Genomic DNA, 72089 nt, shown 5'->3' on the forward strand with positions numbered 1-72089 from the left:
TGGTACCACACTGAAACAGTCTATTAAACCAGGTTCCAATCAATATTTTAGAGGATAACACCGGTTAGGTCTGGTTTATATCCCAATATGCGCGCATCTGGATCATACTTTCGACTTTTCGCACACTTGTGTCCACATCCTCGGTTTGTTCTGGTTTGAATCACGTAGTAATGTGGTACCACACTGAAGCAGGCAGTTAAACCTGGTTTCAATCAATATTTTAGAGGATAACACTGGTTAGGTCCGGGATGGTTCGGGGTCATGCCCGCATCTGGCTCATGATGTTTTGCCTTTATCGCATACTTGTTGGTTAGATCCTGGGTTTTTTCTGGTTTGAATCACGACGTAATGTGGTACCACACTGAAACAGGCAATTAAAACTGTTTTCCATCAATATTTTAGGGGATAACACCGGATAGGTCTGGGTTAGGTCTGGGGCATGCTCGCATCTGGCTCATACTTTCGACTTTTCGCACACTTGTTGGCCAGATCCTCGGTTTTTTCTGGTATGAATCACGTAGTAATGTGGTAACACAGTGAAACAGTCAACTAGACCTGGTTTCGATGAGTATTTTACAGTATAACACCGGCTAGGTCTGGGTTAGTTCTGGGATATGCGCGCATCTGGCTCATAGTTTCGACTTTTCGCATACATATTGGCCAGTTCCTCGATTTTTCCTGATTTGAGTCACTGAGTAATGTGGTACCACAGTGAAACATTCAATTAAACCTGGTTTCGATCAATATGTTAGAGGATAACACCGGTTAGGTCTGGGATAGCACGGGGTTATGCCCGCATCTGGCTCATGATATAGCCATTTTAGCATTCTTGTTGGCCAGATCCTGAGTTTTTACTGGTTTGAATCACGTAGTAATGTGGTGCCACACTGAAACTGTCAACTAACCGAGTTTCGATGAACATTTTAGAGTATAACACCGTTTAGGTCTGGGTTAGGTCTGGGTTATGCCCGCATCAGGCTCAAGGTTTTGCCTTTTCCGCATACTTGTTGGCCAGATCGTGGATTTCTTCTGGTATCAATCACGTAGTAATGTGGTACCACACTGAAACAGGCAATTAAACATGGTTTCAATCAATATTTTAGAGGATAACACCGGTTTTGCCTTTATCGCATACTTGTTGGCCAGATCCTGGGCTTTTTCTGGTTTGAATCACGAAGTAATGTGGTACCACACTGAAACAGGCAATTAAAACTGTTTTCAATCAATATTTTTGAGGATAACACCGGATAGGTCTGGATTAGGTCTGGGGTATGCTCGCATCTGGATTATGACTTTGCCTTTTTCGCATCCTTCTTGGCCAGATCCTGGATTTTTTCTGGTTTCTATCACGTGGTAATGTGGTACCACAGAGAAACAGTCAATTAAACCTGGTCTCATTCAATATATTAGATGATAACACCGGTTAGGTCTGGGTTAGGTCTGGGGTATTCGCGCATCTGGCTCATACTTTCGATTTTTCGCATACATGTTGGCCAGTTCCTGGATTTTTTCTGATTTGAGTCACTGAGTAATGTGGTACCACAGTGAAACATTCAATTAAACCTGGTTTCGATCAATATGTTAGAGGATAACACTGGTTAGGTCCGGGATGGGTCGGGGTCATGCCCGCATCTGGCTCATGATGTTTTGCCTTTATCGCATACTTGTTGGCCAGATCCTGGGTTTTTTCTGGTTTGAATCACGAAGTAATGTGGTACCACACTAAAACAGGCAATTAAAGCTGTTTTCAATCAATATTTTAGGCGATAACACCGGATAGGTCTGGGTTAGGTCTGGGGTATGCTCGCATCTGGATTATGACTTTGCCTTTTTCGCATACTTCATGGCCAGATCCTGGATTTCTTCTGGTTTCAATCACGTGGTAATGTGGTACCACACAGAAACAGTCAATTAAACCTGGTCTTATTCAATATATTAGATGATAACACCGGTTAGGTCTGTGTTAGGTTTGGGATATGCGCGCATCTAGCTTATACTTTCGCCATTTCCCATGCTTGTTGGCCAGATCCTGGGTTTTTTCTGTCTAGAATCTGGTAGTAATGTGGTACCACAGTGAAACAGTCAATTAGACCTGGTTTCGATGAATATTTTAGAATATAACACCGGTTAGGTCTGAGTTAGGTTTGGGATATGCGCGCATCTAGCTTGTACTTTCGCCTTTTCCCATACATGTTGGCCAGATCCTGGGTTTTTTCTGGTTTGAATCAGGTAGTAATGTGGTACCACAGTGAAACAGTCAATTAAACCTGGTTTCGCTCAATATTTTAGGGGATAACACTGGTTATGTCTGGGATAGGTCGGAGTCATGCCCGCATCTGGCTCATGATTTTGCCTTTTTCGCATACTTGTTGGTCAGATCCTGGATTTTTTCTAGTTTGAATCACGTAGTAATGTGGTACCACACTGAAACAGGCAATTAAAACTGTTTTCCATCAATATTTTAGGGGATAACACCGGATAGGTCTGGGGCATGCTCGCATCTGGCTCATACTTTCGACTTTTCGCACACTTGTTGGCCAGATCCTCGGTTTTTTCTGGTATGAATCACGTAGTAATGTGGTAACACAGTGAAACAGTCAACTAGACCTGGTTTCGATGAGTATTTTACAGTATAACACCGGCTAGGTCTGGGTTAGTTCTGGGATATGCGCGCATCTGGCTCATACTTTCGACTTTTCGCATACATGTTGGCCAGTTCCTGGATTTTTTCTGATTTGAGTCACTGTGTAATGTGGCACCACAGTGAAACATTCAATTAAACCTGGTTTCGATCAATATGTTAGAGGATAACACCGGTTAGGTCTGGGATAGCACGGGGTTATGCCCGCATCTGGCTCATGATATTGCCATTTTAGCATTCTTGTTGGCCAGATCCTGAGTTTTTACTGGTTTGAATCACGTAGTAATGTGGTGCCACACTGAAACAGTCAACTAACCGAGTTTCGATGAACATTTCAGAGTATAACACCGTTTAGGTCTGGGTTAGGTCTGGGTTATGCCCGCATCAGGCTCAAGGTTTTGCCTTTTCCGCATACTTGTTGGCCAGATCGTAGATTTCTTCTGGTATCAATCACGTAGTAATGTGGTACCACACTGAACAGGCAATTAAAAACGGTTTCAATCAATATTTTAGAGCATAACACCAGTTAGGTCTGGTTTAGATCTGGGATAGGTCTGGGTTAGGTCTGGGGTATGCGCGCTTCTGGATCATACTTTCGACTTTTGGCACACTTGTGGCCACATCCTCGGTTTGTTCTGGTTTGAATCACGTAGTAACGTGGTGCCACACAGAAACAGTCAATTAAACCTGGTTTCGCTCAATATTTTAGGGGATAACACTGGTTATGTCTGGGATAGGTCGGAGTCATGCGCGCATCTGGTTCATGATATTGCCTTTATCGCATACTTCTTGGCCAGATCCAGTGTTTGTTCTGGTTTGAATCACGTAGTAATGTGGTGCCACAGTGAAACATTCAATTAGACCTGGTTTCGATGAATATTTTACAGTATAACACCGGTTGGGTCTGGATTAGGTCTGGGGTATGCCCGCATCTGGCTCATGATTTTGCCTCTTTCGCATACTTCTTGGCCAGATGCTGAATTTTTTCTGATTTCAATCATGTAGTAAAATGGTACCACACTGAAGCAGGCAATTAAACCTGGTTTCAATCAATATTTTAGAGGATAACACTGGTTAGGTCCGGGATGGGTCGGGGTCATGCCCGCATCTGGCTCATAATGTTTTGCCTTTATCGCATACTTGTTGGCCAGATCCTGGGTTTTTTCTGGTTTGAATCACGAAGTAATGTGGTACCACACTAAAACAGGCAATTAAAGCTGTTTTCAATCAATATTTTAGGCGATAACACCGGATAGGTCTGGGTTAGGTCTGGGGTATGCTCGCATCTGGATTATGACTTTGCCTTTTTCGCATACTTCATGGCCAGATCCTGGATTTCTTCTGGTTTCAATCACTTGGTAATGTGGTACCACACAGAAACAGTCAATTAAACCTGGTCTTATTCAATATATTAGATGATAACACCGGTTAGGTCTGTGTTAGGTTTGGGATATGCGCGCATCTAGCTTATACTTTCGCCATTTCCCATGCTTGTTGGCCAGATCCTGGGTTTTTTCTGTCTAGAATCTGGTAGTAATGTGGTACCACAGTGAAACAGTCAATTAGGCATGGTTTCGATGAATATTTTGGAATATAACACCGGTTAGGTCTGGGGTATGCCCGCATCTGGCTCATGATTTTGCCTCTTTCGCATACTTCTTGGCCAGATGCTGAATTTTTTCTGATTTCAATCATGTAGTAAAATGGTACCACACTGAAGCAGGCAATTAAACCTGGTTTCAATCAATATTTTAGAGGATAACACTGGTTAGGTCCGGGATGGGTCGGGGTCATGCCCGCATCTGGCTCATAATGTTTTGCCTTTATCGCATACTTGTTGGCCAGATCCTGGGTTTTTTCTGGTTTGAATCACGAAGTAATGTGGTACCACACTAAAACAGGCAATTAAAGCTGTTTTCAATCAATATTTTAGGCGATAACACCGGATAGGTCTGGGTTAGGTCTGGGGTATGCTCGCATCTGGATTATGACTTTGCCTTTTTCGCATACTTCATGGCCAGATCCTGGATTTCTTCTGGTTTCAATCACTTGGTAATGTGGTACCACACAGAAACAGTCAATTAAACCTGGTCTTATTCAATATATTAGATGATAACACCGGTTAGGTCTGTGTTAGGTTTGGGATATGCGCGCATCTAGCTTATACTTTCGCCATTTCCCATGCTTGTTGGCCAGATCCTGGGTTTTTTCTGTCTAGAATCTGGTAGTAATGTGGTACCACAGTGAAACAGTCAATTAGACATGGTTTCGATGAATATTTTGGAATATAACACCGGTTAGGTCTGGGGTATGCCCGCATCTGGCTCATGATTTTGCCTCTTTCGCATACTTCTTGGCCAGATGCTGGATTTTTTCTGATTTCAATCATGTAGTAAAATGGTACCACACTGAAGCAGGCAATTAAGCCTGGTTTCAATCAATATTTTAGAGGATAACACTGGTTAGGTCCGGGATGGGTCCGGGTCATGCCCGCATCTGGCTCATGATGTTTTGCCTTTATCGCATACTTGTTGGCCAGATCCTGGATTTTTTCTGGTTTCTATCACGTGGTAATGTGGTACCACACAGAAACAGTCAATTAAACCTGGTCTCATTCAATATATTAGATGATAACACCGGTTAGGTCTGGGTTAGGTTTGGGATATGCGCGCATCTAGCTTGTACTTTCGCCTTTTCCCATACATGTTGGCCAGATCCTGGGTTTTTTCTGGTTTGAATCAGGTAGTAATGTGGTACCACAGTGAAACAGTCAATTAGACCTGGTTTCGATGAATATTTTAGAATATAACACCGGTTAGGTCTGAGTTAGGTCTGGGGTATGCGCGCATCTGGTTCATACTTTCGACTTTTTGCACACTTGTTGGCCAGATCCTCGGTTTTTTCTGGTATGAATCACGTAGTAATGTGGTACCGCTCTGAAACAGGCAATTAAAACTGTTTTCAATCAATATTTTAGGGGATAACACCGGATAGGTCTGGGTTAGGGCTGGGGTATGCTCGCATCTGGATTATGACTTTGCCTTTTTCGCATACTTCTTGGCCAGATCCTGGATTTCTTCTGGTTTCAATCACGTGGTAATGTGGTACCACACAGAAACAGTCAATTAAACCTGGTCTCATTCAATATATTAGATGATAACACCGGTTAGGTCTGGGTTAGGTTTGGGATATGCGCGCATCTAGCTTATACTTTCGCCATTTCCCATGCTTGTTGGCCAGATCCTGGGTTTTTTCTGTCTTGAATCTGGTAGTAATGTGGTACCACAGTGAAACAGTCAATTAGACATGGTTTCGATGAATATTTTAGAATATAACACCGGTTAGGTCTGGGGTATGCCCGCATCTGGCTCATGATTTTGCCTTTTTCGCATACTTGTTGGCCAGATCCTGGATTTTTTCTAGTTTGAGTCACGTAGTAATGTGGTACCACACTGAAGCATTCAATTAAACCTGATTTCGATGAGTGTTTTACAGTATAACACCGGTTAGGTCTGGGTTATGTCCGCATCTGGCTCATGATATTGCCGTTTTAGCATTCTTGTTTGCCAGATCCTGAGTTTTTACTGATTCGTATCGCGTAGTAATGTGGTACCACACTGAAACAGTCTATTAAACCAGGTTCCAATCAATATTTTAGAGGATAACACCGGTTAGGTCTGGTTTAGGTTTGGGATATGCGCGCATCTGGATCATACATTCGACTTTTCGCACACTTGTGTCCACATCCTCGGTTTGTTCTGGTTTGAATCACGTAGTAATGTGGTACCACACTGAAGCAGGCAGTTAAACCTGGTTACAATCAATATTTTAGAGGATAACACTGGTTAGGTCCGGGATGGGTCGGGGTCATGCCCGCATCTGGCTCATGATGTTTTGCCTTTATCGCATACTTGTTGGTCAGATCCTGGGTTTTTTCTGGTTTGAATCACGACGTAATGTGGTATCACACTGAAACAGGCAATTAAAACTGTTTTCCATCAATATTTTAGGGGATAACACCGGATAGGTCTGGGTTAGGTCTGGGGCATGCTCGCATCTGGCTCATACTTTCGACTTTTCGCACACTTGTTGGCCAGATCCTCGGTTTTTTCTGGTATGAATCACGTAGTAATGTGGTAACACAGTGAAACAGTCAACTAGACCTGGTTTCGATGAGTATTTTACAGTATAACACCGGCTAGGTCTGGGTTAGTTCTGGGATATGCGCGCATCTGGCTCATACTTTCGACTTTTCGCATACATATTGGCCAGTTCCTGGATTTTTCCTGATTTGAGTCACTCAGTAATGTGGTACCACAGTGAAACATTCAATTAAACCTGGTTTCGATCAATATGTTAGAGGATAACACCGGTTAGGTCTGGGATAGCACGGGGTTATGCCCGCATCTGGCTCATGATATAGCCATTTTAGCATTCTTGTTGGCCAGATCCTGAGTTTTTACTGGTTTGAATCACGTAGTAATGTGGTGCCACACTGAAACAGTCAACTAACCGAGTTTCGATGAACATTTTAGAGTATAACACCGTTTAGGTCTGGGTTAGGTCTGGGTTATGCCCGAATCAGGCTCAAGGATTTGCCTTTACCGCATACTTGTTGGCCAGATCGTGGATTCCTTCTGGTATCAATCACGTAGCAATGTGGTATCGCACTGAAAGAGGCAATTAAACCTGGTTTCAATCAATATTTTAGAGGATAACACCGGTTAGGTCTGGTTTAGGTTTGGTATATGCGCGCATCTGGATCATATTTTCGACTTTTCGCACACTTGTGTCCACATCCTCGGTTTGTTCTGGTTTGAATCACGTAGTAATGTGGTACCACACTGAAGCAGGCAATTAAACATGGTTTCAATCAATATTTTAGAGGATAACACTGGTTAGGTCCGGGATGGGTCGGGGTCATGCCCGCAACTGGCTCATGATGTTTTGCCTTTATCGCATACTTGTTCGCCAGATCCTGGGTTTTTTCTGGTTTGAATCACGGAGTAATGTGGTACCACACTGAAACAGGCAATTAAAACTGTTTTCAATCAATATTTTAGGGGATAACACCGGATAGGTCTGGGTTAGGTCTGGGGTATGCTCGAATCTGGCTCATACTTTCGACTTTTCGCACACTTGTTGGCCAGATCCTCGGATTTTTCTGGTATGAATCACGTAGTAATGTGGTAGCACAGTGAAACAGTCAACTAGACCTGGTTTCGATGAGTATTTTACAGTATAACACCGGCTAGGTCTGGGTTAGTTCTGGGGTATGCGCGCATCTGGCTCATACTTTCGACTTTTCGCATACATGTTGGCCAGTTCCTGGATTTTTTCTGATATGAGTCACTGAGTAATGTGGTACCACAGTGAAACATTCAATTAAACGTGGTTTCGATCAATATGTTAGAGGATAACACCGGTTAGGTCTGGGATAGCAGGGGGTTATGCCCGCATCTGGCTCATTATATAGCCATTTTAGCATTCGTGTTGGCCAGATCCTGAGTTTTTACTGGTTTGAATCACGTAGTAATGTGGTGCCACACTGAAGCAGTCAACTAACCGAGTTTCGATGAACATTTTAGGGTATAATACCGTTTAGGTCTGGGTTAGGTCTGGGTTATGCCCGCATCAGGCTCAAGGTTTTGCCTTTTCCGCATACCTGTTGGCCAGATCGTGGATTTCTTCTGGTATCAATCACGTAGTAATGTGGTACCACACTGAAACAGGAAATTAAACATGGTTTCAATCAATATTTTAGAGGATAACACCGGTTAGGTCTGGTTAGGTCTGGGATAGGTCTGGGTTAGGTCTGGGGTATGCGCGCATCTGGATCATACTTTCGACTTTTGGCACACTTGTGGCCACATCCTCGGTTTGTTCTGGTTTGAATCACGTAGTAACGTGGTGCCACACAGAAACAGTCAATTAAACCTGGTTTCGCTCAATATTTTAGGGGATAACACTGATTATGTCTGGGATAGGTCGGAGTCATGCGCGCATCTGGTTCATGATATTGCCTTTATCGCATACTTCTTGGCCAGATCCAGTGTTTGTTCTGGTTTGAATCACGTAGTAATGTGGTGCCACACTGAAACAATCAATTAGACCTGGTTTCGATGAATATTTTACAGTATAACACCGGTTGGGTCTGGATTAGGTCTGGGGTATGCCCGCATCTGGCTCATGATTTTGCCTCTTTCGCATACTTCTTGGCCAGATGCTGGATTTTTTCTGATTTCAATCATGTAGTAAAATGGTACCACACTGAAGCAGCAACTAAACCTGGTTTCAATCAATATTTTAGAGGATAACACTGGTTAGGTCCGGGATGGGTCGGGGTCATGCCCGCATCTGGCTCATGATGTTTTGCCATTATCGCATACTTGTTGGCCAGATCGTGGATTTCTTCTGGTATCAATCACGTAGTAATGTGGTACCGCACTGAAACAGGCAATTAAAACTGTTTTCAATCAATATTTTAGGGGATAACACCGGATAGGTCTGGGTTAGGTCTGGGGTATGCTCGCATCTGGATTATGACTTTGCCTTTTTCGCATACTTCTTGGCCAGATCCTGGATTTCTTCTGGTTTCAATCACGTGGTAATGTGGTACCACACAGAAACAGTCAATTAAACCTGGTCTCATTCAATATATTAGATGATAACACCGGTTAGGTCAGGGTTAGGTTTGGGATATGCGCGCATCTAGCTTATACTTTCGCCATTTCCCATGTGTTTAAATATCGCGCGAGTCCGAGACGGAGAACCTCGGCCGCGATGCTCGTATCTATATTGAATTCGTGTAATTCTAGATGGTTGTGCTGACATGGAAATTTTCCATCGTTCATATTGGTATACCGCGGCTATTTATGTGTTTTTTCAAGCTAGCTCCACTGAAATTCTCGAGTTTTGGAGCAAATTCTAGGAATGTGTTGTTAGCGCTGAGAAAGAGAGAAAAAAGAGATCTATCGGAAAAAGATCGATAGACGAAACGCGGCAGCGCCGCGCCGTGGCCACGCGGCGCGTAGCAGCCCGGGCCCAGCAACGCGAGGCGTAGCTACCCGGTTCTGCGCTTGCGCGACGGAGCCGGCCGCGGCCGTCGCTGCTTGCAGATCGTCACGGTTCATTCTTGAGCCGTCGGCGATCGAGAGCGAAACTTGTGACGGTCGCGTTCCCATTTCCCTACGAGCTCCGAGGAGGATGAGTCGATCTCGCTCCTCGTAATAGAATCAGTTTGCGGACAAATAGTTTATTGGAAAATCTCGTCATAGCGACTTGAGATTTTCCCCAGAAAAGGACAATCTGCCTGGCGTTGCAGCGATCGCAAGGCACGCCGAGTGTGAAGCGATCGTAGACGCAGGATTGTGATTGAACGTTGCAGTTCGTGGATGCGACTGCGACGTTGGAGATTCGGTGTAGATCGCCTTGAGTCTTCTTCCAATTATCCGGTTAGAGCTACTGGAGGGCTGATACCAACATACAGGGATCACCTAGTGGTAGTTCACCGTTCGTAGAGGTCATACGAAACCCACTAGAACCACCCGTCCTGTGTACCAGTGAGAGTACACCGACCGGTGGGGTGGAAAGTTTCACCGACCAAGATTAGAGCTATACGGCGTAGGAGCAACCGGAAGATAGATATTCAGAAGGAATATCACTTCGTGGTGCTCTCCGTGCATCCGGCGTCGGAGAACCCGCTCCAATATACCGTCGTGAGGGGACAATAAGTGAAGCCTAAGCGTACGGTGGAGCAAAGGGTTCGAAGAGCCTTCCTTCCATCGCAACACCCACTACCAGCTGTGAGTCGACCACACTGGGCTGTGAACGTAGGGTGGTTGGAATTGCAGGGGATTGAGTCCTGAACCGGTGAGCCGCAGGCCAGTTCCTCGGAACACAGGAGCCTCCGTCGAGGTAGCCACGGCTGGCTGCCGGGCGTTCCTTTGATGAAGGAATCGCCGGCTTGGCAACCACGTGTGCATACCGCAGGTCGCTCCTGAGGAGCAGCTGACGAGGGAGCCGAACCAGGACAAGACGTCCTCTTGCGTGGGTGGCGTAGAAACGCCACCCGCACGGGGAGCGTGCTCGCGGGATATAGCTTCTTGGAGCCTTACAACCTCCATTTGGTTTCCCGTCCGTGGCATTGCAAAGAGAACCCGGTAGAACGGAGAAAAGCTCATCTACCCGGTTGTGCGCGTCGGTGAGATCATAGAAAGAGAATCTCATCGACCTGAAAGAGAAGAATACAGTCCACTAGCTAGAGCGCTAGATAGCCAGCCAGCTCTCCCCTCCAAGCACACCAGACTGTCGCTGGAGCGCGAGAAACAGCTGACGAGAGCGCGATTGTTGACTTGTCCGCAAATGTATTTATTAGGCGGATTCTTTTGTTACAGAAAGCCTCCGCAGTAGAAAATTGAAATAAGGAGACTAAAAAAGAGGAGACGAGGCCGCAATAGGAGCCGTCGTCAGTTTTTTCTTTTAGTTTCTAGTTTTGTTTAGTTAAAATGTTATAAATAGTTCATTTATATTTTTGTAATAAAAACTTTATTGAAAAACTTGTAACATTTTCTCTCCCTGTCTGTTTCCTCATCCGGACCCACGTTAAAGTCCCTTAGTACTTTAACACCATGCTTGTTGGCCAGATCCTGGGTTGTTTCTGTCTTGAATCTGGTACTAATGTGGTACCACTGTGAAACAGTCAATTAGACATGGTTTCGATGAATGTTTTACAGTATAACACCGGTTAGGTCTGGGTTATGGCCGCATCTGGCTCATGATATTGCCTTTTTAGCATTCATGTTTGCCAGATCCTGAGTCTTTACTGATTCGTATCGCGTAGCAATGTGGTACCACACTGAAACAGTCTATTAAACCTGGTTCCAATCAATATTCTAGAGGACAACACTGGTTAGGACTGGGATAGGTCGGGGTCATGCCCGCATGTGGCTTACACTTTCGCCTTTTCGCGTACTTGTTGGCCAGATCCGCGGTTTATTCTGGTTTGAATCACGTAGTAATGTTGTACCCCACTGAAACATTCAAATAAACCTGGTTTCGATGAATGTTTTAGAGTATAACACCGGTTAGGTCTGGGTTATGGCCGCATCTGGCTCATGATTTTGCCTTTTTCGCATACTTGTTGGCCAGATCGTGGATTCCTTCTGGTATCAATCACGTAGCAATGTGGTACCGCACTGAAACAGGCAATTAAACCTGGTTTCAATCAATATTTTAGAGGATAACACCGGTTAGGTCTGGTTTAGGTCTGGGATAGGTCTGGGTTAGGTCTGGGGTATGCGCGCTTTTGGATCATACTTTCGACTTTTGGCACACTTGTGGCCACATCCTCGGTTTGTTCTGGTTTGAATCACGTAGTATCGTGGTGCCACACAGAAACAGTCAATTAAACCTGGTTTCGCTCAATATTTTAGGGGATAACACTGGTTATGTCTGGGATAGGTCGGAGTCATGCGCGCATCTGGTTCATGATATTGCCTTTATCGCATACTTCTTGGCCAGATGCAGTGTTTGTTCTGGTTTGAATCACGTAGTAATGTGGTACCACACTGAAACATTCAATTAAACCTGGTTTCGATCAATATTATAGAGGATAACACCGGTTAGGTCTGAGTCAGGTCTGGGGTATGCCCGCATCTGGCTCATGATTTTGCCTTTTTCGCATACTTGTTGGCCAGATACTGGATTTTTTCTAGTTTGAATCACGTAGTAATGTGGTACCACACTGAAACAGTCAATTAAACCTGGTTTGGGTCAATATTTCAGAGGATACCACCGGTTAGTAACACACAGTAACAGTTATTTAAACCTGGTTTCGGTCAATATTTCGCGGGTAACTCCGGTTGGGCCTGGGATATGCCTGCATCTGGCTCATACTTTCGCATTTTTCGCTTAATTCTTGGCCAGATCCTCGGTTTTCTCTGGTTTGGATCACTTAGTAATATGGTACCACACAGTTACAGTCATTTAAACCTGGTTCCGGCAATATCTTGGCGGATAAGTCCGGTTGGGTTTGGGATATGCCCGCATCTGGCTCATGATTTCGCATTTTTCGCATACTTGTTGGCCAGATCCTGCGTTTCATCTGGTTTGGATCACGTAGTAATGTGGTACCACACAGAAACAGTCAACTAAATCTGGCCTCGATCAATATTTTAGAGGATAACACCAGTTAGGTCTGGTTTAGGTCTAGGTTATGCCCTCATCTGGCTCACACTTTCGTAATTTTTTGCATACTTGTTGGCCAAGTCCTGGGTTTCATCTGGTTTGGGCTCTCGTAGTAATGTGGTACCACACTGAAACAGTCAATTAAACCTGGTTTGGGTCATTATTCCAGAGGATACCACCGGTTAGGTCTGGGTTAGGCCTGGGATGTTCCCGCCTCTGGGTCATACTTTCGCATTTTTCGCACACTTGTTGGCCAGATCCTCGGTTTTCTCTGGTTGAATCATGTAGTAATGTGATACCAGACTGAAACATGCAATTTAACCTGGTTTCGATCAATATTTTAGAAGATAACCCCGGTTAGGTTTGGGATAGCACGGGTGTTCAATATCATATATTCAAAGCGCCTTGGCGTAACCGCTGGCAGCTCGTCAACAAGGCTTGATGTTATTGCCGTTACGCGAACTCGCCCGAGTCTCGCCGGACAGTTTTTCATACTCGGCCGGCGAATACAAAATTTAACCGCTCGCTTCGCACAGTTATTCTGTAACTGATAATCGATTCATACAGAAGTAACCCTGTTAACAGTGAGCTCGTCAGGCTTTATAAGAATAAGACGCGAAGGGAGAATAAAGTTCATTAGCCGGAATATCCACAGTTCCGTGGGCCAATCTATCCTATCCACACTGTGAATTGGTTTATTCAATATAGACCGAGCCGAAACATAATGGTCCTTCGAGCCGGATAAACCGCGGTGACTGTGTCTGTAAAAGTTCGGTTGTGCTCGTGTACGGAGTTCAGTGTGAGCCATATTAAAAATTAAGGGTATTGGTTTCGGGAAAACTGCCGTGACCTTGTTTTGCTCCACGCTCTCCACTCGGGCGGAGACCTGTTCGGACCGTTACAATCCGCTCTCTTCGCGCTGTTTCGTTAAAACAAAAAACAAAAAACAAACTCAAGTTTCAAAACAGTGCCTTTATCCATTCCACGCCTACCCGTGCGTGTGATTCTGGCGAGGTCATCGCGGAAAAATTGTTTGATTCGTTGAGGCTAATTACTCGACTCGCGCTCACTTCGAACTATAATCATGGCCGAAAGAGCAGAAAGCCTTTTTATACAGCAGATCACCACCATTGCCGCGATACGACGAGTGATCGTTAATTATAAGAAACTTCCGAAGGCTCAGGTTTCGTTGGCCAGGGCGAAAAATCGAAAGGAGAATTTGGAGAAACTATGGGATGAATGCCGTGCAACCCACCAGTTGATACTACAGTCTACCAAAGCGGAGAACCAGAAGGGCATCTCCTACTTCAAGGACAACACTTTTCGCGACGCGGAGGACGCCTACTTCGACGCTTCTGACTTTCTCAGCGACGCCTTTGCCCAGCTGGACGTCGGTGGAAAACCCCAGTCTGAGCAAAGTAACGTTTCTATTTGTCACGATTCTGTTGCCTCCGCATCATCGCAATTACCGCGTCTTTCGCTTCCGAAGTTTTCCGGAGATTTCAATCAATGGGGAAACATCCGTGGTTTATTCAAATCGCTCGTCGATGCAAACAAGTCGCTCTCAAACATTCGAAAACTACATTATTTGAAAACTAATGTAACCGGTGACGCGGCACTCTTAATAGATAATATAAGCATGTCCGACGAAAGTTACGTAGCTGCATGGAAATTGCTTGTCGACGAATACGAAGATGAGACTGCTCTCATTAACTCGCACATTCATAAATTTATTAGTTTGCCGCCGATGAAGACCGAGCTTGCGACAGAGCTCAAGCGTTTACGGGATACAGTCACTTCCACCCTTACCGCGTTAAAAAACCTTAACCGCGCTGTTGATTCGTGGGACGATCTTTTAGTGTATTTGATTGCGCAAAAATGTTCGAAACGCACCCGCGACGAGTGGAATTTGCATCGTGGCAGTTCTAAAAAGTATCCCACATATAAAGAAATTAATGAGTTCATGACTCTTCGCATACGCGGTCTCACCGACTATCTCGCCGCCAACGACGGCCCGTCGTACAAAAACAAAGTCGTTCTCGACGCACCGAGGAATCGATCAAGCGTTAATAACGTCTCGGTTGTTAAATGTGTTGACTGTGCCGGTAATCATATGCTCTTTAAGTGTGAACGATTTAAAGCTAAGTCTCTGGATCAGCGTGTTTCATTTGTGAAACAAAATAGACTTTGTTTTAATTGCTTACGCTCCGGTCACCTTACTTCCGAGTGCAAAAGTACTGGTCGATGCTTTCTGTGTAAGCGAACGCATCACTCTCTTTTGCATCGAGCCGCTACCTCTCTTAACAAAACGACTTGCAACATATCGGTAAATGATTCCGTCGACGAAGCGAATGCATCCGACAATACAAACAAAGAGTTTCCGGCGTCAGTGCAGACCGTCTCCTCGTCCAAATTCACCTCTCCAAATACACTGTTAACTACCGCGTGGATGTGCTCCGTACAGCTGAAGGTCGTGCCTTCAAACTCCGCGCGTTGCTAGATCAAGGATCTTCCTTTAGCTTCATTTCTGAATCGGTCTGTCAGTTGATGCATACAAAAAGATATCGGGCGAGGCTTCAGATTCAATGCTTCGGGGAACAATATAGTGGAGTATCAAAATCATGCGTACTCGTACAGTTAGAATCTTGCCATAATGCTAAAGTATCCTTTCCGCTGTCAGCGCACGTTTATCACTTCTTACGCTGGCTCAAGAGCGCGCCTTGACTTGCAATCTTGGCCGCATTTACGCAATTTGCCGTTGGCAGATCCGAACCCGTTAAGCAGTCACCCGATTCACGTCTTAATCGGTGCTGATTTGTACGGATCGCTTTTACTGAACGACCTTCGTCAAGGTCCAATCGGTACTTCCACTGCTCAGCTCACTGCCCTAGGATGGATTATTTCCGGACCAATTGGATCGCGTGACTCCCGTCAGGAATCAGCCCCTCTTGTCAATTGCGTATCTGCTGAAGAGTTAGATTATTCGTTGCGTCGATTTTGGGAACTCGAGAAAATCCCTGCAAGATCCTCGATTTCCGAAGAAGACGAAAAATGTGAGCGTTTTTTTCACGATACTCATACTCGATCATCTCAAGGACGATATATCGTTCGGCTCCCATTTAAGAGTAAACCTTCATTCGATTTCGAAGGATCTCGGGAAGTTGCTTCCCGTTTTTACGCCAAATTGGAGCAACGGTTGCTCAAACAGCCGGATCTCAAGTCTCAGTATCACGATTTTTTATCGGAATACCTTTCCATGGGTCACATGGAACAAATTGAAGAACAAGCCTCGAACATCTCATCCATATACTACATTCCTCATCACCCTGTAGTGCGACTATCACCGTCCAGTAGCACGACTAAGCTTAGAGTCGTATTCAACGCGTCCGCTAAAACTAATTCCGGAAAATCGTTAAACGACTACCTTATGATAGGTCCAAAACTGCAGCGAGATTTAGCAGCTATTATTCTACGCTGGCGGCTATTTCGTTACGTATACACTGCGGACATCGCAAAGATGTTCAGAAAAATCCTAATCAATCCAGCGGATGCCGACTATGAGAGAATGTTATGGCGACCGTGCGAAAATCAGCCTATTTCTTCGTACCGATTACTTACCGTGACATATGGTCTCGCCTCCGCGCCATATCTTGCCATTAAAGTCTTAGATCAATTAGCTCTCGACGAAGGCACATACCTTCCCGCCGCTACTTCTGTTGTGCAAGATTCAATTTATGTCGATGACGCTATTTTTGGTGCGGACGATATTCATACGCTCCGCGAAATTCGTAGACAATTAATCGAACTCCTGAGTCGAGGGGGGTTTCAACTTCGCAAGTGGACCGCCAACGCGGCTGAACTGTTAGAAAACATTCCTCCTTCAGATCGCGAAACAACTTCCGACCATCCGTTCGGTGAGGATGAGTCTCAGAAAGTTCTCGGTGTTGCATGGAACCTTTCCGAAGATACTTTCCGATTTCGCATCGACTCTTGTTTACCCGCGAAAGGTACTAAAAGAAGCATACTCTCGATCGTTTCAAAGATATTCGATCCACTAGGATGGGCCTCCCCCGTGATTATTGTGGCAAAATTAATGCTTCAAGAGCTCTGGCTCCTAAAGAAAGATTGGGACGAAGAAATTCCTGTCGACCTTTGTAAAAAATGGCACGAGTATTGCGAACATTTATCACAATTGAGTGAAGTGAGAATACCTCGCTGGACCGGCGCGCGAAACAATAATGTCGCGATAGAATTACACGGATTTGCCGATGCGTCACATCGAGCCTATGCTGCCGTGGTTTATTTAAGAGTCCTTCACTCTCTATCCGAAGCTCAAGTTACATTGCTGACAGCAAAAAGTAAAGTAGCTCCGCTCAAAACTGTAAGCATTCCGCGCTTGGAATTAAACGCGGTCGTATTGTTAACGCGACTGCTCGAGTGGACTTTGTCCTCCTTAAAGTTTCAAACCCCCCGCGTCTACGGATGGACCAATTCTACGGTAGTTCTGGCGTGGCTAAAACAACATCCATCTACGTGGAATACATTCGTTGCTAATCGCGTGTCCGACGTTCAGACTCGCCTTCCACAAATGACGTGGAAACATGTAAGATCTCAAGATAATCCAGCTGATTGCACATCACGCGGCATCTGCGCTTCCGAACTTGCAGTTCATAAGCTGTGGTGGTCCGGACCGGACTGGCTGTCCCGTCCGTCCGTGTTCTGGCCGGACGATAACCGTTCTAATTCAGGCGGACAAAACACGCGTGAGATCGCGTTATCTGAATCTCACAAATCATACGTGCACCATGCGTCTTCGCTTGTAGAATGGGACCTTCCTTCTCAATACTCGAGCTGGACTCGACTCCGTCGAGTTACAGCATACATATTAAGATTTACTCAAAGAACGCGTAAAAAACTAGTTCCGCTATCCCCGAATTCATGGACGCTGACTGTCGACGAAATACGCGACGCTTCTCTCTTTTGGATGTCCTATGTCCAAAAGAATTACTTTAACGCCGAACTTAAATTGCTAAAAAACAAGGTGCCGCTTCCAAAATCTAGTTCGCTTATTTCATTACACCCGGTCATCGGGAAAGACTCATTAATTCGGCTTGGCGGGCGGCTCGAGCACTCGGTCCTGAGCTATGACGAAAAGCACCCCATTGTATTGCCGAAGCATCGCGTGTCCGAACTTCTAATCGACCATGTGCACAAGCGCACCCTTCACGGAGGCGTCCAATTGACCCTCCGAGTTCTCCGGCAGCAATATTGGATAATATCGGCAAGATCCTTAGTTCGCGGGTATATACATCGTTGCGTAACTTGTGTTCGCCAGAAAGCTCAATCGGCTACTCAGCTGATGGGAGCCCTTCCAGACGTTCGAGTCAAACCCTCTGCTCCGTTTTCACATACCGGTCTTGACTATGCCGGTCCAATTAATGTGCTTCCTATCGTTGGTAGAGGTCAGCGTACCAGAAAATATTATATTGCGGTATTCATATGTCTTGCCACCAAAGCAGTGCATCTCGAACTTGTCGAGGACAGCTCCACTTCTGCGTTTTTAGCCGCTTTGAAAAGATTCGCCAGTCGCCGTGGGCTTCCCACGTTTTTGTACTCCGATAACGGTACAAATTTCCGAGGTGCTGATCGTGAATTACAACGAACTTTTCATGCTTTAATCGCAGATGCAACTCTCAAGAGTTCGTTGGCGACTGACGGAGTCACGTGGAAGTTTATCCCCCCTTCCGCTCCGCATTTTAGTGGACTCTGGGAGGCGGGAGTAAAAAGTATTAAGTATCACCTGAAGCGAGCAGTGGGAGCTCATACTTTGTCTCAAATCGAGTTCTCAACCGTATTGTGCCAAATCGAGGCGTCTTTGAACTCACGCCCGATATACGCTCTCACCGACGATCCAACCGACCTATCCGCACTGACTCCCGGTCACTTTATTATTGGTCGACCTATTGTAGCGGTTCCAGAGGAATCTACGCTAGATATTAATCCGAATAGGCTCGATCGATGGCAACACGTCCGAGGAATAACCGAGCAGATCTGGCGTTCCTGGTCAGCAGATTATCTCCACTCGTTACATCAACGTCGAAAGTGGCAACAGGACTGCGCTAACTTGCGTTTAAATGATCTCGTCATTTTAAAAGATAGTTCCCTTCCGCCATCTAAATGGCAACTCGCGCGTATTACTCGATTACACCCTGGTTCGGACCAAAGGGTTCGTGTCGTCACCGTACGCACGGTAGACGGCGAATTGAAGCGACCTGTAACGCAGATCTGCCCGCTACCTATTCCAGTTTTGAATGAGAGTGATCTAAACGCTGCGAAATAATTAGATTATACATATTCTAACTTCCCTATGTGTGATTGTCTATAAGTTAATGCGTTGTTTCAAGCTCATTATGCATTACTTGCTTATAAATTCCGTTAGCCATTAAGTCATAATATTAAGTTATTGTTAATTATTCTATTCTTGTTCCTTCGATGCGCCTATAAAATGTATGCCACATTTGATCGATCAGCGCTCCTAATGTTTGCGAATCAGTGAATGAATTTCTTTAGTTTTTTTTTTCTGTTGCGAACTTATATACACCGTTTCGCTTCTTTCGAATGCGAGGCGGGCGGTATGTTCAATATCATATATTCAAAGCGCCTTGGCATAACCGCTGGCAGCTCGTCAACAAGGCTTGATGTTATTGCCGTTACGCGAACACGCCCGAGTCTCGCCGGACAGTTTTTCATACTCGGCCGGCGAATACAAAATTTAACCGCTCGCTTCGCACAGTTAGTCTGTAACTGATAATCGATTCATACAGAAGTAACCCTGTTAACAGTGAGCTCGTCAGGCTTTATAAGAATAAGACGCGAAGGGAGAATAAAGTTCATTAGCCGGAATATCCACAGTTCCGTGGGCCAATCTATCCTATCCACACTGCGAATTGGTTTATTCAATATAGACCGAGCCGAAACAACGGGGTTATGCCCGCATCTTGCTCATGATATTGCCTTTTTAGCATTCTTGTTGGCGAGATCCTGGGTATTTTCTGGTTTGAATCAGTTAGTAATGTGGCACCACACTGAAACATTTAATTTAACCTGGTTTCGTTCAATATTTCAGAGGATCACACCGGTTAAGTCTGGGTTAGGTGTGGGATGTGCTCGCATCTGGCTCATACTTTCGCCATTTGCGCATACTTGTTGACCAGATCCACGGTTTGTTCTGGTTTGAATCACGTAGTAATGGGGTACCACACTGCAACAGACAATTAAACCTGGTTTCGATGAATATTTTAGAGTGTGGTACCGTTCCGCCGTGGACGGTCCGATTCGAGCGGAACGCGGAGGATGGTGGCCGGTGCCGACTCAGTCGGCGGTCGAGGGTTCGCTGCGGTGAGTGACGTAGGCCGGGTTGATGGTAGACGCTTATTTATTTCTACCTTAATCTACTTACAAAGCTTAGTCTATGTTCACTTATGGCTACGGAGGACAGCGCGGTGAGCGGTCGGTCGCTCGACGAGAGCAGCGCAATGAGCGTTCAGGCGCTCAGCGGAGAGGAGCGCGGCGAGCGGTCGGTCGCTCGAAGAGAGCGGCGCAATGAGCGTTCAGGCGCTCAGCGGAGGGAAGCGCAGCGAGCGGTCGGTCGCTCGAAGAGAGCGGCGCAATGAGCGTTCAGGTGCTCAGCGGAGGGGAGAGGACATACAATACCCTACCTACGCTGCTACGAGGCCGCGATGTCGGTAGGGCCAGAGTAGGAAAGAAGGAAGAGGTTCGACCCAGTATCCAGGGTTATTGGAGGTTCGGCGGGCGGCGGGATGTGGCCGAGGGGTCGGTACCGGACGGTAATGCAATACCCTACCTACGCTGCTACGAGGCCGCGATGTCGGTAGGGCCAGGGTAGGAAATCTAGGAGCGGTTCGACCCAGTATCCACGGTTACGGGAGGTTCGGCGGATTTGTCGTGAGAGTGCCCCTCGAACTCTCGTGTTTGCAAAAAGTCGGAGCTCGTGAAGACCCGTATGGTGCGTACGTAATCCCTCGTCACTTGATTCGGCTTCGACGAGCAAGACACGAGTCCGCCGAACCCGGCCGGTAGCCCGGTATTAACACTCGCGCGGCGCGTAATTACCGGCGAGAAGTCGCGGACGCCTAGCTGCCGCGCGGGAAACCACCGGTCGCGGGGACTCGGCCGCGACGGTGCTCGGTACGCGGTTCCGCGTCGGATATGCGCGTTACATGAGTATAACACCGGTTAGGTCTGGGTTAGGTCTGGGTTATGCCCGCATCTTACTCATGATATTGCCTTTTTCGCATACTTGGCCAGATCCTGAATTTTTTCTGGTTTGACTCACGTAGTAATGTGGTACCACACTGAAACATTCAATTAATCCTGGTTTCGATCAATATTTTAGAGGATAACACCGGTTAGGTCTGGGTTAGGTCTGGGGAGCACGTGGCCGGCTGGGATTTCCCAAGTCGCATGAAGAAAAAAAGAAAAAAAAAGAAAAAAAAAAACCATGCGAATTGGGTCAAAAACCACGATGGAGCCGATGTTCGCCAATATCTGGGTACGTTCCGAGGGGCTATCTGATGGTTCTCACCATAGATACTTACCTGGGATACTTGCCTGGTGCGGTGAATTTCGGTGAAGTTGGAGGTCCCTACCCGACCGAATCCACTTACTCCACCTCCTCGCGGTGCTCCCTGGGGTCCTGTTGTAGGTTTACCTGCAACAGGGCACAAACGGGGTAAGTGGTAGGAGTGGCGGTTCGCCGCCCACACATATCACACACACACCTACACACATACATGCACTATCAACAATAAAATAATTACAGCAGAAAGGCGAATAACACAACACAACACAACACAAATTCATACTTACCTGCATCCGGTCGCACATTCATACTTTTTTTTTTTTTTTTTTTTTTTTTTTTGTCGTGGGGAAAATCTTCGAAAGACTCCCTCCCACCTCTTTGGGGAGAGGCGGGAGGGTTGCGTGGGATTCCCCGCGCCCGTAGAATGATGGGCGCGGGACCTACCCACTAAAAACCCCACGGTGACCCTTCCGCACGATTTGGGAGAATACCGGGAATCGCTCGAAGCATTCTTCCGGTATCCTCCCCGTGCCCGCGCTCTGCGCCCATCCCCGGGGGGGACAAACGGTCCCCCCGGTAGACACACTGTCTCATAGCGGCAGGACGGGGCCACTCCATCCCGCCGCCATCCGTCCCGTGGCCGCATTTAGTGGCGGGTTGCGAGCCCCAACTCGCAACCGCCTGCGACCCCGTTTCTACCCCTCGGCGGCCGGGAGCTGATGGCCGCTCCAGGCCACCGCAGGTGCCTCCCCGTGGGCCGGATCCACCCGGTCTGACCCATCGCCGCCTGGCGGGAGGAGGCTCCCCTCAGGGCCCCCCTCCCAGCCAGGGTCATCCGCCGCGCAAAGGCCGCCGCCCGGGCGACGCCCTCGCGCCACCATACGAGCGCGAGCCTCAGCGCGCCGCTGAAGCTCGCGCTCCCTTCCCGCGGCCTCCTTTTACAGCATTACGGTCTCGCAGAAGGAGGCCATGGCCCTCCACTTCCTCTCGCTGTCGAGCATGGCGCGCACCACACCCGGCAGCGAGACATCCCGCCCTATGACGCCGACCAGGACACGTCGCTCCCCCTCCCAAGCTGGGCATACCTGGAGGGTATGATCAGCCGTGTCCTGCTCGGCGTCACACATTCATACTTGCTTTACGCAATAGAGGCATACACCTAGATCACACACACACACACAGACACACGTTGTCACTGTAATTGGCCGACGCAGTGGTTTAGGAAGGCCACACTAGGAAATAGACATGGAACTGGACAACAATAAGGATTACGTTACCGGACCAGGGGTGCTCGGAGTCCCAGGTCCCGGCTCGTGTGTCGGTGGTCAGACAGGCCGCACCGAGTCGTCATCCAGCGACTGTTCTCCGTACCCAGCGGACCCCGGGCTGGTGCGTGGCAAAATGCTACTGGGAGGTACAAGGACTGAGGATATACGGCATGAGAACACCAGGAACAAGGACAATAATAATGAAAAGGACAGAGGAAAAGTGGACAATACGGGCGGAGTGTCAAAGCGGGACGTTTTTCTGTTACCCCAGCGCAAGGTAACGAAAGGACTCACGGGAACAATCGACCCCTTCGTAACAAGAGGCAGGGTCGGTAGGTCACCAGTGAGGAGAAGCTCATATGCACTAGGGGAAGGGGGAGTGGTCAAAAGTATCGAGTTCAAGAGTGACACCGATACGGACAAGGACTCTGAATTTGAAGAGCTCTACTGTGATGTAATCAAGGAGACGGGAATGAATACCTCACTCAACAAGGTCTGTAATGGTGTAAAAAAGGTGACCAAATATATAACGAGGTCCGATGACATTAGCGATGAAGTTAAGGGCACAATCACGAGTGTATATCGGGAACTTAAGGTATTGAAATGTTACCTGAAAGAAAACTGAAGACCTGCGAGGAACTCAAGGAGGTAAGGAAGGAAATGGAGGAAATGCGTGAGAGAGAAAAGAAGAGGGAAGAAGAAATCAGAGTTCTGAGAGAAAGAGAAAAAGACATGGAACAGGAAATGAAGGAGGAAATGGATAAGATGAGGGTGCGAGAGCAGGACAGGGAAAAGGACTTGGAAGAGTTGAGGAAGATAATCAGAACGTACAATACGAGCAGCGTGGTTGAATCCAATACATCTGTTGCTGCAAATAAGAGGAAAAATCGTTCGCCAACGGCGGAAACGGAGGTAATGGAGGAGAGTAGGAGAGTGAGAAGGGGAGAAGGTAGCGGAAGTGAGACACTGGCCAACGGCAGGACGGTTGCAGAGGTGAATAAAGAAACCTTGAGGGATGAGGCATCCTTGGCTAGGGTGGTTTATGAAGGAGAAGCCGGATCTGACAGGACTAAAGAAGTGGAGTGGATCCTGGTTTACAAAGGAAGGAAAATGAAGGAGGGCTCAGACGCCACCCCGCAAGGACGGGAAACGCCGGCAAAAGGAAGGGATGATGGGGGTATAAGGACAAATGGGGCCTTACCCAATAGAAGCGCGGCAGAAATGCGTCCGCCAAATCAGCGTGTGGGAGTAAAATTTACGAGACCTAGGACCGAAGCCATCTGCGTCGCGGCTGGACAAAAAACTTACGCGGAACTTTTTAAAGAAATAGCTAAGAACGCGAAAGATTGTCTTAACGACATAAAAGATAGCGAGGAAAACAAGGAGAGGCGATCTAATCGTTGAGTACACAAAACCGGGTGGAGCCGGCAAAGGTTTGGAAGCCATCCAGAAAGGTCTCGGTGAAGGATATAGCGTGAGGGCACTTGTACCCAAGGTGGACGTGCAGGTGAAGGACCTTGACCCCATAAGTGACGCGCAGGTTGTATTGGACGGTTTTTGTGAGGCATATCAGGTTACAGATCGTAGTGGGATACGTGTGAAAGTGCTCAGGGCTACAAATTGGGGAACCCAGGTGGCGGTACTGGAGGTGCCGGCCACAATGGCGTCGATAGTGCAAAGTATAGAAAAAGCGAAAATAGGATATACGATTGCGAGGGTCTCCTTGATACCCAAAATTACAAGGTGCTTTAAGTGCCACGCTTTCGGACACATTAGCCCGGCTTGTTCCATGGGCAGCGATATCGAGATAATTTGCAGGAAATGCGGCGAAAATGGTCACAGAATGTAAGGATGCGGAAATAACCCTTCGTGTATTATCTGCAGGGAGAAGGGCTTAGCCGTGGAAAAAACGCGCCATGTGGCGGGGGCTTTCAGGTGCCCCCAATATCAGGAAGCCCTTAGGAGGAAAAGGGTGAGTAGTGGAGGATATTAGGATAATTCTTACTTTGAAGCATGAAGATACTGCAAATTAATTTAAATCATTGCAGGATGGCACAGGACTTGTTGATCCGGACTGCGGAAGATTTACGAGTGGATATTGTCGCCATTTCCGAACCTTACAGGGCGAGAGACGACTGGATGATGGACATCACGGGTAGGACGGCAATATGGGTTACCAGATTTAACCATAAATCCCATAAACAAGACCGGGTATACAGAGGCAACGGCTACGTAGCAGTTGAGATGGAGGGCGAAACAATTGCCAGTTGCTACTACACCCCTCGGCACAATGGTGAAACCTTCACGGAGGCCATGGAAGAGCTCGAAACCGCACGCGCGACCTGGAACTTAAGAACTAAAATTGTGGGGGAATTCAATGCGAAATCCCCCGCATGGGGGTCAAACACCATGGACCAGAAAGGAATCATATTGCTGGATACACTTACCAAAATGGGAGTGGTTGCCGTCGATAGTTGCGGATCCCATACCTACGAAAAAGGTAGCAGACGCTCGAAAATCGATTTCCTCGCCTGCGATAACTACTCCATGAGGTTACTTACCAGTAGTGCTGTGCTCCCTAGGTTCACAGCATCAGATCACCTGTATGTTCTACATGCATTCGCAGGCAGAAACTTTGATAGACCTGTAGAGGTAAGAGGTTGGAAAATTAGTACTTTTGACGTTGACTCTATGTTATACAAATTAGACCAAGAGACGCTGGGCATAGACAACACGAGACCACTTACCCGCGTAGACACCGAGAGAGTTTTAGATGCTTTTGAAGCTTCCTGTGCAGCCAGTATGGAGCCCAGAAGATCCACCCCCTTCTTCAGGGCTTCCAAGATATGGTGGACGAGTGAAATTGCGGAAAAGAGAGCTATTACCAATATTAGCCGCAGGCAATACCAACGAGCGTTAAAAAGAGGCCGCCCGGAGGTGGCACAACTTGCTGAAGCCTTTAAAAATAACAAGAAGGCACAGAATAAAGAAATCCTCATGAGCAAGATTAGGGCCTGGCAGGACCTCTGTGGGAGGGTAGATGATGACGTTTGGGGTAGATCTTATAAGGCGGTATTGAAAACAGTCAAACCCAGGAAAGAGTCTCCAGAAGTAACGAGTATTAAACTTGAAGAAGTCCTCGGCGACCTGTTCCCCCATGGGCCGCAGGATATGCGCCAACGTGTTGATGTGGCGCAGTTCGCTGGAGCTGGTATGACCCTCGCAACTGAAGAAGAAGTCAGAGAAGCGGCTAAAAACGTAAAATTCAACAAGGCCCCTGGATATGACCTAATACCGGGACTAGTGGTAAAAACAACTGTAGAACGTCGACTGGAACTTGTTAAAAACCTGATTAACGGGTGTATTTTGCGGGGTACCATGCCTGCCAGATGGAAAAATCAGAAGCTGGTACTATTGCATAAGGATGGCAGGGACCCCACCCTTGCATCATCGTATAGACCGCTTTGTCTAATTAGCCATTGGGCAAAAATTTACGAAAGCCTACTCAGAAGTAGAATTCTGGCGATTTTAGGACCCACGGGGTTGTCTCACAGGCAGTATGGTTTCCGCAAGGGCCACAGCACCTTGCAAGCTCTGCGAGGGGTCCAGGAGATTGCTGAAGAAGCTAAGAGAAAGCAAAAGCACTGCATATTGATAACGTTCGACGTAAAAAACGCTTTTAATACCGTTCCTTTTAAACTTATTATAGGAGAGCTTACTAAAAGAAGGTTCCCACCTTACCTGGTGAAGATTGTAACTGATTATCTTATTAATAGGAAGATCTTTTATAAAAACGAAGGTATCTGGAAATGGAGAAATACTTACCTGGGGGTCCCTCAAGGATCCATAATAGAGCCGATACTCTGGAATATCGCCTATGACGGTATCCTGAGAATAGATCTGCCAAGAGGTTGCGAAACTTTCGGCTTCGCGGACGATCTTGCGCTAGTTGTGGCACACCATGATGAAGCTGGGTTAAAACAAAAAATTAGTATTAGTATTGCGGAAATTTTAAATTGGTTTGAGATAAACAAACTGAGAATTGCACCTGAAAAAACAGAGGCGCTGTTTTTAAACAAGAAGAGGCATGGCAACGATTTTGATATCCGTATCCATAATAAGGTGATCCGGCCTGGAACTGAAATAAGATATCTAGGAGTAACTTTCGATAGGAGCCATACTTACCTTAAACATGTAGGACGGGTGGCCGAAAAGGGGGTCAAAATAATGGCGGCCTTGTCTAGGATCATGCCCAATGTAAGGGGCCCAGGGCATAAAACTAGTTTATTATACTACTACGTATTAGAATCGATCCTCCTTTATGCGGCACCAATCTGGGCGCGTTGGGCAAGTAGGGCACGGTGCCACGGGATGTATTACCTGTGATTGCCGGAGTTATCCCTATTCTGCTTAAAATAGAGGAGAGAGTGCGAATTGAGCGAGCGGAACTAGCAGCCAAGGAGCTGCTAGGACTAGGACATCCTCACCTCAAGGAAACCATCATGGTGGAAAGAAAACGCGTACGGTCAGAAGTCATGGAGGAGTGGCAAGGCATGTGGGACCGGGACTCCATACAGAGGTTAACCCATCGGCGGATCCTCAATATCAAGGTCTGGATCGAGAGACCGTGTGGCCAAGTAACATACTATGTTACTCAGGCGCTAACTGGGCACGGCTCTTTCGCGGTTTATAGGAAGAGGATTGGCAAATCAAATAGCGATCTCTGTTGGTATGAGTGCGGAGAATCTGACACAGCTGAGCACACTTTTGTACGGTGTCAGAAATGGATAAACCAACGTGAGAACCTCTACAGGAATCTCTATATTGATGAAGAAGAGCTAATCCTAGAGAGATTGGGAGAAGAAATGATCCTTGACCTAGAAAAATGGAATACTATTAAGACATTTATTACGGAAATTCTCGTGGAGAAGGGTAGCTATGAGAGAAACCTTGATAGAAGCCAGAGACGAGGGAGGACGAGAAGATAATCGAGGAAAACTTAAGGTTAAGTTAAGGGCTGTGCGTAGGCGCTTAGGCTTGCCTTATCTATAATACTAAATATAATTTATTATACAGGGTGTTCGGCCACCCCTGGGAAAAATTTACATGAGCGATTCTAGAGGCCAAAATAAGACGAAAATCAAGAATACCAATTAGTTGATGGAGGCTTCGTTACAAAGTTATTAACGTTTAAAGTTCCGCCTGTAGAATGGCAATCTGAGTACAGCTGCGTTCGCGCGGAAGGTTGCGGCAGGCCAGTGCTAGTGGTTCTCATGCAGCATGAAAAACTCTACTTACCGACGTTATCGACAGTCTTAGATTTTTGTCCACTTATGGAAATGCGAACACCTTACGTTGAATAAGATTCAACCTGTCTTATGAAAATCCAGAAGGGCATATCAAAACTAGCTCGACGAGATTTTCACAGAGAAAGGGTGAGTGTCACTTCCGATACTATAACGTTGTTCACAAAAATCACCCTCACGCGATCATACACGTCCCACGATCGTCCACAATGTCCGCAAGTATCCACAAATAATCCTTCCGGGCACTAACCACTATGCAATTAAATAAACACGCACCCCGATTATGTTATTCGTGAGTGGCTATGTGTACGTGCACTACGATTCTCCAGAATTACTTACGAATAGAACTGTTATTAATTTTTCAAATACACTTTAATTTAAAAATGTAAAAAGGAATTTAGTAAGTATTCGCTGATTGTTTATATCACTGTACTTCTTACATGCTCGATAATACATAACTGAATGAAATATCTCTAAAATGTGTCGCGTGAACTGTCTTGACTGATTCTTTTTTACGACTGACTAGCTGGCCGAACACGTGCCGATGCTGCCCTTTGTCTTCACTGAGTGTAGAGTGCATGTGTTTGTGTGTATGTGTGTGTGTGTGAGAGAGAGATAAGCGAGGTGAGTGACGTAGAATCGGGGTCCTTTTCGGCATTTGTTTCTCAGAACCTCGTCGATCGATGGCACAGTCAGCTGCTAGTATTGTTACATTCTTCGACGTGAACGCAAGTCGATATGAAAATTTCATTTATCCTACGATTCCTTTTTACATTTTTAAATTGTAGTGTATTTGAAAAATTAAGAACGTTTCTATTCGTAAGTAACTCGGAACAATCGTGGTACACGTACTCATAGTCACTCACGAATAACATAATCGCAGTGCGTGTTCATTTAATTGCATAATGGTCAGTGCCAGAAAGCATTATTTTGTGGATACTTGCGGACAGTGTGGACGATCGTGGGACGTGTATGATCGCGTGTGGGTGATTTTTGTGCACAACGTTATAGTATCGAAAGTGACATTCACTCTTTCTCTGTGAAAGTCTCGTCGGGTGAGTTTTGATATGCCCATCTGGATTTTCATAAGACAGGTTGAATCTTATTCAACGTAAGGTGTTCGCATTTTCATAAATGGACAAAAATCTAAAACTGTTGATAACGTCGGTAAGTAGAGTTTTTCATGCTGCATGAGAACCACTAGCACTGGCCTGCCGCAACCTTCCGCGCGAACGCAGCTGTACTCAGATTGCCATTCTACAGGCGGAACTTTAAACGTTAATAACTTTGTAACGAAGCCTCCATCAACTAATTGGTATTCTTGATTTTCGTCTTATTTTGGCCTCTAGAATCGCTCATGTAAATTTTTCCCAGGGGTGGCCGAACACCCTGTATAAGATCTCATCGCGCTATTTATCTACTGACAGATTCATTTATTTATTTATTTATTATTGACTAATTTATTTATATATTTATCTATTGATTTTTTCATCTATTTATTTTTATTCACTCATCTACTGATTTATTATTTATTGACTTATTTATTTATTTATATATTTATTGACCAATTTATTTATTTATTTATTTTATTTATTTATTTAATTTATCTGACGGCTATTTAATTCTCCTTATATACCTCGGTATATGATAGTCTTACTTCCACACTTCTACCATATACAACCTTTATAAATATCTGGTAGTACATATTTTGTCTTATCGCATACGTATCTACAGACTTTTGCAATAGCTTTTATTTTTGGCTTGGACGCGTTACACCCGCCGCATATTTTAATATTTTTTGTTAGTTCTACCGACTTACATGCTTATATATTCTTTCATGTATTTATATTTTTATTTCATTTTAATTTACTTATTTAATTTATTTTACTTATATCCTTATATCCTTATGTTTATAGCGTTTATACCAACTATGTTTGTGTTTCTACAATGCGATTGCATATGACTCACTTATGTATATTGTGTCATTAAAGGATCAATGGGGGCATAGTCCCGACCTTAGTATACCCCACCGTCAGGCTTCACCTGACGGTGAGCATTTGTGTGCCCATTTGTCACCAGGATTTCCCTGGTGACCTCCGTGGGGCGAAGTAATGCGGAAAGCGGTTCCGCCCTGCGGTGTGGGGGTCAGTGGAGGGTTTAAAAAAAAAAAAAAAAAAAAAGGTCTGGGTTAGGTCTGGCTTATGCCCCCCTCAGGGGCTGTATCCGGCCAGGTGTCCGGCGCAGTACGGGGCGTAGCAACCCCGAGGTACCTGATGCTAATCACACCGTAAGCCTCCTGTTGGTCGTTGCAACGACCCATTCACAACTCCATTTTTGGTTTTGTGAATGGTACGTGACAGCAGGAGGAACGGGGGCCTTGGCTTATCCGCCTGGGCCGCGCGGATGATAACTCTATAACTTACCCTCTAATCGTAAGTTATGGTGCGCGGCGATGGGATGCATGGTTGGGAGAGAAGGCCCAATCCCTAGCGACCACCTCCGGGGGCACCTGCCGAACCCTCGAAGTATTAGGCTTCCCCAGGCATGGCGGCTCTGCCTGGGGTGACCTCCATTCCGACCACACTCGTGGGAACAGATATGGAGAATAATCAAGAACAAACTAACTGGACGGACAACATTGATAACGGACTGGCACACGAATCGGCAATCGGCAACGGAACAAATGGACCACATCCTGGTGGGGTGAGACCCACGGTCAGGAGTGTGGAGGTGGTTAATCCCCCGCTGGGGATCCACCGTGGAAGTGAGGTGCACCTCCTTAGGGCCAAAATCAGCCCAGTGGTCAGCCTGGAGCGGCTGAATGTCACGGAGTGGTGTCAGAGTGCTTCTGGGCATCAAGCGACCGGTGAGGAGTCACCTCCCTGCAAGAGGCATGTTGCCGAGGGCACGCAGTCCACGGCGGGCGTTACAGCCCAAACAGGAGAGGAGGCAACGGCATATGTCGAAGAGGATACTGGCGTCCTCGACGACGACTCCCAGGCCAGCGACGAGTGGGCGCCGCCCAATCCTAGCGGCGCTGACGAGGTGGAAACCGCCGACTCAAGCGATGAGTACGGTGTGGCGTATGAGCCCGGGAAGAGAAAGAGTAGGGGTCCTACGGCTGGAAGACCTAGGGGCATTTTTGTGGACCCAAAGAAGTTGGGTCCCGGGATGAAGGCCCTGCCGAAGCAGGGAGACCTCCGCAATATAGCGGAGGTCATGAATTTGGACGAGCTCCTGGGCCGGCTCAAGGAGCAGCTCGAGTCCGTCGTCAGGGTGGCAGATACCGCAAGCCACCTCAAGACGACGGATATCCGCGGGCTCCGCTTGGCTGCTCGGGTGACCATGGTCAGCGCCGAAGAGCTTCACGGCAGAGCTGACCGTGCCGAAAACCCGAATAGGCCGGCCCGGGAGGTAGTCATTCGCAACGGCGAATGGGAGAGGAGGGCCAAGGCCCTCGAGAAGAGGCTGGAGGTGGCGGGCAAAACAGACCGTGAGGGTCAAGGACAGGGAGTTGGAGCACCTCAGGCGGGAAGTGGGCTGAGAGCAGGTAAGGTGGTGGCCGGCGAGACACCGCCGGACAATGACCTGCCTTGTGCCCCTCGGCCGCGGCGGAAGGATCTCCTTCCGTCCACTTTTGCCGAGGGGGACTGTGGTATGGAGGTAGAGACGGCAGTTCCTGGACCGTCGCTTGCAGATGGGACTGCCCCGCCTGAGAAGGAGAGCCCCGAATCCGGAAGCCCTTTAGTGGTCATGATGACCGAGGTCCTCAACAGGGTTTCCGAGATGGCGGGGCACATATAGGCCGTAGAGGCCCGTATTGATGCCCGTTTTGAGGCGGTTTGGCGGGCTGTCTCCCGCTCGCCGCTCGGGAGAGGTCTGCTGCCCTCATCTGCGTCCGTGAGGGCGGCAACCACGTCAAAAGGCGCTAAGCCGGCGTTGACAGAGGCGGCCAAGGGGAAGACGAAAGGGCCCGCGATGGCGAAACAGGGGGGTGCGTCTGCCCTAGTGAAAGCGCCTGCGACACACCCCAAGCCAAACCTGGAGAAGAAAGGTGCTGGTAGCGCCGAAGGTGGCAAACCAGCGCCTCGAGGGCCGAGAGCGGAGAGGCCAACCGCCCCGAAAACCAAGGCGCCATTGACAGGAGCGCCACGTCCACCTCCACCACCTCCCAAGGCGGATAGCGGTAAGTCCGCAAAGCCCGCTAAGGACGCTGCGCCAAAACTCTCCCCTGCCCCCGCCAACGATGGGCAGGGAACGTAGGCGAAGGTGGTGAGGCGGGGGAGGATAAAGGGAGCAGGAAAGGGTACGGCATCTGCCGTATCCTCCAACGGCGGGAAATCCACCGCAGGGAGTCTGCCAGCCGTCAATAGTACAGCTGGCAGCGGCAAGAAAAAGGGAGGCGCCCAGCCCGCGGCGGTAAAATTACCGAAGCTGCCTTCTCAGGCAGCAGTTTCGGTGACCGCTGCGGCTGGGCGTGATGGAGATTTGGGCCCTCTCCTCCCAAGGGTGATGCCCGGGATCTGCAAAGATCTTGGGATCACAGGGATGCGGCCCACCAGGGCGGTCACCGGGGCTCTGCTTCTAGCGATCCCCGGTGAGAAGGGGAAAGAGAAGGCGACCGCCTTGAGGGCGCGTCTCGAGGGGGCCCTCGAAGTGGAAGGTGTTCGGGTGGCTTACTCCCAAAAACAGGCCGAGCTACGAGTTTCCGGCCTGTCGGAGGCAGCCACCCAGCTGGCTGTTAGGGAGGCCCTTGCCACCGCCGGGGGTTGCGGCGCAGCGGAGGTCAACGTTGGTGACCTCCGTCGGGACAGCTCGGGCATGTTTACTGCCTGGGCTCGCTGTCCCCTTTGCGCCGCAACCAAGCTCGCGAAGTCCGGCCGAATAATGGTCGGCTTCTTCGAGGCCCGGGTGGTGGTGCTCGCCGCGAGGCCGCTGCAGTGCCACCGCTGTCTGGAGTTTGGCCATGTCCGGCAGCGGTGCACCAGCACTGTTGATCGCAGCGGCCTCTGCTACCGGTGCGAAGGGGCCTCCCACACCGCACGGGAGTGCACGGCCGCCCCTAAATGCCCCCTTTGTGTGGGCCTGGGGCGGCCAGCAGATCACCGAATGGGTGGGGCGGCGTGCCGTCCCCCCAAACGCAAGGGAAAGAAGGGGAAGGGGGCGGCTGCGCCCCCATCCATGGTGCTGGCTGGTGTTGAGCCGACACCGCTGCCCGTCGCGATGGAGGTCCAAGGGGCGGCTTGTTCCCAGCCGTCCCCTGCTGGGGTGTCGGGGGCTATTCCCGCCCCAGCATCTGTCGCGGCGGCAGTGAAAGTGGTGGGGTGTGCACCTGCACCGCCTCCAGCGACGGAGATGATGGAGGTGGATGTGGCGACTTGCGACTCGGCGCCCTCCACCTCCTCGAAATCGGAATGTGTCTTGCCCGGTGGGGGAGCTGCAGAGCCCCCACCGCAAGCGGCAGTCCAGTCGCAGTGCGGGTCAGAGCCCCTTAGTAGGCGGGTAATGGCCTCGTACGGCGGCAAGTATCCGGGACGCACAAAAGCGCCCCAAAACTCTGGAAGGGGAGGTCTGGAGGAGGCCGCTGATGAGACCCAATAATGTCTCAACGCCTCCTCCAGGTCAATTTGAACCACTGCCGGGGGGCCCAGGATCTCATGCTCCAAACCCTCCGGCAGTGGAACATCGGGATGGCGGTGATCGCCGAGCCCTATCGGGTCCCCAAACACCCAACTTGGGTGGGGGACCTCAACGGTGTCTCGGCGATCACTTGGCATTACGGACGCGGCACGCTGCCAAGCTCCGTAGTCGGGAGGGGCCACGGGTTTGTGGCGGTTAAACGGGGGGAACTTGTGGTTGCCGGGTGTTATGCGTCGCCCGCTATGGGCCTCAGCGATTTTGAGGCGTACCTCGACGAGGTGGGGAGCTGCATCTCCCCACATCTCGCCCGTGGGGTGCTCATCCTGGGTGATTTCAATGCCCACGCTGCAGCGTGGGGCTGCCCCAGGACGACCGTGAAGGGCGACGCGATGCTCGTATGGGCGGCGGGTCACGGCCTCGTAGTGTTGAATGAGGGGGCCGTGAGCACGTGCGTGCACGCGCGGGGCGAGTCGATCGTCGACATATCGTTGGCGAGCCCCGCCATAGCGCGCCGTGTGTCCGACTGGAGGGTCGCGGAAGAGGTGGCCACGTTAAGCGACCACCTCTATATTACGTTTTCCGTATCCGCGACCCCCGGCGTAAATGGACCCCGCCTCCCGGGCAGGGAAACACACCCGGCGACACGCTGGTCCGCCAAGAGGTTGGACCCGGACGCCCTTGCGATGGCAGCCTCCGCTGTGGCATGGCAGGAGATGCCACGCCGGACTCTCGGCAATCCTTCTGCCGGGGCGCGTTGGTTCCGCGAGACTATGACGTCGTTGTGCGACGCGGTCATGCCGCGGGCCACCGCCCCGAGCCGCGGGGGGTCCGTGTACTGGTGGTCGGGCGAGATCGAGGACTTACGCACTCGGTGCGTCCTCGCTCGACGCAGGTACACCCGCGCCAGGAGAGGGCGCGGGGCGACGGAGGCAGAGGTGGTGGGGTTACGCTGGGAATTTTCCCTGGCGCGCAGAACCCTCCGTCGGGTCATCGCGACCGCGAAAGCCCAGGCATGGACGGAACTCGTCGGCACTCTGGATGCAAACCCATGGGGGCGCCCGTATCATATGGCCGCAGGGAAGATGCGATCATGGGCACCCCCGATCACAGAGAGCCTCGACCCCCAGTTGCTCGGGGAAACTATGCGCGTCCTCTTCCCCGTTGGGGGAGAAGCGTTCCTGCATCCCCCCCAGCCACAGCCGGTTCACCCGCCTTGGTGGTCCGACGAACTGGGGGTCTCCGAGGAGGAGCTAGATAGGGCCGTCCGGAGAATGGCTACCAAGAAGACGGCGTCAGGACCGGACGGCATACCCGGCAACGCCTGGGCTATAGCGATGGGCGCTCTGGGGGCCGGGCTGATAAGCGTCTCTGACGCGTGCCTGCGGAACGGTCAGTTCCCCCTCATATGGAAGGTGGCTAGGTTGGTCCTCCTCCTCAAACCAGGGAAGCCCGCGGATTCCCCATCCGCGTTCCGACCCATTTGTCTGTTGGACGAGGCTGGCAAGCTCCTCGAGCGGATCATCGTATCGCGGCTCGAGGGGCACCTGACCCGCGTCGGCCCTGATCTGGCCGACCGACAATACGGCTTTCGCCGGGGCCGCTCCACAGTCGACGCTATAGCGACAGTGCGGACCCTGGCGGAATCGGCAATCTCCCGGGGGGGGGGGGGGCGTGGCGTTGGCTGTATCACTAGACATAGCCAACGCCTTTAACACCGTCTCCTTGGGGGGCGATAGGTCGGGCACTCCAGTACCACCGGCTGCCCGCCTATCTATGCCGACTGATCTGGGTTTATCTACGGGGCAGGATAGTCCAATATCCGGGCCGGAACGGGATGGAGCAGAGAGTGGTGCACCGCGGGGTTCCGCACGGGGTCGGTCCTCGGGCCGCTCCTGTGGAACTTGGCATATGACGCGGTGCTGTATGCTGACCTCCCCGTCGGCGTGTCGTTGGTTTGTTATGCCGACGACACCCTGGTGATAGCCGGCGGGGATACGTGGAGGAGGGCCGTGGCCCTCGCGGAGGAAGGGACGGCACGAGTGGTCGCCGACGTAGAGCGTCTGGGGTTTCGCGTGGCACCCCAGAAGACCGAGCCATCTGGCTGTGTAACGTCGGTGGTCGCGGGGTGCCGCGCCAGGCGTCTGCACGGGTGGGCGGAGCCCAAGTCGGGGTGGGGCGCCGGATGCAGTATCTGGACCTCACCCTCAACAGCTACTGGCGCTTCGGGCATCATTTCAAAAGGTTGGGCCCACGCATCGAGAGGGCAGCGGCCGCATTAGGCCGCATAATGCCTAATCTCGGTGCGCCCAACATGGCGCACGGCGGCTGTATTTGGTAATCGTCCGGTCCATGGCGCTCTATGACGCGCCAATATGGGCCGGCGGTCTGATGGCCAATCGGCGGAGTGCATTTGTACTCCGTCGGTTACAGAGGTTGGTCGCCATCAGAGTCATGCGGGGTTATCGCACGATCTCCTACACAGCCGCAACCTTGCTGGCGGGTTTCGCACCGTTTCACCTGCTGGTGAAAATGGACGCAGAGGTCAATCAAAGCCTCTGCGACCTTCGCCAGCGGGGCGAGGACCCGCACGGCGAGGAGGCCGCCAGGGCCCGAAGCCAGGCGCGGCGACGCGTCTATAGTCGGTGGCTGGTGTGGCTATCCAAGCCAGACCAGCGGGATGATCGCGTTGCCGCGGCGGTCCGCCCAGTATTTTATGCCTGGGTGGGCCGTACCTGGGGTACGCCCACCTACCGCCTGACACAGGTACTGACCGGACACGGTTGCTTCGGTCGGTACCTGCATCGGATAGGGCGGGAGGCGACGGCTGCGTGCCATCACTGTAGGGGAAGGTAGGACACCGCGCAGCACACGCTGCAGTTTTGCCTGGCGTGAGCAGCGCAGCGCGGTGCCCTTATTAGAGCGATTGGAGCGGACCACTCGCTGCCGGCCGTCATACGATCAATGGTCGGCAGCGAGGAGGCGTGGGCGGCCATGGCCTTGTTTTGTGAAGAGGTCATGGCCCCCAAGGAAGTCGCCGAAAGGGCGCGTGAGGAGGTGGGGGGCAGGCGGCGACGCCGACAGTAAGACCCCCCACCGCTCCTCGTGGGAGGGGGAGCGCGAAGGGGTCGGAGATGGAGTCCGGGTGCGAGGTGAGGGTCATTATTCCCTCATTCCCCCTCGCACCCAGCCCATCGCCGGACCGGGGGCCCGTGGCAGGGTCACCGTCTAGCGGGGGCGACAGAGTTAGCCGGCCCCGCCGCCGTGGCCGTGACCAGGTGGGGGCCTGGTCGCGGCTAGCAGCAACGGCACGAGTGGGGGCGACTTCGCGAGTGGCCGCGCGGCGTCGCCGGGGGGCAATCAGTTTGCCCCATTGGGGGAGTAGGATCACATCTCCTCCCCCGGGAAGGGCCCGTAGTAAGGCGTTGCGCCAACGGGGAGAGTCACGGTAGTATCGCTAGTTTGGTTCCCGTGACTCTCCCCAGATAAAGGGCGCAGGCGGTCACCGTGGTGTATTAGCCGGCAAGAGACCGGCACTCCCCCGGCCTCCCCCCGAGGGAGCCGGGGTGACCATGAGGATTCCACCACGTTGAAAAAAAAAAAAATGTCGGGGTCATGCCCGCATCTGGCTCATGATATCGCCTTTTTCGCATACTTGTTGGCCAGATCCAGTGATTGTTCAGGTTTGAATCTCGTAGTAATGTGGTACCACACAGAAACAGGCAATTAAACCTGGTTTCAATCAATATTTTGTAGGATAACACCGGTTAGGTCTGGGATATGCCCGCATCTGGCTCATGATTTTGCCATTTTCGCAAACTTGTTGGCCAGATCCCGGGGTTTCTTCGGGTTTGGGTCACGTAGTAATGTGGTACCACATTGAAACAGTCAATTAAACCAGGTTTGGGTGCATATTTTAGAGGATAACACCGGATAGGTCTGTGTTACGACTGGGATATGCCCGCATCTGGCTCATGATTTTGCCTTGTCCGCATACTTGTTGGCCAGATCCTGGGTTTCTTCGGGTTGGAATCACGTAGTAATGTGGTACCACAGTGAAACAGTCAATTAGACCTGATTTCGATGAAAATTTTACACTATAAAATCGGTTATGCCTGGGCTAGCTTTGGGGTATGCCCGCATCTGGCTCATGATTTCGCCTTTATCGCATACTTCTTGGCCAGATACTGGATGTTTTCAGGTTTCAATCACGTAGTAATGTGGTACCACACTGAAACAGGCAATTAAACCTGGTTTCAATAAATATTTTAGAGGATAACACTGGTTAGGTCCGGGATAGGTCGGGGTCATGCCTGCATCTGGCTCATGATTTTGCATTTTTCGCATACTTGTTGGCCTGATCCTGTGTTTTTTCGTGTTTGAATCACGTATTAATGTGGTACCACACTGAAGAAGTCAATTAAACCAGGTTTCGATCAATATTTTATAGGATAACACCGGTTAGGTCTGGGTTAGGTCTTGGTTATGCCCGCATCTGGCTCATGATTTTGCATTTTTGCATACCTGTTGGCCTGATCCTGGGTTTTTTCGTGTTTGAATCACGTAGTAATGTGGTGCCACACTGAAGAAGTCAATTAAACCTGGTTTCGATCAATATTTTATAGGATAACACCGGTTAGGTCTGGGTTATGCACGCATCTGGTTCATGATTTTGCGTCGTCCGCATACTTCTTGGCCTGATCCCGTGTGTTTTCTGGCTTCAATCGCGTAGTAATGTGGTACCACACAGAAACAGAAAAATAAACCAGGTTTCAATCATTATTTTATAGGATAACACCGGTTAGGTCTGGGTTATGCCCGCATCTGGCTCTTGATTTTGCCTTTTCCGCATACTTGTTGGTCAGATCCCGGGTTTTTTCTGGTTTGAATCGCGTAGTAATGTGGTACCACACAGAAACAGACAAATAATCCAGGTTTCAAATAATATTTTATTGGATAACACCGGTCAGGTCTGTGTTACGTCTGGGATATGCCCGCATCTGGCTCTTGATTTTGCCTTGTCCGCAGTCTTTTTCGCCAGATCCCGTGTTTGTTCTGGTTTCAATCACGTAGTAATGTGGTGCCACCCTGAAACAGACAAATAAACCTGATTTCAATCAATATTTTATAGGATAACACCGGTTAGGTCTGGGTTAGATCTGGGATATGCCCGCATCTGGCTCATGATTTTGCCTTGTCCGCATACTTGTTGGCCAGATCCCGTGTGTTTTCTGGTTTGAAACGCGTAGTAATGTGGTACCACACAGAAACAGACAAATAAACCTGGTTTCAATTAACATTTTATGGGATAACACCGGTTAGGTCTGGGTTAGGTCTTGGTTATGCCCGCATCTGGCTCATGATTTTGCATTTTTCGCATACTTGTTGGCCTGATCCTGGGTTTTTTGGTGTTCGAATCACGTAGTAATGTGGTACCACACTGAAGAAGTCAATTAAACCTGGTTTCGATCAATATTTTATAGGATAACACCGGTCAGGTCTGTGTTACGTCTGGGATATGCCCGCATCTGGCTCATGATCTTGCCTTGTCCGCATAGTTGTTGGCCAGATCCCGTGTGTTTTCTGGTTTCAATCACGTAGTAATGTGGTACCACACTCAAACAGACAAATAAACCTGGTTTCAATCAATATTTTACAGGATAACACCGGTTAGGTCTGGGTTAGGTCTGGGTTATGCCCGCATCTGGCTCATGATTTTGCCTTGTTCGCAGACTTTTTGGCCAAATCCCGTGTTTGTTCTGGTTTCAATCACGTAATCATGTGGTACCACACTGAAGAAGTCAATTAAACCTGGTTTCGATCAATATTTTATAGGATAACACCGGTTAGGTCTGGGTTAGATCTGGGTTATGCCCACATCTGGCTCATGATTTTGCATTTTTCGCATACTTGTTGGCCTGATCCTGGGTTTTTTGGTGTTCGAATCACGTAGTAATGTGGTACCACACTGAAGAAGTCAATTAAACCTGGTTTCGATCAATATTTTATAGGATAACACCGGTCAGGTCTGTGTTACGTCTGGGATATGCCCGCATCTGGCTCATGATCTTGCCTTGTCCGCATAGTTGTTGGCCAGATCCCGTGTGTTTTCTGGTTTCAATCACGTAGTAATGTGGTACCACACTCAAACAGACAAATAAACCTGGTTTCAATCAATATTTTACAGGATAACACCGGTTAGGTCTGGGTTAGGTCTGGGTTATGCCCGCATCTGGCTCATGATTTTGCCTTGTTCGCAGACTTTTTGGCCAAATCCCGTGTTTGTTCTGGTTTCAATCACGTAGTTATGTGGTACCACCGTGAAACAGACAAATAAACCTAGTTTCAATCAATATTTTATAGGATAACACCGGTTAGGTCTGGGTTATGCACGTATCTGGCTCATGATTTTGCGTTGTCCGCATACTTGTTGGCCAGATCCCGTGTGTTTTCTGGCTTCAATCACGTAGTAATGTGGTGCCACACTGATCCAGACAAATAAACCTGGTTTCAATCAATATTTTATAGGATAACACCGGTTAGGTCTGGGTTAGATCTGGGTTTTGCCCGCATCTGGCTCATGAATTTGCCTTTTTCGCAAACTTGTTGGCCAGATCCTGGGTTTCTTCGGGTTTGAATCACGAAGTAATGTGGTACCACAGTGAAACAGTCAATTAGACCTGATTTCGATGAAAATTTTACACTATAAAATCGGTTATGTCTGGGCTAGCTTTGGGGTATGCCCGCATCTGGCTCATGATTTCGCCTTTATCGCATACTTCTTGGCCAGATACTGGATGTTTTCAGGTTTCAATCACGTAGTAATGTGGTACCACACTGAAACAGGCAATTAAACCTGGTTTCAATAAATATTTTAGAGGATTACACTGGTTAGGTCCGGGATAGGTCGGGGTCATGCCTTCATCTGGCTCATGATTTTGCATTTTTCGCATACTTGTTGGCCTGATCCTGTGTTTTCTCGTGTTTGAATCACGTATTAATGTGGTACCACACTGAAGAAGTCAATTAAACCAGGTTTCGATCAATATTTTATAGGATAACACCGGTTAGGTCTGGGTTAGGTCATGGTTATGCCCGCATCTGGCTCATGATTTTGCATTTTTGCATACCTGTTGGCCTGATCCTGGGTTTTTTCGTGTTTGAATCACGTAGTAATGTGGTACCACGCTGAAGAAGTCAATTAAACCTGGTTTCGATCAATATTTTATAGGATAACACCGGATAGGTCTGGGTTATGCACGCATCTGGCTCATGATTTTGCGTCGTCCGCATACTTGTTGGCCTGATCCCGTGTGTTTTCTGGCTTCAATCGCGTAGTAATGTGGTACCACACAGAAACAGAAAAATAAACCAGGTTTCAATCATTATTTTATAGGATAACACCGGTTAGGTCTGGGTTATGCCCGCATCTGGCTCTTGATTTTGCCTTTTCCGCATACTTGTTGGTCAGATCCCGGGTTTTTTCTGGTTTGAATCGCATAGTAATGTGGTACCACACAGAAACAGACAAATAAACCAGGTTTCAAATAATATTTTATTGGATAACACCGGTTAGGTCTGTGTTACGTCTGGGATATGCCCGCATCTGGCTCTTGATTTTGCCTTGTCCGCATACTTGTTGGTCAGATCCCGGGTTTTTCTGGTTTGAATCGCGAAGTAATGTGGTACCACACAGAAACAGACAAATAAACCTGGTTTCAATTTATATTTTATAGGTTAACAACGGTTAGATCTGGGTTAGGTCTGGTTTATTCCCGCATGTGGCTCATGATTTTGCCTTTTCCGCATACTTGTTGGTCAGATCACGGGTTTTTTCTGGTTTGAATCGCGTAGTAATGTGGTACCACACAGAAACAGACAAATAAACCAGGTTTCAAATAATATTTTATTGGATAACACCGGTCAGGTCTGTGTTACGTCTGGGATATGCCCGCATCTGGCTCTTGATTTTGCCTTGTCCGCAGTCTTTTTGGCCAGATCCCGTGTTTGTTCTGGTTTCAATCACGTAGTAATGTGGTACCACCCTGAAACAGACAAATAAACTTGATTTCAATCAATATTTTATAGGATAACACCTGTTAGTACTGTGTTACGTCTGGGATATGCCCGCATCTGGCTCATGATTTTGCTTTTACCGCTTACTTGTTGGTCAGATCCCAGGTTTTTTCTGGTTTGAATAACGTAGTAATGTGGTACCACACAGAAGCAGACAAATAAACCTGGTTTCAATCAATATTTTGTAGGATAACACCGGTTAGGCCCTGGGATATGCCCGCATCTGGCTCATGATTTTGCCATTTTCGCAAACTTGTTGGCCAGATCCCGGGGTTTCTTCGGGTTTGGGTCACGTAGTAATGTGGTACCACATTGAAACAGTCAATTAAACCAGGTTTGGGTGCATATTTGAGAGGATAACACCGGATAGGTCTGTGTTACGACTGGGATATGCCCGCATCTGGCTCATGATTTTGCCTTGTCCGCATACTTGTTGGCCAGATCCCGTGTGTTTTCTGGTTTCCATCACGTAGTTATGTCGTACCACACTGAAACAGCCAAATAAACCTGGTTTCAATCTATATTTTATAGGATAACACCGGTTAGGTCTGGGTTAGGTCTGGGCCATGCCCGCATCTGGCTCATGATTTTGCCTTTTTCGCAAACTTGTTGGCCACATCCTGGGTTTCTTCGGGATTGAATCACGTAGTAATGTGGTACCACACAGAAACAGACAAATGATCCTGGTCTCAATTAATATTTTATAGGATAACACCGGTTAGGTCTGGGTTAGGTCTCGGTTATGCCCGCCTCTGATTCACGATTTTGCCTTCTTCGCATACTTGTTGGCCAGATCCTGGCTTTTTCCGGGTGTGAATCACGTAGTAACGAGGTACCTCACAGTGACAATCAATTAAACCTGGTTTCAAATAATATTTTATTGGATAACACCGGTCAGGTCTGTGTTACGTCTGGGATATGCCCGCATCTGGCTCTTGATTTTGCCTTGTCCGCAGTCTTTTTGGCCAGATCCTGAGTTTTTTCGGTTTTGAATCACGTAGTAATGTGGTACCACACTGAAACAGACAAATAAACCTGGTTTCAATCAATATTTTATAGGATAACACAGGTTAGGTCTGGGTCATGCCCGCATCTGGCTCATGATTTTGCCTTTTCCGCATACTTGTTGGTCAGATCCCGGGTTTTTTCTGGTTTGAATCACGTAGTAATGTGGTACCACATTCAAACAGTCAATTAAACCAGGTTTCAATCAATATCTTATAGGATAACACCTGTTGGGTCTGTGTTACGTCTGGGTTATGCCCGCATCTGGCTCATGATTTTGCCTTTTCCGCATATTTGTTGGCCAGATCCCGTGTGTTTTCTGGTTTCAATCACGTAGTAATGTGGTACCACACTCAAACAGACAAATAAACCTGGTTTCAATCAATATTTTACAGGATAACACCGGTTAGGTCTGGGTCATGCCCGCATCTGGCTCATGATTTTGCCTTTTTCGCAAACTTGTTGGCCAGATCCTGGGTTTCTTTGGGTTTGGGTCACGTAGTAATGTGGTACCACATTGAAACAGTCAATTAAACCAGGTTTCGATGCATATTTTAGAGGATAACACCGGATACGTCTGTGTTACGACTGGGATATGCCCGCATCTGGCTCATGATTTTGCCTTTTCCGCATACTTGTTGGTCAGATCATGGGTTTTTTTTGGTTTGAATCACGTAGGAATGTGGTACCACACAGAAACAGACAAATAAACCAGGTTTCAAATAATACTTTATAGGATAACACCGGTTAGGTCTGTGTTACGTCTGGGATATGCCCGCATCTTGCTCTTGATTTTGCCTGGTCCGCATACTTGTTGGCCAGATCCCGTGTGTTTTCTGGTTTCAATCACGTAGTAATGTGGTGCCACACTGATCCAGACAAATAAGCCTGGTTTCAATCCATATTTTTTAGGATAACACCGGTTAGGTCTGGGTTAGGTCTTGGTTATGCCCGCATCTGGCTCATGATTTTGCCTTTTTCGCAAACTTGTTGGCCAGATCCAGGGTTTCTCCGGGTTTGAATCACGTAATCATGTGGTACCACACTGAAGAAGTCAATTAAACCTGGTTTCGATCAATATTTTATAGGATAACACCGGTTAGGTCTGGGTTAGATCTGGGTTATGCCCACATCTGGCACATGATATTGCCTTTTTCGCAAACTTGTTGGCCAGATCCTGTGTTTCTTCGGGTTCGAATCACGTAATCATGTGGTACCACACTGAAGAAGTCAATTAAACCTGGTTTCGATCAATATTTTATAGGATAACACCTGATAGGTCTGTGTTACGTCTGGGATATGCCCGCATCTGGCTCATGATTTTGCCTTGTCCGCATAGTTGTTGGCCACATCCCGTGTGTTTTCTGGTTTCAATCACGTAGTACTGTGGTACCACACTGAAACAGCCAAATAAACCTGGTTTCAATCAATATTTTATAGGATAACACATGTTAGGTCTGGGTCATACCCGCATCTGGCTCATGATTTTGCCTTTTCCGCATACTTGTCGGTCAGATCCCGGGTTTTTTCTGGTTTGAATCACGTAGTAATGTGGTACCACATTGAAACAGTCAATTAAACCAGGTTTCAATCAATATCTTATAGGATAACACCTGTTGGGTCTGTGTTACGTCTGGGTTATGCCCGCATCTGGCTCATGATTTTGCCTTCTCCGCAAACTTCATTGACAGATCCTGAGTTTTTTCGGTTATAAATCGCGTAGTAATGTGGTACCCCACAGAAACAAACAAATAAACCTGTTTTCAATCAATATTTTATAGGATAACACCGGTTAGGTCTCGGTTAGGTCTGGGTTATGCCCGCATCTGGCTCATGATTTTGCCTTTTTCGCAAACTAGTTGACCTGATCCTGGGTTTCTTCGGGTTAGAATCACGTAGTCATGTGGTACCACACTGAAGAAGTCAATTAAACCTGGTTTCGATCAATATTTTATAGGATAACACCGGTTAGGTCTCGGTTAGGTCTGGGTTATGCCTGCATTTGGCTCATGATTTTGCCTTCTCCGCATACTTGTTGGTCAGATCCCGCGTTTTTTCTGGTTTGAATCGCGTAGTAATGTGGTGCCACACAGAAGCAGACAAATAAACCTGGTTTCAATTAATATCTTATAGGATAACACCGGTTAGGTCTGGGTTATGCCCGCATCTGGCTCACAATTTTGCCTTCTTCGCATACTTGTTGGCCAGATCCTGGGTTTCTTCGGGTTTGAATCACGTAATCATGTGGTACCACACTGAAGAAGTCAATTAAACCTGGTTTCGATCAATATTTTATAGGATAACACCGGTTAGGTCTGGGTTAGGTCTGGGTTATGCCTGCATCTGGCTCATGATTTTGCATTTTTCGCATACTTGTTGGCCTGATCCTGGGTTTTTTCGTGTTTGAAACACGTAGTAATGTGGTACCACACTGAAACAGCCAAATAAACCTGGTTTCAATCAATATTTTATAGGATAACACCGGATAGGTCTGTGCAAGGTCTGGTTTACGTCTGGGATATGCCCGCATCTGGCTCATGATTTTGCCTTTTTCGCATACTTGTTGGCCAGATCCAAAGTTTTTTCGGTTTTGAATCACGTAGTAACGTGGTACCACACTGAAACAGACAAATAAACCTGGTTTCAATCAATATTTTATAGGATAACACATGTTAGGTCTGGGTCATACCCGCATCTGGCTCATGATTTTGCCTTTTCCGCATACTTGTCGGTCAGATCCCGGGTTTTTTCTGGTTTGAATCACGTAGTAATGTGGTACCACATTGAAACAGTCAATTAAACCAGGTTTCAATCAATATCTTATAGGATAACACCTGTTGGGTCTGTGTTACGTCTGGGTTATGCGCGCATCTGGCTCATGATTTTGCCTTCTCCGCAAACTTCATTGACAGATCCTGAGTTTTTTCGGTTATAAATCGCGTAGTAATGTGGTACCCCACAGAAACAGACAAATAAACCTGGTTTCAATCAATATTTTATAGGATAACACCGGTTAGGTCTCGGTTAGGTCTGGGTTATGCCCGCATCTGGCACATGATTTTGCCTTTTCCGCATACTTGTTGGTCAGATCCCGCGTTTTTTCTGGTTTGAATCGCGTAGTAATGTGGTACCACACAGAAAGAGACAAATAAACCAGGTTTCAAATAATATTTTATAGGATAACACCGGTGAGGTCTGGGTTAGGTCTGGGTTATGCCCGCATCTGGGTCATGATTTTGCCTTCTTCGCATACTTGTTGGCCAGATCCTGGGTTTCTTCGGGTTTGAATCACGTAATCATGTGGTACCACACTGAAGAAGTCAATTAAACCTGGTTTCGATCAATATTTTATAGGATAACACCGGTTAGGTCTGGGTTAGGTCTGGGTTATGCCCGCATCTGGGTCATGATTTTGCATTTTTCGCAAACTTGATGACCAGATCCTGGGTTTCTTCGGGTTAGAATCACGTAGTCATGTGGTACCACACTGAAGAAGTCAATTAAACCTGGTTTCGATCAATATTTTATAGGATGACACCGGTTAGGTCTCGGTTAGGTCTGGGTTATGCCTGCATCTGGCTCATGATTTTGCCTTTTCCGCATACTTGTTGGTCTGGTCCCGTGTTTTTTCTGGTTTGAATCGCGTAGTAATGTGGTACCATACAGAAGCAGACAAATAAACTTGGTTTCAATTAATATCTTATAAAATAACACCGGTTAGCTCTGGGTTATGCCCGCATCTGGCTCACGAATTTGCCTTCTTCGCATACTTGTTGGCCAGATCCTGGGTTTCTTCGGGTTTGAGTCACGTAATCATGTGGTACCACACTGAAGAAGTCAATTAAACCTGGTTTCGATCAATATTTTATAGGATAACACCGGTTAGGTCTGGGTTATGCACGTATCTGGCTCATGATCTCGCGTTGTCCGCATACTTGTTGGCCAGATCCCGTGTGTTTTCTGGCTTCAATCACGTAGTAATGTGGCACCACACAGAAACAGACAAATAAGCCAGGTTTCAATCATTACTTTAAAGGAGAACACCGGTTAGGTCTGGGTTATGCCCGCATCTGGCTCATGATTTTGCCTTTTTCGCAAACTTGTTGGCCAGATCCTGAGTTTCTTTGGGTTTGGGTCACGTAGTAATGTGGTACCACATTGAAACAGTCAATTAAACCAGGTTTCGATGCATATTTTAGAGGATAACACCGGATAGGTCTGTGTTACGACTGGGATATGCCCGCATCTGGCTCATGATTTTGCCTTTTCCGCATACTTGTTGGTCAGATCATGGGTTTTTTCTGGTTTGAATCACGTAGGAATGTGGTACCACACAGAAACAGACAAATAAACCAGGTTTCAAATAATACTTTATAGGATAACACCGGTTAGGTCTGTGTTACGTCTGGGATATGCCCGCATCTTGCTCTTGATTTTGCCTTGTCCGCAGACTTTCTGGCCAGATCCCGTGTTTCTTCTGGTTTCAATCACGTAGTAATGTGGTACCACCCTGAAACAGAAAAATAAACCTGATTTCAATCAATACTTTATAGGATAACACCGGTTAGGTCTGGGTTAGATCTGGGTTATGCCCGCATCTGGCTCATGATTTTGCCTTTTTTGCAAACTTGTTGGCCAGATCCAGGGTTTCTCCGGGTTTGAATCACGTAATCATGTGGTACCACACTGAAGAAGTCAATTAAACCTGGTTTCGATCAATATTTTGTAGGATAACACCGGTTAGGTCTGGGTTAGGTCTGGGTTATGCCCGCATCTGGGTCATGATTTTGCATTTTTCGCAAACTTGATGACCAGATCCTGGGTTTCTTCGGGTTTGAATCACGTAATCATGTGGTACCACACTGAAGAAGTCAATTAAACCTGGTTTCGATCAATATTTTATAGGATAACACCGGTTAGGCCTGGGTTATGCACGTATCTGGCTCATGATCTCGCGTTGTCCGCATACTTGTTGGCCAGATCCTGGGTTTCTTCGGGTTTGAATCACGTAATCATGTGGTACCACACTAAAGAAGTCAATTAAACCTGGTTTCGATCAATATTTTATAGGATAACACCGGTTAGGTCTGGGTTAGGTCTGGGTTATGCCTGCATCTGGCTCATGATTTTGCATTTTTCGCATACTTGTTGGCCTGATCCTGGGTTATTTCGTGTTTGAAACACGTAGTAATGTGGTACCACACTGAAGAAGTCAATTAAACCTGGTTTCGATCAATATTTTATAGGATAACACCGGTTAGGTCTGGGTTAGGTCTGGGTAATGCCCGCATCTGGGTCATGATTTTGCATTTTTCGCAAACTTGATGACCAGATCCTGGGTTTCTTCGGGTTTGAATCACGTAATCATGTGGTACCACACTGAAGAAGTCAATTAAACCTGGTTTCGATCAATATTTTATAGGATAACACCGGTTAGGCCTGGGTTATGCACGTATCTGGCTCATGATCTCGCGTTGTCCGCATACTTGTTGGCCAGATCCTGGGTTTCTTCGGGTTTGAATCACGTAATCATGTGGTACCACACTAAAGAAGTCAATTAAACCTGGTTTCGATCAATATTTTATAGGATAACACCGGTTAGGTCTGGGTTAGGTCTGGGTTATGCCTGCATCTGGCTCATGATTTTGCATTTTTCGCATACTTGTTGGCCTGATCCTGGGTTATTTCGTGTTTGAAACACGTAGTAATGTGGTACCACACTGAAGAAGTCAATTAAACCTGGTTTCGATCAATATTTTATAGGATAACACCGGTTAGGTCTGGGTTAGGTCTGGGTAATGCCCGCATCTGGGTCATGATTTTGCATTTTTCGCAAACTTGATGACCAGATCCTGGGTTTCTTCGGGTTAGAATCACGTAGTCATGTGGTACCACACGGAAGAAGTCAATTAAACCTGGTTTCGATCAATATTTTATAGGATGACACCGGTTAGGTCTCGGTTAGGTCTGGGTTATGCCTGCATCTGGCTCATGATTTTGCCTTTTCCGCATACCTGTTGGTCAGATCCCGTGTTTTTTCTGGTTTGAATCGCGTAGTAATGTGGTACCACACAGAAGCAGACAAATAAACCTGGTTTCAATTAATATCTTATAAGATAACACCGGTTAGGACTGGGTTATGCCCGCATCCGGCTCACGAATTTGCCTTCTTCGCATACTTGTTGGCCAGATCCTGGGTTTCTTCGGGTTTGAGTCACGTAATCATGTGGTACCACACTGAAGAAGTCAATTAAACCTGGTTTCGATCAATATTTTATAGGACAACACCGGTTAGGTCTGGGTTATGCACGTATCTGGCTCATGATCTCGCGTTGTCCGCATACTTGTTGGCCAGATCCCGTGTGTTTTCTGGCTTCAATCACGTAGTAATGTGGTACCACACAGAAACAGACAAATAAGCCAGGTTTCAATCATTATTTTAAAGGAGAACACCGGTTAGGTCTGGGTTATGCCCGCATCTGGCTCATGATTTTGCCTTTTTCGCAAACTTGTTGGCCAGATCCTGAGTTTCTTTGGGTTTGGGTCACGTAGTAACGTGGTACCACATTGAAACAGTCAATTAAACCAGGTTTCGATGCATATTTTAGAGGATAACACCGGATAGGTCTGTGTTACGACTGGGATATGCCCGCATCTGGCTCATGATTTTGCCTTTTCCGCATACTTGTAGGTCAGATCATGGGTTTTTTCTGGTTTGAATCACGTAGGAATGTGGTACCACACAGAAACAGACAAATAAACCAGGTTTCAAATAATACTTTATAGGATAACACCGGTTAGGTCTGTGTTACGTCTGGGATATGCCCGCATCTTGCTCTTGATTTTGCCTTGTCCGCATACTTGTTGGCCAGATCCCGTGTGTTTTCTGGATTCAATCACGTAGTAATGTGGTGCCACACTGATCCAGACAAATAAGCCTGGTTTCAATCAATATTTTTTAGGATAACACAGGTTAGGTCTGGGTTAGGTCTTGGTTATGCCCGCATCTGGCTCATGATTTTGCATTTTTCGCATACTTGTTGGCCTGATTCTGGGTTTTTTCGTGTTTGAATCACGTAGTAATATGGTACCACACTGAAGAAGTCAATTAAACCTGGTTTCGATCAATATTTTATAGGATAACACCGGTTAGGTCTGGGTTATGCCCGCATCTGGCTCATGATTTTGCCTTTTCCGCATACTTGTTGGTCAGATTACGGGTTTTTTCTGGTTTGAATCGTGTAGTAATGTGGTACCACACAGAAACAGACAAATAAACCAGGTTTCAAATAATATTTTATAGGATAACAGCGGTTAGGTCTGTGTTACGTCTGGGACATGCCCGCATCTGGCTCTTGATTTTGCCTTGTCCGCAGACTTTCTGGCCAGATCCCGTGTTTCTTCTGGTTTCAATCACGTAGTAATGTGGTACCACCCTGAAACAGAAAAATAAACCTGATTTCAATCAATATTTTATAGGATAACACCGGTTAGGTCTGGGTTAGATCTGGGTTATGGCCGCATCTGGCTCATGATTTTGCCTTTTTCGCAAACTTGTTGGCCAGATCCAGGGTTTTTTCCGGGTTTGAATCACGTAATCATGTGGTACCATACTGAAGAAGTCAATTAAACCTGGTTTCGATCAATATTTTATAGGTTAACACCGGTTAGGTCTGGGTTAGATCTGGGTTATGCCCACATCTGGCACATGATATTGCCTTTTTCGCAAACTTGTTGGCCAGATCCCGGGTATTTCTGGTTTGAATCACGTAGTAATGTGGTACCACATTGAAACAGTCAATTAAACCAGGTTTCAATCAATATCTTATAGGATAACACCTGTTGGGTCTGTGTTACGTCTGGGTCATACCCGCATCTGGCTCATGATTTTGCCTATTCCGCATACTTGTCGGTCAGATCCCGGGTTTTTTCTGGTTTGAATCACGTAGTAATGTGGTACCACATTGAAACAGTCAATTAAACCAGGTTTCAATCAATATCTTATAGGATAACACCTGTTGGGTCTGTGTTACGTCTGGGTTATGCCCGCATCTGGCTCATGATTTTGCCTTCTCCGCAAACTTCATTGACAGATCCTGAGTTTTTTCGGTTATAAATCGCGTAGTAATGTGGTACCCCACAGAAACAGACAAATAAACCTGGTTTCAATCAATATTTTGTAGGATAACACCGGTTAGGTCTCGGTTAGGTCTCGGTTATGCCCGCATCTGGCTCATGATTTTGCCTTTTTCGCAAACTAGTTGACCTGATCCTGGGTTTCTTCGGGTTAGAATCACGTAGTCATGTGGTACCACACTGAAGAAGTCAATTAAACCTGGTTTCGATCAATATTTTATAGGATAACACCGGTTAGGTCTCGGTTAGGTCTGGGTTATGCCTGCATCTGGCTCATGATTTTGCCTTTTCCGCATACTTGTTGGTCAGATCCCGCGTTTTTTCTGGTTTGAATCGCGTAGTAATGTGGTGCCACACAGAAGCAGACATATAAACCTAGTTTCAATTAATATCTTATAGGATAACACCGGTTAGGTCTGGGTTATGCCCGCATCTGGCTCACGATTTTGCCTTCTTCGCATACTTGTTGGCCAGATCCTGGGTTTCTTCGGGTTTGAATCACGTAATCATGTGGTACCACACTGAAGAAGTCAATTAAACCTGGTTTCGATCAATATTTTATAGGATAACACCGGTTAGGTCTGGGTTAGGTCTGGGTTATGCCCGCATCTGGCTCATGATTTTGCATTTTTCGCATACTTGTTGGCCTGATCCTGGGTTTTTTCGTGTTTGAAACACGTAGTAATGTGGTACCACACTGAAGAAGTCAATTAAACCTGGTTTCGATCAATATTTTATAGGATAACACCGGTTAGGTCTGGGTTAGGTCTGGGTTATGCCCGCATCTGGGTCATGATTTTGCATTTTTCGCAAACTTGTTGACCAGATCCTGGGTTTCTTCGGGTTAGAATCACGTAGTCATGTGGTACCACACTGAAGAAGTCAATTAAACCTGGTTTCGATCAATATTTTATAGGATAACACCGGTTAGGTCTCGGTTAGGTCTGGGTTATGCCTGCATTTGGCTCATGATTTTGCCTTTTCCGCATACTTGTTGGTCAGATCCCGCGTTTTTTCTGGTTTGAATCGCGTAGTAATGTGGTGCCACACAGAAGCAGACAAATAAACCTGGTTTCAATTAATATCTTATAGGATAACACCGGTTAGGTCTGGGTTATGCCCGCATCTGGCTCACGATTTTGCCTTCTTCGCATACTTGTTGGCCAGATCCTGGGTTTCTTCGGGATTGAATCACGTAATCATGTGGTACCACACTGAAGAAGTCAATTAAACCTGGTTTCGATCAATATGTTATAGGATAACACCGGTTAGGTCTGGGTTAGGTCTGGGTTATGCCTGCATCTGGCTCATGATTTTGCATTTTTCGCATACTTGTTGGCCTGATCCTGGTTTTTTTCGTGTTTGAAACACGTAGTAATGTGGTACCACACAGAAACAGACAAATAAGCCAGGTTTCAATCATTATTTTAAAGGAGAACACCGGTTAGGTCTGGGTTATGCCCGCATCTGGCTCATGATTTTGCCTTTTCCGCATACTTGTCGGTCAGATCCCGGATTTTTTCTGGTTTGGGTCACGTAGTAATGTGGTACCACATTGAAACAGTCAATTAAACCAGGTTTCGATGCATATTTTAGAGGATAACACCGGATAGGTCGGTGTTACGACTGGGATATGCCCGCATCTGGCTCATGATTTTGCCTTTTCCGCATAGTTGTTGGCCAGATCCCGTGTGTTTTCTGGTTTCAATCACGTAGTAATGTGCTACCACACTCAAACAGACAAATAAACCTGGTTTCAATCAATATTTTACAGCATAACACCGGTTAGGTCTGGGTCATGCCCCCATCTGGCTCATGATTTTGCCTTTTTCGTAAACTTGTTGGCCAGATCCTGAGTTTCTTTGGGTTTGGGTCACGTAGGAATGTGGTACCACACAGAAACAGACAAATAAAGCAGGTTTCAAATAATACTTTATAGGATAACACCGGTTAGGTCTGGGTTAGATCTGGGTTATGCCCACATCTGGCACATGATATTGCCTTTTTCGCAAACTTGTTGGCCAGATCCTGTGTTTCTTCGGGTTCGAATCACGTAATCATGTGGTACCACACTGAAGAAGTCAATTAAACCTGGTTTCGATCAATATTTTATAGGATAACACCTGTTAGGTCTGTGTTACGTCTGGGATATGCCCGCATCTGGCTCGTGATTTTGCCTTTTCCGCATAGTTGTTGGCCAGATCCCGTGTGTTTTCTGGTTTCAATCACGTAGTAATGTGCTACCACACTCAAACAGACAAATAAACCTGGTTTCAATCAATATTTTACAGCATAACACCGGTTAGGTCTGGGTCATGCCCGCATCTGGCTCATGATTTTGCCTTTTTCGTAAACTTGTTGGCCAGATCCTGAGTTTCTTTGTGTTTGGGTCACGTAGGAATGTGGTACCACACAGAAACAGACAAATAAAGCAGGTTTCAAATAATACTTTATAGGATAACACCGGTTAGGTCTGGGTTAGATCTGGGATATGCCCGCATCTGGCTCATGATTTTGCCTTTTCCGCATAGTTGTTGGCCACATCCCGTGTGTTTTCTGGTTTCAATCACGTAGTAATGTGGTACCACACTGAAACAGCCAAATAAACCTGGTTTCAATCAATATTTTATAGGATAACACCGGATAGGTCTGTGCAAGGTCTGGTTTACGTCTGGGATATGCCCGCATCTGGCTCATGATTTTGCATTTTTCGCATACTTGTTGGCCAGATCCAAAGTTTTTTCGGATTTGAATCACGTAGTAATGTGGTACCACACTGAAGCAGACAAATAAACCTGGTTTCAATCAATATTTTATAGGATAACACATGTTAGGTCTGGGTCATACCCGCATCTGGCTCATGATTTTGCCTTTTCCGCATACTTGTCGGTCAGATCCCGGGTATTTCTGGTTTGAATCACGTAGTAATGTGGTACCACATTGAAACAGTCAATTAAACCAGGTTTCAATCAATATCTTATAGGATAACACCTGTTGGGTCTGTGTTACGTCTGGGTCATACCCGCATCTGGCTCATGATTTTGCCTTTTCCGCATACTTGTCGGTCAGATCCCGGGTTTTTTCTGGTTTGAATCACGTAGTAATGTGGTACCACACTGAAACAGTCAATTAAACCAGGTTTCAATCAATATCTTATAGGATAACACCTGTTGGGTATGTGTTACGTCTGGGTTATGCCCGCATCTGGCTCATGATTTTGCCTTCTGCGCAAACTTCATTGACAGATCCTGAGTTTTTTCGGTTATAAATCGCGTAGTAATGTGGTACCCCACAGAAACAGACAAATAAACCTGGTTTCAAACAATATTTTATAGGATAACACCGGTTAGGTCTCGGTTAGGTCTGGGTTATGCCCGCATCTGGCTCATGATTTTGCCTTTTTCGCAAACTAGTTGACCTGATCCTGGGTTTCTTCGGGTTAGAATCACGTAGTCATGTGGTACCACACTGAAGAAGTCAATTAAACCTGGTTTCGATCAATATTTTATAGGATAACACCGGTTAGGTCTCGGTTAGGTCTGGGTTATGCCTGCATCTGGCTCATTATTTTGCCTTTTCCGCATACTTGTTGGTCAGATCCCGCGTTTTTTCTGGTTTGAATCGCATAGTAATGTGGTGCCACACAGAAGCAGACAAATAAACCTGGTTTCAATTAATATCTTATAGGATAACACCGGTTAGGTCTGGGTTATGCCCGCATCTGGCTCACGATTTTGCCTTCTTCGCATACTTGTTGACCAGATCCTGGGTTTCTTCGGGTTAGAATCACGTAGTCATGTGGTACCACACTGAAGAAGTCAATTAAACCTGGTTTCGATCAATATTTTATAGGATAACACCGGTTAGGTCTCGGTTAGGTCCGCGTTATGTCTGCATCTGGCTGATGATTTTGCCTTTTCCGCATACTTGTTGGTCAGATCCCGCGTTTTTTCTGGTTTGAATCGCGTAGTAATGTGGTACCACACAGAAGCAGACAAATAAACCTGGTTTCAACTAATATCTTATAAGATAACACCGGTTAGGTCTGGGTTATGCCCGCATCTGGCTCACGATTTTGCCTTCTTCGCATACTTGTTGGCCAGATCCTGGGTTTCTTCGGGTTTGAGTCACGTAATCATGTGGTACCACACTGAAGAAGTCAATTAAACCTGGTTTCGATCAATATTTTATAGGATAACACCGGTTAGGTCTGGGTTAGTTCTGGGTTATGCCTGCATCTGGCTCATGATTTTGCATTTTTCGCATACTTGTTGGCCTGATCCTGGGTTTTTTCGTGTATGAAACACGTAGTAATGTGGTACCACACTGAAGATGTCAATTAAACCTGGTTTCAATCAATATTTTATAGGATAACACATGTTAGGTCTGGGTCATGCCCGCATCTGGCTCATGATTTTGCCTTTTCCGCATACTTGTTGGTCAGATCCCGGGTTTTTTCTGGTTTGAATCACGTAGTAGTGTGGTACCACATTGAAACAGTCAATTAAACCAGGTTTCAATCAATATCTTATAGGATAACACCTGTTGGGTCTGTGTTACGTCTGGGTTATGCCCGTATCTGGCTCATGATTTTGCTTTCTCCGCAAACTTCGTTGCCAGATCCTGAGTTTTTTCGGTTATAAATCGCCTCGTAATGTGGTACCACACAGAAACAGACAAATAAACCTGGTTTCAAACAATATTTTATAGGATAACACCGGATAGGTCTGGGTTAGGTCTGGGTTATGCGCGCATCTGGCTCATGAATTTGCCTTTTTCGCAAACTAGTTGACCTGATCCTGGGTTTCTTCGGGTTAGAATCACGTAGTCATGTGGTACCACACTGAAGAAGTCAAATAAACCTGGTTTCGATCAATATTTTATAGGATAACACCTGTTAGATCTGTGATACGTCTGGGATATGTCCGCATCTGGCTCTTGATTTTGCCTTGTTCGCAGACTTTTTGGCCAGATCCAGGGTTTCTTCGGGTTTGAATCACGTAATCATGTGGTACCACACTGAAGAAGTCAATTAAACCTGGTTTCGATCAATATTTTATAGGATAACACCGGTTAGATCTGGGTTAGGTCTGGGTTATGCCCGCATCTGGCTCATGATTTTGCCTTTTCCGCATACTTGTTGGTCAGATCACGGGTTTTTTCTGGTTTGAATCGTGTAGTAATATGGTACCACACAGAAACAGACAAATAAACCAGGTTTCAAATAATATTTAATTGGATAACACCGGTCAGGTCTGTGTTACGTCTGGGATATGCCCGCATCTGGCTCTTGATTTTGCCTTGTCCGCAGACTTTATGGCCAGATCCCGTGTGTTTTCTGGTTTCAATCACGTAGTAATGTGGTACCACACTCAAACAGACAAATAAACCTGGTTTCAATCAATATTTTACAGGATAACACCGGTTAGGTTTGGGTCATGCCCGCATCTGGCTCATGATTTTGACTTTTTCGCAAACTTGTTAGCCAGAACCTGGGTTTCCTCGGGTTTGGGTCACGTAGTAATGTGGTACCACATTGAAACAGTCAATTAAACCAGGTTTCGATGCATATTTTAGAGGATAACACCGGATAGGTCAGTGTTACGACTGGGATATGCCCGCATCTGGCTCATCGATTTTGCATTTTCCGCATACTTGTTGGTCAGATCCCGGGTTTTTTCTGGTTTGAATCACGTAGTAATGTGGTACCACATTGAAACAGTCAATTAAACCAGGTTTCGATCAATATTTTATAGGATAACACCTGTTAGGTCTGTGTTACGTCTGGGATATGCCAGTATCTGGCTCATGATTTTGCCTTTTCCGCATACTTGTTGGTCAGATCATGGGCTTTTTCTGGTTTGAATCGCGTAGGAAAGTGGTACCACACAGAAACAGACAAATAAACCAGGTTTCAAATAATACTTTATAGGATAACACCGGTTAGGTTTGTGTTACGTCTGGGATATGCCCGCATCTGGCTCTTGATTTTGCCTTGTCCGCAGACTTTTTGGCCAGATCCCGCGTTTGTTCTGGTTTCAATCACGTAGTAATGTGGTACCACACTGAAACAGACAAATAAACCTGGTTTCAATCAATATTTTATAGGATAACACCGGTTAGGTCTGGGTTAGATCTGGGTTATGCCTGCATCTGGCTCATGATTTTGCATTTTTCGCATACTTGTTGGCCTGATCCTGTGTTTTTTCGTGTTTGAATCACGTAGTAATGTGGTACCACACTGAAGAAGTCAATTAAACCTGGTTTCGATCAATATTTTATAGGATAACACCGGTTAGGTCTGGGTTATGTCTGGGTTATGCCTGCATCTGGCTCATGTTTTTGCATTTTTCGCATACTTGTTGGCCTGATCCTGGGTTTCTTCGGGTTAGAATCACGTAGTCATGTGGTAAAACACTGAAGAAGTCAATTAAACCTGGTTTCGATCAATATTTTATAGGATAACACCGGTTAGGTCTGGGTCATGCCCGCATCTGGCTCACGATTTTGCCTTTTCCGCAAACTTGTTGGCCAGATCCCGGGTTTTTTCTGGTTTGAATCGCGTAGGAAAGTGGTACCACACAGAAACAGACAAATAAACCAGGTTTCAAATAATACTTTATAGGATAACACCGGTTAGGTTTGTGTTACGTCTGGGATATGCCCGCATCTGGCTCTTGATTTTGCCTTGTCCGCAGACTTTTTGGCCAGATCCCGTGTTTGTTCTGGTTTCAATCACGTAATAATGTGGTACCACACTGTTGATGTCAATTAAACCTGGTTTCGATCAATATTTTATAGTATAACACCGGTTGGGTCTGGGTTAGGTCTGGGTTATGCCCGCATCTGGCTCATGATTTTGCATTTTTCGCAAACTTGTTGGCCTGAACCTGGGTTTTTTCGTGTTTGAATCACGTAGTAATGTGGTACCACACTGTTGATGTCAATTAAACCTGGTTTCGATCAATATTTTATAGTATAACACCGGTTGGGTCTGGGTTAGGTCTGGGTTATGCCCGCATCTGGCTCATGATTTTGCATTTTTCGCAAACTTGTTGGCCTGAACCTGGGTTTTTTGTGTTTGAATCACGTAGTAATGTGGTACCACACTGTAGAAGTCAATTAAACCTGGTTTCGATCAATATTTTATAGGATAACACCGGATGGGTCTGGGTTAGGTCTGGGTTATGCCCGCATCTGGCTCATGATTTTGCATTTTTCGCAAACTTGTTGACCAGATCCTGGGTTTCTTCGGGTTAGAATCACGTAGTCATGTGGTACCACACTGAAGAAGTCAATTACACCTGGTTTCGATCAATATTTTATAGGATACCACCGGTTAGGTCTGGGTTATGCACGCATCTGGCTCATGATTTTGCGTTGTCCGCATACTTGTTGGTCAGATCCCGGGTTTTTCTGGTTTCAATCACGTAGTAATGTGGTACCACACAGAAACAGACAAATAAACCTGTTTTCAATCAATATTTTATAGGATAACACCGGTTAGGTCTGGGATATGCCCGCATCTGGCTTATACTTTCGCCTTCTTCGAAAACTTGTTGGCCAGATCCCAGGGTTTCTTCGGGTTTGGGTCCCGTAGTAATGTGGTACCACATTGAAACAGTCAATTAAACCAGGTTTCGATGCATATTTTAAAGGATAACACCGGATAGGTCTGTGTTACGTCTGGTATATGCCCGCATCTGGCTCATGATTTTGCATTGTCCGCATACTTCTTGGCCAGATCCCGTGTGTTTTCTGGTTTCAATCACGTAGTAATGTGGTACCACACTGAAACAGACAAATAAACCTGGTTTCAATCAATATTTTATAGGATAACACCGGTTAGGTCTGGGTTAGGTCTGGGTTATGCCCGCCTCTGGCTCACGATTTTGCCTTCTTCGCATACTTGTTGGCCAGATCCTGGCTTTTTCCGGGTGTGAATCACGTAGTAATGTGGTACCACACAGTGACAATCAATTAAACCTGGTTTCAATCAATATTTCATAGGATAACACCGGTTAGGTCTGGGTTAGGTCTGGGTTATGCCCGCATCTGGCTCATGATATTGCCTTCTCCGCAAACTTCTTCTTCAGATCCTGAGTTTTATCGGTTTTGTATCACGTGGTAATGTGGTGCCACACTGAAACAGACAAATAAACCTGGTTTCAATCAATATTTTATAGGATAACACCGGTTAGGTCTGTGCAAGGTCTGGTTTACGTCTGGGATATGCCCGCATCTGGCTCATGATTTTGCCTTTTTCGCATACTTGTTGGCCAGATCCTGAGTTTTTTCGGTTTTGAATCACGTAGTAATGTGGTACCACACTGAAGAAGTCAATTAAACCTGGTTTCGATCAATATTTAATAGGATAACACCGGTTTGGTCTGGGTTAGGTCTGGGTTATGCCCGCATCTGGCTCTTGATTTTGCCTTGTCCGCAGACTTTTTGGCCAGATCCCGTGTTTGTTCTGGTTTCAATCACGTAGTAATGTGGTGCCACACTCAAACAGACAAATAAACCTGGTTTCAATCAATATTTTATAGGATAACACCGGTTAGGTCTGGGTCATGCCCGCAACTGGCTCTTGATTTTGCCTTTTTCGCAAACCTGTTGGCCTGATCCTGGGTTTTCTCGTGTTTGAATCACGTAATCATGTGGTACCACTCACAAGAAGTCAATTAAACCTGGTTTCCATCAATATTTTATAGGATAACACCTGTAATGTCTGTGATAGGTCTGGGTTATGCCCATATCTGGCTCATGATATTGCCTTTTTCGCAAACTTGTTGGCCAGATCCTGGGTTTCTTCAGGTTTGAATCACGGAATCATGTGGTACCACACTGAAGAAGTCAATTAAACCTGGTTTCAATCAATATTTTATAGGATAACACCGGTTAGGTCTGTGTTACGTCTGGGATATGCCCGCATCTGGCTCATGATTTTGCCTTGTCTGCATAGTTGTTGGCCAGATCCCGTGTGTTTTCTGGTTTCAATCACGTAGTAATGTGGTACCACACTGATCCAGACAAATAAACCTGGTTTCAATTAATATGTTATAGGATAACACCGGTTAGGTCTGGGTTAGGTCTGGGTTATGCCCGCATCTGGCTCATGAATTTGCCTTTTCCGCATACTTGTTGGTCAGATCCTGGGTTTCTTCGGGTTTGAACCATGTAGTCATGTGGTATCACACTCAAGAAGTCAATTAAACCTGGTTTCGATCAATATTTTATGGGATAACACCGGTTAGGTCTGGGTTAGGTCTGGGTTATGCCCACATCTGGCTCATGATTTTGCTTTTACCGCATACTTGTTGGTCAGATCCCGGGTTTTTTCTGGATTGAATAAAGTAGTAATGTGGTACCACACAGAAACAGACAAATAAACCTGGTTTCAATCAATATTTTATAGGACAACACCGGTTAGGTCTGGGTTAGGTCTGGGATATGCCCGCATCTGGCTTATACTTTCGCCTTTTTCGAAAACTTGTCGGCCAGATTCCGGGGTTTCTTCGGGTTTGGATCACGTAGTAATGGGGTACCACATTGAAACAGTTAATTAAACCAGGTTTCGATGCATATTTTAGAGGATAACACCGGATAGGTCTGTGTTACGACTGGGATATGCCCGCATCTGGCTCTTGATTTTGCCTTGTCCGCAGACTTTTTGGCCAGATCCCGTGTTTGTTCTGGTTTCAATCACGTAGTAATGTGGTACCACCCTGAAACAGACAAATAAACCTGGTTTCAATCAATATTTTATAGGATAACACCTGTTGGGTCTGTGTTAGATCTGGGTTATGCCCGCATCTGGTTCATGATTGTGCCTTTTTCGCAAACTTGTTTGCCAGATCCTGGGTTTCTTCGGGTTTGAATCACGTAATCATGTGGTAACACACTGAAGAAGTCAATTAAACCTGGTTTCGATCAATATTTTATAGGATAACTCCTGTTAGGTCTGTGTTACGTCTGGGATATGCCCGCATCTGGCTCATGATTTTGCCTTGCCCGCATACTTGTTGGCCAGATCCCGTGTGTTTTCTGGTTTCAATCACGTAGTAATGTGGTACCATACTCAAGCAGACAAATAAACCTGGTTTCAAACAATATTTTATAGGGTAACTCCGGTTAGGTCTGGGACATGCCCGCATCTGGCTCATGATTTTGCATTTTTCGCAAACTTGTTGGCCTGATCCTGGGTTTTTTCGTGTTTGAATCACGTAGTAATGTGGTACCACACAGAAGAAGTCAATTAAACCTGGTTTCGATCAATATTTTATAGGATAACACCGGTTTGGTCTGGGTTAGGTCTGGGTTATGCCCGCATCTGGCTCTTGATTTTGCCTTGTCCGCAGACTTTTTGGCCAGATCCCGTGTTTGTTCTGGTTTCAATCACGTAGTAATGTGGTACCACCCTGAAACAGACAAATAAACCTGGTTTCAATCAATATTTTATAGGATAACACCTGTTGGGTCTGTGTTAGATCTGGGTTATGCCCGCATCTGGTTCATGATTTTGCCTTTTTCGCAAACTTGTTGGCCAGATCCTGGGTTTCTTCGGGTTTGAATCACGTAGTAATGTGGTACCACACTGAAGAAGTCAATTAAACCTGGTTTCGATCAATATTTTATAGAATATCACCGGTTAGGTCTGGGTTAGGTCTGGGTTATGCCCGCATCTGGCTCATGATTTTGCATTTTTCGCATACTTGTTGGCCTGATCCTGTGTTTTTTCGTGTTTGAATCGCGTAGTAATGTGGTACCACACAGAAGCAGACAAATAAACCTGGTTTCAATTAATACTTTATAGGATAACACCGGTTAGGTCTGGGTTAGGTCTGGGTTATGCCCGCATCTGGCTCACGATTTTGCCTTCTTCGCATACTTGTTGGCCTGATCCTGGGTTTTTTCGTGTTTCAATCACGTAGTAATGTGGTACCACACTGTAGAAGTCAATTAAACCTGGTTTCGATCAATATTTTATAGGATAACACCGGATGGGTCTGGGTTAGGTCTGGGTTATGCCCGCATCTGGCTCATGATTTTGCATTTTTCGCAAACTTGTTGACCAGATCCTGGGTTTCTTCGGGTTAGAATCACGTAGTCATGTGGTACCACACTGAAGAAGTCAATTACACCTGGTTTCGATCAATATTTTATAGGATACCACCGGTTAGGTCTGGGTTATGCACGCATCTGGCTCATGATTTTGCGTTGTCCGCATACTTGATTGCCAGATCCCGTGTGTTTTCAGGCTTCAATCACGTAGTAATGTGGTACCACACAGAAACAGACAAATAAGCCAGGTTTCGATCATTATTTTATAGGAAAACGCCGGTTAGGTCTGGGTCATGCCCGCATCTGGCTCATGATTTTGCCTTTTCCGCATTCTTGTTGGTCAGATCCCGGGTTTTTTCTGGTTTGAATCGCGTAGTAATGTGGTACCACACAGAAGCGGACAAATAAACCAGGTTTAAAATAATATTTTATTGGATAACACCGGTTAGGTCTGTGTTACGTCTGGGATATGCCCGCATCTGGCTCATGATTTTTCCTTGTCCGCATAGTTGATGGCCAGATCCCGTGTGTTTTCTGGTTTCAATCACGTAGTAATGTGGTACCACACTCAAACAGACAAATAAACCTGGTTTCAATCAATATTTTGCAGGAGAACACCGGTTAGGTCTGGGTCATGCCCGCATCTGGCTCATGATTTTGCCTATTTCGCAAACTTGTTGGCCAGATCCTGGGTTTCTTCGGGTTTGGGTCACGTAGTAATGTGGTACCACATTGAAACAGTCAATTAAACCTGGTTTCGATCAATACTTTATAGGATAACACCGGTTAGGTCTGGGTTAGGTCTGGGTTATGCCCGTATCTGGCTTATGATTTTGCCTTTTCCGCATACTTGTTGGTCAGATCCCGGGTTTTTTCTGGTTTGAATCGCGTAGTAATGTGGTACCACACAGAAACAGACAAATAAACCTGGGTTCAATTAATATGTTATAGGATAACACCGGTTAGGTCTGGGTTAGGTCTGGGTTACGCCCACATCTGGCTCATGATTTTGCCTTTTCCGCATACTTGTTGGTCAGATCCTGGGTTTCTTCGGGTTTGAATCACGTAGTCATGTGGTACCACACTCAAGAAGTCAATTAAACCTGGTTTCGATCAATATTTTATGGGATAACACCGGTTAGGTCTGGGTTAGGTCTGGGTTATGCCCGCATCTGGCTCATGATATTGCTTTTACCGCATACTTGTTGGTCAGATCCCGGGTTTTTCTGGTTTCAATCACGTAGTAATGTGGTACCACACAGAAACAGACAAATAAACCTGTTTTCAATCAATATTTTATAGGATAACACCGGTTAGGCCTGGGATATGCCCGCATCTGGCTTATACTTTCGCCTTTTTCGAAAACTTGTTGGCCAGATCCCAGGGTTTCTTCGGGTTTGGGTCCCGTAGTAATGTGGTACCACATTGAAACAGTCAATTAAACCAGGTTTCGATGCATATTTTAGAGGATAACACCGGATAGGTCTGTGTTACGTCTGGTATATGCCCGCATCTGGCTCATGATTTTGCATTGTCCGCAAACTTCTTCTTCAGATCCTGAGTTTTTTCGGTTTTGTATCACGTGGTAATGTGGTGCCACACTGAAACAGACAAATAAACCTGGTTTCAATCAATATTTTATAAGATAACACCGGTTAGGTCTGTGCAAGGTCTGGTTTACGTCTGGGATATGCCCGCATCTGGCTCATGATTTTGCCTTTTTCGCATACTTGTTGGCCAGATCCTGAGTTTTTTCGGGTTTGAATCACGTAGTAATGTGGTACCACACTGAAGAAGTCAATTAAACCTGGTTTCGATCAATATTTTATAGGATAACACCGGTTTGGTCTGGGTTAGGTCTGGGTTATGCCCGCATCTGGCTCTTGATTTTGCCTTGTCCGCAGACTTTTTGGCCAGATCCCGTGTTTGTTCTGGTTTCAATCACGTAGTAATGTGGTACCACCCTGAAACAGACAAAAAAACCTGGTTTCAATCAATATTTTATAGGATAACACCTGTTGGGTCTGTGTTAGATCTGGGTTATGCCCGCATCTGGTTCAAGATTTTGCCTTTTTCGCAAACTTGTTGGCCAGATCCTGGGTTTCTTCTGGTTTGAATCACGTAATCATGTGGTAACACACTGAAGAAGTCAATTAAACCTGGTTTCGATCAATATTTTATAGGATAACTCCTGTTAGGTCTGTGTTACGTCTGGGATATGCCCGCATCTGGCTCATGATTTTGCCTTTTCCGCATACTTGTTGGTCAGATCCCGGGTTTTGTCTGGCTCGAATCGCGTAGGAATGTGGTACGACACAGAAACAGACAAATAAACCAGGTTTCAATTAATATTTTATGGGATAACACCGGTTAGGTCTGGGTTAGGTCTGGGTTATGCCCGGATCTGGCTCATTATTTTGCCTTTTCCGCATACTTGCTAGTCAGATCACGCGTTTTTTTCTGGTTTGAATCGCGTAGTAATGTGGTACCACACAGAAACAGACAAATAAACCAGGTTTCATATAATATTTTATAGGATAACACCGGTTAGGTCTGTGTTACGTCTGGGATATGCCCGTATCTGGCTCATGATTTTGCCTTGTCCGCATACTTGTTGGCCAGATCCCGTGTGATTTCTGGCTTCAATCACGTAGTAATGTGGTACCACACTCAAACAGACAAATAAACCTGGTTTCAATCAATATTTTATAGGATAACACCGGTTAGGTCTGGGTTAGATCTGGGTTATGCCCGCATCTGGCTCATGATTTTGCCTTTTTCGCATACTTGTTGGTCTGATCCTGGGTTTCTTCGTGTTTGAATCACGTAGTAATGTGGTACCACACTCAAACAGACAAATAAACCTGGTTTCAATCAATATTTTATAGGATAACACCGGTTAGGTCTGGGTCATGCCCGCAACTGGCTCATGATTTTGCCTTTTTCGCAAACCTGTTGGCCTGATCCTGGGTTTTCTCGTGTTTGAATCACGTAATCATGTGGTACCACACTCAAGAAGTCAATTAAACCTGGTTTCCATCAATATTTTATAGGATAACACCTGTTAGGTCTGTGATAGGTCTGGGTTATGCCCGAATCTGGCTCATGATATTGCCTTTTTCGCAAGCTTGTTGGCCAGATCCTGGGTTTCTTCAGGTTTGAATCACGTAATCATGTGGTACCACACTGAAGAAGTCAATTAAACCTGGTATCAATCAATATTTTATAGGATAACACCGGTTAGGTCTGTGTTACGTCTGGCATATGCCCGCATCTGGCTCATGATTTTGCCTTGTCTGCATAGTTGTTGGCCAGATCCCGTGTGTTTTCTGGTTTCAATCACGTAGTAATGTGGTACCACACAGAAGAAGTCAATTAAACCTGGTTTCGATCAATACTTTATAGGATAACACCGGTTAGGTCTGGGTTAGGTCTGGATTATGCCCGCATCTGGCTCATGATTTTGCCTTTTCCGCATACTTGTTGGTCAGATCCCGGGTTTTTTCTGGTTTGAATCGCGTAGTAATGTGGTACCACACTGATCCAGACAAATAAACCTGGTTTCAATTAATATGTTATAGGATAACACCGGTTAGGTCTGGGTTAGGTCTGGGTTATGCCCGCATCTGGCTCATGATTTTGCCTTTTCCGCATACTTGTTGGTCAGATCCCGGGTTTTGTCTGGCTCGAATCGCGTAGTAATGTGGTACGACACAGAAACAGACAAATAAACCAGGTTTCAAATAATATTTTATAGGATGACACCGGTTAGGTCTGGGTCATGCCCGCATCTGGCTCATGATGTTGCCTTTTTCGCAAACTTGTTGGCCTGATCCTGGGTTTTTTCGTGTTTGAATCTCGTAGTAATGTGGTACCACACTGAGGAAGTCAATTAAACCTGGTTTCAATCAATATTTTATAGGATAACACCTGTTGGGTCTGTGTTAGATCTGGGTTATGCCCGCATCTGGTTCATGATTTTGCCTTTTTCGCAAACTTGTTGGCCAGATCCTGGGTTTCTTCGGGTTTGAATCACGTAGTAATGTGGTACCACACTGAAGAAGTCAATTAAACCTGGTTTCGATCAATATTTTATAGAATATCACCGGTTAGGTCTGGGTTAGGTCTGGGTTATGCCCGCATCTGGCTCATGATTTTGCATTTTTCGCATACTTGTTGGCCTGATCCTGTGTTTTTTCGTGTTTGAATCGCGTAGTAATGTGGTACCACACAGAAGCAGACAAATAAACCTGGTTTCAATTAATACTTTATAGGATAACACCGGTTAGGTCTGGGTTAGGTCTGGGTTATGCCCGCATCTGGCTCACGATTTTGCCTTCTTCGCATACTTGTTGGCCTGATCCTGGGTTTTTTCGTGTTTCAATCACGTAGTAATGTGGTACCACACTGTAGAAGTCAATTAAACCTGGTTTCGATCAATATTTTATAGGATAACACCGGATGGGTCTGGGTTAGGTCTGGGTTATGCCCGCATCTGGCTCATGATTTTGCATTTTTCGCAAACTTGTTGACCAGATCCTGGGTTTCTTCGGGTTAGAATCACGTAGTCATGTGGTACCACACTGAAGAAGTCAATTACACCTGGTTTCGATCAATATTTTATAGGATACCACCGGTTAGGTCTGGGTTATGCACGCATCTGGCTCATGATTTTGCGTTGTCCGCATACTTGATTGCCAGAACCCGTGTGTTTTCAGGCTTCAATCACGTAGTAATGTGGTACCACACAGAAACAGACAAATAAGCCAGGTTTCGATCATTATTTTATAGGAAAACGCCGGTTAGGTCTGGGTCATGCCCGCATCTGGCTCATGATTTTGCCTTTTCCGCATTCTTGTTGGTCAGATCCCGGGTTTTTTCTGGTTTGAATCGCGTAGTAATGTGGTACCGCACAGAAGCGGACAAATAAACCAGGTTTAAAATAATATTTTATTGGATAACACCGGTTAGGTCTGTGTTACGTCTGGGATATGCCCGCATCTGGCTCATGATTTTTCCTTGTCCGCATAGTTGATGGCCAGATCCCGTGTGTTTTCTGGTTTCAATCACGTAGTAATGTGGTACCACACTCAAACAGACAAATAAACCTGGTTTCAATCAATATTTTGCAGGAGAACACCGGTTAGGTCTGGGTCATGCCCGCATCTGGCTCATGATTTTGCCTATTTCGCAAACTTGTTGGCCAGATCCTGGGTTTCTTCGGGTTTGGGTCACGTAGTAATGTGGTACCACATTGAAACAGTCAATTAAACCTGGTTTCGATCAATACTTTATAGGATAACACCGGTTAGGTCTGGGTTAGGTCTGGGTTATGCCCGTATCTGGCTCATGATTTTGCCTTTTCCGCATACTTGTTGGTCAGATCCCGGGTTTTTTCTGGTTTGAATCGCGTAGTAATGTGGTACCACACAGAAACAGACAAATAAACCTGGGTTCAATTAATATGTTATAGGATAACACCGGTTAGGTCTGGGTTAGGTCTGGGTTACGCCCACATCTGGCTCATGATTTTGCCTTTTCCGCATACTTGTTGGTCAGATCCTGGGTTTCTTCGGGTTTGAATCACGTAGTCATGTGGTACCACACTCAAGAAGTCAATTAAACCTGGTTTCGATCAATATTTTATGGGATAACACCGGTTAGGTCTGGGTTAGGTCTGGGTTATGCCCGCATCTGGCTCATGATATTGCTTTTACCGCATACTTGTTGGTCAGATCCCGGGTTTTTCTGGTTTCAATCACGTAGTAATGTGGTACCACACAGAAACAGACAAATAAACCTGTTTTCAATCAATATTTTATAGGATAACACCGGTTAGGCCTGGGATATGCCCGCATCTGGCTTATACTTTCGCCTTTTTCGAAAACTTGTTGGCCAGATCCCAGGGTTTCTTCGGGTTTGGGTCCCGTAGTAATGTGGTACCACATTGAAACAGTCAATTAAACCAGGTTTCGATGCATATTTTAGAGGATAACACCGGATAGGTCTGTGTTACGTCTGGTATATGCCCGCATCTGGCTCATGATTTTGCATTGTCCGCAAACTTCTTCTTCAGATCCTGAGTTTTTTCGGTTTTGTATCACGTGGTAATGTGGTGCCACACTGAAACAGACAAATAAACCTGGTTTCAATCAATATTTTATAGGATAACACCGGTTAGGTCTGTGCAAGGTCTGGTTTACGTCTGGGATATGCCCGCATCTGGCTCATGATTTTGCCTTTTTCGCATACTTGTTGGCCAGATCCTGAGTTTTTTCGGGTTTGAATCACGTAGTAATGTGGTACCACACTGAAGAAGTCAATTAAACCTGGTTTCGATCAATATTTTATAGGATAACACCGGTTTGGTCTGGGTTAGGTCTGGGTTATGCCCGCATCTGGCTCTTGATTTTGCCTTGTCCGCAGACTTTTTGGCCAGATCCCGTGTTTGTTCTGGTTTCAATCACGTAGTAATGTGGTACCACCCTGAAACAGACAAAAAAACCTGGTTTCAATCAATATTTTATAGGATAACACCTGTTGGGTCTGTGTTAGATCTGGGTTATGCCCGCATCTGGTTCAAGATTTTGCCTTTTTCGCAAACTTGTTGGCCAGATCCTGGGTTTCTTCGGGTTTGAATCACGTAATCATGTGGTAACACACTGAAGAAGTCAATTAAACCTGGTTTCGATCAATATTTTATAGGATAACTCCTGTTAGGTCTGTGTTACGTCTGGGATATGCCCGCATCTGGCTCATGATTTTGCCTTTTCCGCATACTTGTTGGTCAGATCCCGGGTTTTGTCTGGCTCGAATCGCGTAGGAATGTGGTACGACACAGAAACAGACAAATAAACCAGGTTTCAATTAATATTTTATGGGATAACACCGGTTAGGTCTGGGTTAGGTCTGGGTTATGCCCGGATCTGGCTCATTATTTTGCCTTTTCCGCATACTTGCTAGTCAGATCACGCGTTTTTTTCTGGTTTGAATCGCGTAGTAATGTGGTACCACACAGAAACAGACAAATAAACCAGGTTTCATATAATATTTTATAGGATAACACCGGTTAGGTCTGTGTTACGTCTGGGATATGCCCGTATCTGGCTCATGATTTTGCCTTGTCCGCATACTTGTTGGCCAGATCCCGTGTGATTTCTGGCTTCAATCACGTAGTAATGTGGTACCACACTCAAACAGACAAATAAACCTGGTTTCAATCAATATTTTATAGGATAACACCGGTTAGGTCTGGGTTAGATCTGGGTTATGCCCGCATCTGGCTCATGATTTTGCCTTTTTCGCAAACCTGTTGGCCTGATCCTGGGTTTTCTCGTGTTTGAATCACGTAATCATGTGGTACCACACTCAAGAAGTCAATTAAACCTGGTTTCCATCAATATTTTATAGGATAACACCTGTTAGGTCTGTGATAGGTCTGGGTTATGCCCGAATCTGGCTCATGATATTGCCTTTTTCGCAAGCTTGTTGGCCAGATCCTGGGTTTCTTCAGGTTTGAATCACGTAATCATGTGGTACCACACTGAAGAAGTCAATTAAACCTGGTATCAATCAATATTTTATAGGATAACACCGGTTAGGTCTGTGTTACGTCTGGCATATGCCCGCATCTGGCTCATGATTTTGCCTTGTCTGCATAGTTGTTGGCCAGATCCCGTGTGTTTTCTGGTTTCAATCACGTAGTAATGTGGTACCACACAGAAGAAGTCAATTAAACCTGGTTTCGATCAATACTTTATAGGATAACACCGGTTAGGTCTGGGTTAGGTCTGGATTATGCCCGCATCTGGCTCATGATTTTGCCTTTTCCGCATACTTGTTGGTCAGATCCCGGGTTTTTTCTGGTTTGAATCGCGTAGTAATGTGGTACCACACTGATCCAGACAAATAAACCTGGTTTCAATTAATATGTTATAGGATAACACCGGTTAGGTCTGGGTTAGGTCTGGGTTATGCCCGCATCTGGCTCATGATTTTGCCTTTTCCGCATACTTGTTGGTCAGATCCCGGGTTTTGTCTGGCTCGAATCGCGTAGTAATGTGGTACGACACAGAAACAGACAAATAAACCAGGTTTCAAATAATATTTTATAGGATGACACCGGTTAGGTCTGGGTCATGCCCGCATCTGGCTCATGATGTTGCCTTTTTCGCAAACTTGTTGGCCTGATCCTGGGTTTTTTCGTGTTTGAATCTCGTAGTAATGTGGTACCACACTGAGGAAGTCAATTAAACCTGGTTTCAATCAATATTTTATAGGATAACACCTGTTGGGTCTGTGTTAGATCTGGGTTATGCCCGCATCTGGTTCATGATTTTGCCTTTTTCGCAAACTTGTTGGCCAGATCCTGGGTTTCTTCGGGTTTGAATCACGTAGTAATGTGGTACCACACTGAAGAAGTCAATTAAACCTGGTTTCGATCAATATTTTATAGAATATCACCGGTTAGGTCTGGGTTAGGTCTGGGTTATGCCCGCATCTGGCTCATGATTTTGCATTTTTCGCATACTTGTTGGCCTGATCCTGTGTTTTTTCGTGTTTGAATCGCGTAGTAATGTGGTACCACACAGAAGCAGACAAATAAACCTGGTTTCAATTAATACTTTATAGGATAACACCGGTTAGGTCTGGGTTAGGTCTGGGTTATGCCCGCATCTGGCTCACGATTTTGCCTTCTTCGCATACTTGTTGGCCTGATCCTGGGTTTTTTCGTGTTTCAATCACGTAGTAATGTGGTACCACACTGTAGAAGTCAATTAAACCTGGTTTCGATCAATATTTTATAGGATAACACCGGATGGGTCTGGGTTAGGTCTGGGTTATGCCCGCATCTGGCTCATGATTTTGCATTTTTCGCAAACTTGTTGACCAGATCCTGGGTTTCTTCGGGTTAGAATCACGTAGTCATGTGGTACCACACTGAAGAAGTCAATTACACCTGGTTTCGATCAATATTTTATAGGATACCACCGGTTAGGTCTGGGTTATGCACGCATCTGGCTCATGATTTTGCGTTGTCCGCATACTTGATTGCCAGATCCCGTGTGTTTTCAGGCTTCAATCACGTAGTAATGTGGTACCACACAGAAACAGACAAATAAGCCAGGTTTCGATCATTATTTTATAGGAAAACGCCGGTTAGGTCTGGGTCATGCCCGCATCTGGCTCATGATTTTGCCTTTTCCGCATTCTTGTTGGTCAGATCCCGGGTTTTTTCTGGTTTGAATCGCGTAGTAATGTGGTACCACACAGAAGCGGACAAATAAACCAGGTTTAAAATAATATTTTATTGGATAACACCGGTTAGGTCTGTGTTACGTCTGGGATATGCCCGCATCTGGCTCATGATTTTTCCTTGTCCGCATAGTTGATGGCCAGATCCCGTGTGTTTTCTGGTTTCAATCACGTAGTAATGTGGTACCACACTCAAACAGACAAATAAACCTGGTTTCAATCAATATTTTGCAGGAGAACACCGGTTAGGTCTGGGTCATGCCCGCATCTGGCTCATGATTTTGCCTATTTCGCAAACTTGTTGGCCAGATCCTGGGTTTCTTCGGGTTTGGGTCACGTAGTAATGTGGTACCACATTGAAACAGTCAATTAAACCTGGTTTCGATCAATACTTTATAGGATAACACCGGTTAGGTCTGGGTTAGGTCTGGGTTATGCCCGTATCTGGCTCATGATTTTGCCTTTTCCGCATACTTGTTGGTCAGATCCCGGGTTTTTTCTGGTTTGAATCGCGTAGTAATGTGGTACCACACAGAAACAGACAAATAAACCTGGGTTCAATTAATATGTTATAGGATAACACCGGTTAGGTCTGGGTTAAGTCTGGGTTACGCCCACATCTGGCTCATGATTTTGCCTTTTCCGCATACTTGTTGGTCAGATCCTGGGTTTCTTCGGGTTTGAATCACGTAGTCATGTGGTACCACACTCAAGAAGTCAATTAAACCTGGTTTCGATCAATATTTTATGGGATAACACCGGTTAGGTCTGGGTTAGGTCTGGGTTATGCCCGCATCTGGCTCATGATATTGCTTTTACCGCATACTTGTTGGTCAGATCCCGGGTTTTTCTGGTTTCAATCACGTAGTAATGTGGTACCACACAGAAACAGACAAATAAACCTGTTTTCA

Source organism: Colletes latitarsis, chromosome 8, assembly GCF_051014445.1.
Source record: "Colletes latitarsis isolate SP2378_abdomen chromosome 8, iyColLati1, whole genome shotgun sequence".
NCBI lineage: Eukaryota > Metazoa > Arthropoda > Insecta > Hymenoptera > Colletidae > Colletes > Colletes latitarsis.